Source organism: Pituophis catenifer, unplaced genomic scaffold (assembly GCF_029215685.1).
Source record: "Pituophis catenifer annectens isolate HBS135680 unplaced genomic scaffold, rPitCat1.0.hap2 SCAF_1, whole genome shotgun sequence".
Taxonomy (NCBI): Eukaryota; Metazoa; Chordata; class Lepidosauria; order Squamata; family Colubridae; genus Pituophis; species Pituophis catenifer.
Window position 1 is genome coordinate 72139548 of NW_027256881.1, and position 72089 is coordinate 72211636.

Below are 72089 nucleotides of genomic sequence, written 5' to 3' on the forward strand. Positions count from 1 at the left end.
AAAAACTAAGGTGTGTCTTATACTCTGGTGCGTAGTCTGAAAATATGGTATTTATTTAGAAAGAAAGCCTGTTGCCAATGGTACAACAATATGAGAACATGCAACTTTAAAAGGAAAAGGCATCTTACATTTAAGATGCCTTTTCACATTTAAATGTGCATAAAATTTCACATTTTATTTTGTGAAAGAGATATTGTGCCTTATTAAGCTTTGCAAATCATAAAAACAAATCAATCAAAAAACCCATTTATTCAAACAATGAACTGCACACATTAGAAGAACAGAACTTCTCTCTGCTGAAACTCATTTTATTCACCCATAGCCTTGAGGAGCATCATCTTGGCCATCTAAAAATCAAACGGAAATAGTTACGAAGCAAAAATGAACAATTCATTCCACTAAGAGAGAACCTCTCCCCTGCAATCATTTGCATGGGAAATAACAAAAACAACAACAATACAGATAATCCTCATTTAGCAACCAGTTTGGATAAATCTTCCATCATACAACTGGCACATAGGTGACCATTCACTCCTCAAAGACTCAGAAACAGCTATGGTTCAGTGGTGAAATCTAAAATTTGTTACTACCGGTTCTGTGGGCTTGGTGGGGGTAATGTGACTGGGTGAGCATGGCCAACTTTTTTTTTTTAATTTTTAAAACCATTTTTTCTACAACCTCTTCAGCCGAAGAGGTTGTAGAAAAAATGCTTTTAAAAGCCTCTGACGATCCCAGCTGAGCCGTGCGATCATCAGAGGCTTCTCTTTTTTACTTTTAAAAGCATTTTTTAAGCCGAAGAGGTTGTAGAAAAAATGCTTTTAAATTTTTTTTAAAAAGCCTCTGATGTTTGCACGGCTCAGCTGGGGATGGGGGGTGGGGCAGGGATGTTTGCTACCGATTCTCCGAACCACCCGCCGGGTGATCCGGTCTGAACCGGGAGCATTTCACTCCTGCTATGAGTTCATTTTCAGCATTCCAAATGCTGGCTGGAGAATTCTGGGAGTTGAAGTCCACAAGTCTTAAAGCTGCCAAGTTTGAAGACCTCTGATTTACCAGGTTAAGATTCTTATAACATCTGCAGCTTGGCCCAGGATAAAGATGTACAGCTAAATATCATCAGAGCATTGATGATATCTCACCTGAATCAACATCTCCCAGTGGCTTTATACAAATGTTGAAGTGGGTTTTTCTTCCCTTATCCCTTTTCCATCAAAAAATTACTTACCGAGGAGCAAACTGGAATTGTCCCCTCAAGGATTGGTGTCTTGGTCTATATTGTGAACCTGAGGTGTGGGAACAGATTAACTTACAACATGCACAAAAAATGAAGAAATAGAAATAGCAATAGCAATAGCAATAGCATTTAGACTTGTATACCGCTTCATCATGCTTTACAGCCCTCTCTAAGAGGTTTACAGAGTCAGCGTATTGCCCCCAACAATCTGGGTCCTCATTTTACCGACCTTGGAAGGATGGAAGGCTGAGTCCACCTTGAGCCTGGTGAGATTCGAACGGCCAAACTGCAGACAGCCAGCAGTAGTAGCCTGCAGTACTGCACTCTAACCACTGCGCCACCGTGGCTCACATTGAAGAAATATTTGATATTCTTCAAATATTGAAGAAAGGTTCTAAAGAATATTGCAAATACTATTTATTTCTTTTAGGAAGTGATGGTCCCTCAAAATGCTCAGAGTGATGTCCATTCTTGACCCATGCAATCTTTCTGTTTTAGTCTTTGCTACTTTAACTCATATGTAACTGAAAGCCTTCCCTTCAGTCACAAAACATCTCAGAATTTTAATGACGAGTTGAAAAAGAAACTGGAAGGACAGATGGTAGTTTTTATCATGGATCATGTGATTTATAGTCTCAGAAAAGATGTTCGTTTTTTAGAGAGGGGAGGAAAGGGAGAAAGGGATTAACATAACAAACGATTAAGCTAATATTCCACATATAGTTTCTCTCTCTTACCCAGCAAGTCTCTAACCGCAGCGTGCCAGAAACAAGTGAAGCCCCATCTGTGGTATGAGGCAGCATGAATTGTGGTGGCGCAGTGGTTAGAATGCAGTACTGGAGACTACTTCTGTTGATCACAGGCTGCCAGCTATTGGGCAGATCAAATCTCACCAGGCTCAAGGTTGACTCAGCCTTCCATCCTTCTGAGGTAGGTAAAATGAGGACCCAGATTGTTGAGGGCAATAGGCTGACTCTGTAAACCGCTTAGAGAGGACTGTAAAGCACTGTGAAGTGGTATATAAGTCTAAGTGCTATTGCTATGAGAAAGCACGCCCCCTCCAGTCCATGGAAAAACCTCTCTCCACGGAACTGGTCCCTGGTGCCCCAAAGGCTGAGAGCCGCTGCTCTAGATCACCCTTCTCCATTCTGGGGCCATCTCTTGGCACTGCAACTCTTGGAATTAGCCATCAGCATGACCTTTGTTTCAAAAAATAAGATAAATGTCTATTGAAAATATTGCAGAAGGATAATCTGTCCTCAAAATGATTTGAGGGTGGTAAAGTAGTTGGGAAGTCCCAGATGAATTCTACTACTCTTCCAAGGAGCTTGAAGGCAGGTTAAGCTAAAAAGTGATACCAGTTAAAAAGACTTCCCAATGTTACTATAAAAAAATATTTTCACTAGTATCATTTCTGCCACTGTACCTTTCTCTCAACCCATAAAGCAGCTAAGAAGTGAGAGAGAGAGAGGGGGAGAGAGAAAGGGAAGGAGGGGAGAGAGAGAGGAGAGAGAGGGGGGAAAGGGGGTGGGGGACAGAGAGGGGAAAGGGAGGGGAGAGAGGGGAGGGAGAGAGAGGTGGGTGGGAGGGAGAGAGGGGAGAGAGAGGGGGGAGGGGGGAGAGAGAGAGACTTGAGCAGGCCGGTTGTTTAAAATGGGAAATCACACTTTTGTCATTTCAGCTGATAAATTAACGGATGCTCTAAGCTTTTTAAGAGCACTAATGTTTTAAGAGGACTAATATACGGCAGCCAAGAAAGAGGGGGGGGAGAGAAAGAGGGAGGGAGAGAGGGGAGGGGGGAGGGGGAAAGAGGGAGAGAGAGAAGGAGAGGGGGGAGAGAGAAGAAGAGGGGGGAGAGAGAGAGAGGGGAGAGAGGGAGAGGGAGGGGAGAGAGAGGGGGGAGGGGGAGAGAGAGGGAGAGAGAGAGAGAGGGAGAGGGAGAGGGGAGGGAGAGAGGGGAGAGAGAGGGGGGAGGGGGGAGAGAGAGAGACTTGAGCAGGCCGGTTGTTTAAAATGGGAAATCACACTTTTGTCATTTCAGCTGATAAATTAACAGATGCTCTAAGCTTGATGTTTTAAGAGGACTAATATAAGGCTGCCAACTACAGACAATTACAGAGCCAAATTGCAGACAATTAAGTGTGATATTTTAATTGTCCCATTGAAAAACTGAAGAAAACTCAAGCTTGAAAGTGGGAACCGCCTTTATTGCAATTCAGAGCTCACTTTCAAGTATGTCCAAGAACCATTCAATGGAGATTCTGGACAAAAGCTTTACTGAACTGAGGAACAAATTAGGACAAGAGAAGACAGGCAATTGGTGGGTTGGCTAGTGAAATTCCTTAAGAATTTGATACAAAACAAACACAGAATGTCTTTGCTTAAACAGGGAAATCCTGCTGATATGTGAGAAAGAAAGATATGCTGGAATAAGATAACTTTGTTTTGATGTGGGTATTTCTGTCGTTGGTACAAAAGTTAGCTTTGCCTTATAAATTAAAATGAAATCCTCTTCTTGTTTACTCAGTATTTTCACTGTATAAAAATCAATTGCCCATTCTCAGGGGTTACACTCAAGGCCTTGTGACTCATACTTTAACTTCAAAAACAAAAGTGTAAGTAAATAATTTAAAAAATGTAGCTTGGTATTTCAGTTTTGTGTGATTTTGTTTTTACCTGAGGGCTGAAATTCAGAGAAGGAACCAGTTGGTTGAGGCTCTCTCCACTGACTTTCCCTGCACTGGGGCTGATAAGAATGAGATGGATGTCTGCTCAGAAGCCTCCGGTGAGAACCTCTGCCCCTTCCATGCTTCCCTAAAGAAAATATCAGACAGTTATAATACACTAAAGAAAAAAATCGCCCCATCTTTACATTTAAAATGAAGTTTCTATGGACAAAACAGTTGGGATCCTGTTTTTAAGCTAGAATGGAAAAAAAATGGAACATATAGCTACTACCTCTTTAAAATATAGAAGTAACAGAGGTGAGGTTTATTATACACATGTTTCAAGGAAATTAATACTTTATCAAATTCTTATATAAGCAAGATTTGGTATACTCTGCGTGCATGCTGTCCTACATGAAGATTGCATATATCTTCATGTAGTTCACCTCTCCTGTGTGAGCTGCACTGGCTCCCAGTGGTCTTCTGGGTGCGCTTCAAGGTGTTGGTTATCACCTTTAAAGCGCTCCATGGCATAGGACTTAGTTATCTTCGAGACCGCCTGCTGCTACCGACGGCCTCCCATCGACTTGTGCGCTCCCATAGAGAGGGCCTCCTCGGGGTGCCATCAGCCAAACAATGTAGGCTGGTGACTCCCAGGGGGAGGGCCTTCTCTGTGGGGGCACCTAACCTCTGGAATCAGCTGCCCCCAGAGATAAGGAGAATCCAAGACCTTGGTGCCTTCCGCCGTGCCCTTAAAACCCTTTTTTTCCAGCAAGCCGGGCTGGCCTAACACTTTTTTAAATGTTTTTTTAAATGTTTTTTTTAATGTTTTTTAATTGTTTGTTATTGTTTTTAATCATGGGGCCAAATTAATATATATCTTTTTAATTGTATTTTAATGTTTGTAGTTTATGTTTTTATTTGGCTGTTCACCGCCCTGAGTCCTCAGGGAGAAGGGCAGTATACAAATTTAAAAATAAATAAATAAATAAATAAATAAATAAATAAATAAATAAATAAATAAATAAATATAACTTTTTCTGAAAGAATACATTCTCACATGTACACGGAGCACACTCGTTCTTTTGCATGGAATTCAATTTACACAGGAAATCAAATATGGCATTTATTTCCAATTTACACCTTCCATGACTATTCCGTGTTTATAACAAATATTGCTGGACCACAGCGCATCAACGTTTTATCTGCGAAGCTTTGTATCATTGGATCTTATGTCTTGACAAAGATGGTTATATTCTCATGAGTCACATGCAGTGGATTTTCTGAAGAGTTCAGGTAGCACCTACCTATCGTGAAGCTGCTTGGTCTTGGTCTGCTCTGGATTTTCCTCCCATTTGCTACGCTTGCTTTGCAAATCAGGTCCAACAGATTCTGAAACTTTGTGCATCGTAACTCCTATAGGTGAAATAATATTGGTAATCTGAGAAATTTTCACTTGAGTCAAATTAAAATGAGATCATTAAAGTTTCGTTCAGATGTTAAAGATAAAAGTATGTGCTAGTAACCATAGTTACCAGTCCATCCCTAGTCCATCCAAAGAAAAGGGCAAAATATGGTTAGATCAGGCTTTCTAAAGGTTGACAATTTTTAAGATGGATGGATTTCAACTCCCAGAATTTATGAAATCAATGAACCGCTACAGAGAAAACAAATTTTTATTTCTGCATGCAACAAAAACATTTTGAACTCCGAAAAAAAGATGGGTCAAAAAGCTCAATAAATCACGTGCCGGCGGGTGTCGCACAGTGGCAGTTGTGATGCATATTTTGAGTGACTGGGAGTCGCAGCAGAGGGATGAAAGAGCCACATGCGGCTCCAGAGTCGCGGGTTGCAGACCCCTGATCTAGTCCATCCTTTATAAACATATAGTACTTTTTGAAGTATCTGAAGAGATTACAAATATTCCATGACTGTACAGCACTTCTAAAACTAGTACCCTGATTAGTAATGCTTAGAGAAGATTGTGACAAATTTGTGTCCCACCGAATTAATTATGTCACCTCTAATTACGACTAAAACTGAGGTCCATTTCTCCAGATTAACCAAATGTTAGTCAGGAAACTCTGGGAGGCTGCAGGGGCTAAATGTCATATATACATCATACATATACACATATACATATGTTTTATTCATCTTTTTAAGTACAAAAAGTTTTCCTCAATCTAAAACCAAGTCCGTATACTTGCATTGTGTTCCAGGAGCTGATTTAAAGGGCATCCTCTATGTGCTTGGTGGTATTTCTCTTGAAAAAGTTTTCCATCAAATACATGCCATGGCATCAAATCATCCATTTGAAAGGGGAAACCACAGGCACTATTGGCCATCACCAACACACCAAGGCCCCGGACAAAGAGAGAACCAAGCTGTACTGCTCTTGAATCAATTTGGGCAAGCTGTTAAAAAGAGAAAGGGAGAGCAGCATAATTATTGGCATTTAATACGGTTCCTGTAGGTAAGAACGATAGAATTTTACAATGCATTCTAATCTGGATGGCTTGGCATGAAAAGAAACAATGCAGTAGTTCCATTTTTTGCATCAAGATCTGGAAGAAATGTAATAATGTGTCTTACTGGCTTCTTTCATCAAGCATGAATCATGTGATTACCACTATCATCCTGCATCTTGGATCTAGCTGGAATACATCACATAGAATTTCCAGGCTACTAAGGAAGGAAATTCATCATCCATCCATCCATCCATCCATCCATCCATCCATCCATCCATCCATCCAATTTCAGAACCATCCAGGCCTGTAGTCTATCTATAGTTTGGTCAAGAACTGCTAGGGAACATGGCAGGGAAATTGCCATTGTGCTCCTGTCTTGTTTGTGGGCTTCCAATCAGATTCACTGGTATTAGTAGGAACCTTTGTTTATTGTTACAGTTATGTCCTATGATATATGTAGGTCAATATGACATATGACCTATGTCCCTATTCTTTAGTTGTCTGGGTGTCGGTATGAGACCACATAATAGATAGCTGTTTCCAAATGTAGTGGTGACACACTACCCATCCCATCTACCTGGCAAATAAAAGAGTTGTATTAACCCAGAATGGCAGGTGAAGAAGCCATTTCCAGTCAACATAATGCAATCAGATAATGATAGCATAATGAGCCCTACAAGAACTTTTACTACAAACACATAGAATTTTAAGGTTATTGGCAGCACCAGCATGGCATAGGTGGCAGAATTGAATTCTGATTACCAATAATTGGATGAAGATGCTTGTTTACCTATGAAACTCCCCAGGTAGAGACAGCTTAATTTTACCTTACCAAATTATCTAGCAAAAGAACAAATTGAATTTAATTTATTATGAGCATGTTAACAAAAGAGAATGCTGAAACAAGGATATGGTGATAGAAAGCTTTAAGGTACTGCTCGTCTGCTTTGGACATTCTGGTAAAATTAATTCACTTTGTGCTGAAAGTGAAACATCTTAAAATAATTATTTTGTTCCTATTGTCCTTTTTTATAAAAATGCTACCCATTGCCTAAGACCATAGAAATTTGTACGCTATTAATATATCTTTGATTGAGATATATCAAAGAGGCGGTAAATTCAGTTCCCTTCAGTCAGTTTAAATGACATCAAATATACAGAATATTAGTTCTGTGTTCCCTTTTCCCACCAGAATGCAGTGTTATTTATTTTGAAAATACAGTTATATTATGTGTGTGTTAAAGATTAGAGCTCATGTTAGTCCTTCCTGCCTAATCAAAGAAGTAGCACAGACAAGTAGGCTAAAAATAAGAAAGATCTTACAAACGGCAGCATTTGCTGGAAGAGACAAACTAGAATAACCAGTTCTTAAAAGTCCATAGTGCTTCACAGTAAATATTTAACAGTAAACAAATCAGCAGTTTGGGGTTTATATGCTAGAAAAGTTTATTTGCTGAGCTTCACAAAGGCAGATTTGTGTAAAGTGATACTTTGGTAGGACAAAACTCATATTTACTGTAAGCCAAGGCTCAGAGTGAACCTAAACAGACGACCCAATATCGTTTTACATTTCAGTGTCCCAACGAAGAAGAATTCAAAAATCAAAACAGACCAAGGAACTCACTACAAATAAAGCCATGTTTATTCATCAAACTCAAGCCAATTAAATTCCTTTCCAAAGTTCAAAAGGGTTTCTGTTTGAACCAACCAACCCACAGAAGAGTTTCCTGTACTCCTGTTTTGATCAAAGGTGATGCAGAAGATCTGTAGGTGGCAAGTGGAATATTCAAACTACAGCAGGAATAAGTTCCTTGTCACTTGAGTAAAAAAAGGAAGCCACATGTCACCTGCCATTTGGATGAGCTGCAGCCAGGATGGTCATTACCAAGAATTCTGGAAACTGAAATTCATACATCGGAGCGCACTCAGATCAAAGAAAGCTAATGCAGAAATGACAAGTCCTCAATGTTCACTTAAAACCTAATGCTAGAAAGTCACTCCCTACATGTGTTTCAGGAAGGCCACTCCCACTAACAAGTCCCTTCCCCTCCTTCTCAAATATGGAATAGAAAATACTAATCTGATACGGCTGTTTGTTATGTATGCTGGAACTCAAGTCTGCTAAACAAAGCCTATTTTTGTTATTGCAAACAACACATGGTAACAGATTTATGTATTTGTTTTCTGAAACTCAGAAACTGAAGCCTTTGTTTTTCTGACGTCACTTCTATTTTTTTAAAAAAAAATAGGGTATACCTCTAATGCTACATATTTACCATTGTCAATGGACCATGTATACAACATACAATTTGGCCGAATAATTGAATTATTTTAATAAGCTTTTAATTTTTGTTGTATATTGTTTTTACCATGGCTGTTCACCGCCCTGAGTCCCTCGGGAGAAGGGCAATATATAAATATAATAAACTAACTAACTAACTAACATTTCATATCTAAGTTTGTAAACATAAGCTGAAAAGACAAAATTAAAAACTAGAGTCCAAAGTGGAAACATTCTTTTTTTTTTTTTTAAAAAAAAATCAGCATTAGCCACATTATAGAGCACGGAGTGCTGAAAAGGTCGCGTGGAAATGTCACACGCGTATGCGCTCATCAGGGTCACGCTCTGGAAAAGCCAAACTTCCAGGTTCTAGCGTGCATGCGTGCCCAATGATCAGCTAGCCAGCATGTATGCGCAGGCCGGTTTTCAGCACTGCCGTGCACACAAAGGGATCATGCTCCGGAAAAGCCGAACTTCTGGGTTGTGGCGCGCATGCGCACACTAGTTTTCGGGACTGCTGCACGCGCGAAGGACAGCTGATCGCCGTGCGTGCATGCCTGCCAGAAACCCAGAAGTCAAACAGGCAAGGCCGCGCGTGCCGGGTGACATGGCTTCGCGTGCCACTTTGGGCACACATGCCATAGGTTCGCCATCACGGTTATATTAGTGACATGGTTGTTAAATGAATGTGACTTCCCCATTGACTTTGCTTGTTAGAAGGTCGCAAAAGTTGATCACATGGCCTCAGGACACTGCAACCGTCATAAATACATGTCAGTTGTCCAAATTTTGATCACGTGACCATGGGGATGCTGCAATGTTTTGTAAGTATGAAAAAACAGTAATAAGTCGCTTTTTCCAGTGCTGTTGTAACTTTGAATAGTCACTAATGCATGGTTGTAAGTCGAGGACTACCTGCAATTGGTTATAATGCAGAATTGAAGGCAGGTGTTGGTAGGACCGAGGATCGACACAAAGTGAGAGATCCGAAGTCTGGAAGTGCTCCCTGATCTTCATTTGATACTTGATTCTTAGGAAGGAACTGTAGTTAGGAGTGCTTCTGCACTCTTACATCTACTGTAGTAACAACAGTCTTTATCACTGCAATGGTGTCACCACTGAAAAGTGTTCAGGAATCATATATAATGCAAAATAGGACAGCTAGCCGGTACAGGTACAAGGCTCACATAATGCATGAAATTAAAGATCTACATTGATTGTTCACTGTGCACAATTTAAGATGCTAGTATTCACTTTTAAACGCAATAGAAATTTTAAAAAAGCAGAATGATATTGAATAACATAGTTATACCCATGATATGGACAATTTTCTATCCCCTTGGAGTAGAACATGTCTGGAGCCATCTGTAGGTGAGTGGGACCACTCAAACTGCTTCCCTCCCTGTGTCATTCTCTCCTGCTCTTACATAGCCATACTGTAAGGGCAGGAGTTGATGAAGAGGGAACCAATGTTCCTTGGAACAGACAAGACTTATGTCCTTAAGTGTCTTCCAGTTTCAAGGGTGGCTAAATCTATAATCCCTCTCTCTCCCCCTCCTCCTCCTCATCTCTATCATCTTCTTAACTAATCTACCATCTCTCTCTCTCTCTCTCTCTCTCTCTTTCATCGATCTATCACTAGAGTTCTATGTTCTGTAGTTTATGTTTTCGCTATTATTTCATGAATGTGGGGCTGGGCTTCCGGAGTACAGAGATTTATAGTAGCACTTCATACATCAAAGTTATACTTCTCCCCACAAAGTCATAAATATTCAAGAGGAAAAAAAACCTAACACGAGGGGCAAAAGATGCGTCCCTCTACCTTTGTGTATGTCAAACATTATAAGCAAACCTTTACCAGGTTGTGGGGAGCACAATATTCATGGGAGAACATGGGGAAAGCAGATGGGGAAATTTAAAAGGCTTGAACCCCTCTGGTGGGCTGTAATGGAGGCCTTCCATCAGGCTGTGCTCTCCACTGAAATAAATTCTGAGATAAAGAAAGCCATAAATAATCTTTTTTCACATTGCATTCTCTGAGTTAGTTTTAAAATGGTAGAGGAAATGCCAGTGGACATAGCAGCAACCATCCATTCAATACTAATACAATCATGAACGAAAAATGAAAGACGTTTCATTCACTGAAATATGTTCCACTCCTGTAACAATAGTGAGTAATGGAGGCATATAAATCATTTCTTTCCTTATTTCAACTTAGGGCAGTTCCACACCACCAAACTTTTCACTCTTCAATCTTTCACAAAGTAGCCTGAAACTGATCTACAACAATCTTCCCTTCTCCTGACCTTGAAACACAGAGAACACTATGAATCAATCACTGTTTACTTACTCCAGCTGGCCAACAGAAAAACACAGAAAATATAATCAAATCAGTATCTTGCCTCCTGAGCTACCATCCATCATGGAGTAATAAACATTTCATTTTCACTTTGCATAGAAAGAAAAGAAAATGCTAGCACCCTGTCCTTATTTGTTAATAAAAACAAAATATTTATTTGTGCATCGTCATCTGCTAGCTAACGAAAAATATGAGAGATTACTCTGAGTGGGAGCTACATAAATGTTGGGGTTTAGAAAAGAATGCAAACGAAAGGATTGAAAAACTCAAATGCTTCCTGGCTGTCATGCCATCATCCTTCCAGTGCATTCAAAAACCTTAGAAATAGTGAAAATGAAATAATAAAAAGTTGGCAATTTTACAAGTAAGCACTTTGCTTCTTAGTTGTCACCATGGGACAGGCTATTATGGCACTTGATTTGAGGAAGATATTGACACAAAAGGAACAGGATCCTAAACTCCTACCAAGCAGTGGCAGATATTAATAATAAAGGGAAAGGGAAAGGTTTCCCTCACACATATGTGCTAGTCGTTCCTGACTCTAGGGGGCGGTGCTCATCTCTGTTTCAAAGCCGAACAGCCAGCGCTGTCCGAAGACGTCTCCATGGTCATGTGGCCGGCTTGACTAAATGCCAAAGGTGCATGGAACGCTGTTACCTTCCCATCAAAGGTGGTCCCTATTTTTCTATATGTATTTTTTACGTGCTTTCGAACTGCTAGGTTGGCAGAAGCTGGGACAAGTAACGGGTGCCATCCGGTTACGCGGCACTAGGGATTCGAACAGCTGAACTGCTGACCTTTTGATCAATTATTATTATATTAATAATAACTACCAGTAATTAACTGGTTGAGACAATGTAAATAGAGTGAAAGAATTCCCACCCAGGGGAAAAAAATGGATCACTCACAAGATATGGGGAACTATAGCAATTGCAAAGAAAATATCAGCTTTGTTGTGCTTTCTAATAAACAGTAGCATGAAATTGACTTTGCTCTCCAAAATAGATGCTGGTAGTCCTCAATTTATGACCACAGTTGACCCCCCCCCCAAATTTTTGTTGCTAAGTGAGAACATTTGCTAAGTGGATTTTGCCCCATTTTACGATCTTTCTTGCTACAGTTGTTAAGTGCATCACTGCAGTTATTAAGTGAGTAACACGGTTGTTAAGTGAATCTGGTTTCCCTACCGATTTTGCTCATCATAAGGTCACAAAAGGTGATCACATGACCCCATAGACACGGCAACGGTCAAAATATGAGTCGGTTGTCAAGCGCCCGAATTTTGATCATGCAACCCTGGGATGCTATAATAGTCAAAAACATTCGTGTCACCTTTTTCAGTGCTGTTGTAACTTTGAACGGTCATTAAACGAACTGTTCAAGTCAAGGATTATCTGTAGTACAATGAGATAAACTGGGTCCAGAGCTGAACCTAAAGACTTCCAAAACACAGACGTGAATGTGTACTTACTGTGATTACCCTGCATCAGGGGTGAAATGCTCCCGGTTCGGCCGATCCGGTAGCGATGGAGGTGAGTGGTTCGGAGAACCGGTAGCAAAAATCCGCCCCCCATGCCCAGCTGAGCCGCACAATCATCAGAGACTTTTTTTTTACCTTTAAAAGCATTTTTTCTACAACTACAGCTGAAAAAAATGCTTTTAAAAGTAAAAGAAAAAAGCCTCTGATGATCGTGCGGCTCGTCAAAGGCATTTAAAAGAAAAAAACCCTTTTTTCTTTTTCTCTTTTTTCTTTTTCTTTTAAATGCTCTGACGATCCAAGTTGAGTTCCCTGATTGATCAGGGAACTCAGCTGGGATAGTCAGAGCATTTAAAAGAAAAGAAGGGTTTTTTTCTTTTAAATGCTCTGACGATCCTAGCTGAGTTCCCTGATTGGCAGAGGCTTTTTAAAAGGCTCTGCCGATCAGGGAACTCAGCTGGGATCATCAGATCTTTTGAAAACATTTTTTTACAACCTCTTAGCCGAAGAGGTTGTAGAAAAAATGGTTTTAAAAGTAAAAAAAAAAAATTGGCCACGCCCACTCAGTCACATTACCCCCCCACCAAGCCACGCCCACAGAACCGGTAGTAAGAAATTTTAGATTTCACCCCTGCCCTGCATTGGCATTCACAGAACACCACGTTAGTCGTTTGTTTAACTTTCCCACCCTGAGCCACCCTGGTGTATTGGCTGGAAAGTTGAATTCCAATATATTTGAAGGGCGCCATTTGGGAAATGACTGGACAGCAGAGGCTTGATTGTATAGGAACATTGTATAAGGATAGTTTGGGTATAGATGTAATAGCAGCATTATCGCCTTTAGAGACAACTAATTAACCTTCTGATTTCAGTTCAACACAATTCACAAAACATTGTACAGTAGAACCTCTGGTCACAACCATAATTCGTTCCATAACTTTGGTCGCAACCTGATTTGGTCATGACCCAAACCTAATTTTGAAAATTTTGCGCTTACAAAAAAAATGGCGCGGAAGGGGAAATCGGCCGCGAAAAAAAAATGTATATTTTTTGGTTGGAACCCCATTTGGTCGTGGTCAGAAGCGTTCGTGATCAGAGGTTCTACTGTAGCTAGGCTACCAGTTTTACCTCACAATATGCCTAACTTCAGGAGTTGTGCCCATGACTGATATGGAACAACAGTACATGAAAGAATGCTTTCCTATGTACCTATCTAATAAAGGTAGTCCTTGACTTACAACTGTTCATTTAGTGACAACAGTTCACTGGAAGTTATAACGGCACTGAAAAAAGTGACTTATGACCATTTTCCACACTTACAACCTTTACAGTGTCCCTATGGATGCTTGACAACTGGTTCATTTTTATGACGATTGCAATGTCCCAGGGTCATGTGATCCCCTTTTGTGACCTGATGAGCAAAGTCAATGGGGAAGCCAGATTCACTCAACAACCATTACTACTAATTTGACAACTGCAGTGATTCACTTAACGAATGTGGCAAGAAAAGATGTAAAATGGGGCAAAACTCACTTAACAAATTTCTCACTGAGCAACATAAATTCTGGCCTCAATTGTGGTTGTAAGTCAAGGACTACCTGTATAAAGTCATGGTCCCAGTATTCCTATCATGGGAAGGAAAATGGAAAGCAACTGTACCTGGTATGGGAATAGTCCAGGGGTGAAATGCTCCTGGTTCGGACCGGCTTGGGCGAGTAGGTAGCGATGGCGGCGGGCAATTTGAAGAATCGAATTGCCCGCCACCAGTGGGCTTGATTGCAGGCAGCTCTATCTGCCTGCCTGCCTGTAAGTTTTTTTCCCCTTTGGGAGCTTTAAAAAAAATAGTTAATTGGTTTTTTTTTTAGTTGTTCTTTTTTTAGACTTAGCCATTTAAAGTTTAGGAAGTTTTAAATTTAGCTGCTTTTATATAAAAATAAAAATAACATAAAATAAAATAATATTTGTGCAGCTTTCTGAGATTTTGTGTGCTTCTGTAGTGTTTCACTCTAATTACACAAACACACAAAATCTCACAAACCTGTATGTGGAATTTTGTGTGTGTAAAGTGTGAAAGTTGGTTTTTTGGACTTTTTGTGACTGTGTGACATTCCTGCTTGTTGCAGGGGCCATTTTGGGTCTAGCACAGCTGCTTTTACATTGTGGGTGAGCCAGTTGTGTTGTGTTGTGTTTTGTAGGTTAAAAAAGGGCAAAGAAGTGACATGGACTCGGCCACGCCCACCTGACCAACAAGCCACGCCCACCCAATCACCTGACCACCAAGCCCTGCCCACTAATTAATCCATGCCCACAGAACCGGTAGCGAAAATTTTTAGATTTCACCCCTGGAATAGTCGTCATAGGAACGTTTCAGTCCTCACTGAATATTCAGCAAGTATCTTCCCTTACTTGAATTTTAATTATTGGTAGGATTATATAATTGTTTTAAGCTGTACAATCAAAAGTTATGCACTTTTGAGTTTTTGGATTGTCAGCACAGAAACTAGGCCAGTAAATATGTAGAATGTGCCACACATATTCTTGATCTTCTTGAGTTTCACCGCTAGTCTTCTACGCTATCACCCCACCTCAAGCATAGGTAGATGTGAACATTTGCATTCCTGCTCTTGTGTAACAAAGATAGGAAGACAGGTGCAGAAGAATGCAAGAGCAGATGTCAAGCAGGTGTGCCTGCTGTGACTTGCTTACTACTGGCTCCCTTCCCCCATACCACACCTGCCAAGCACAGGTCACTGCTGGTGCAGTATACATTAGCCCAATAAATGCTATCTTCTCTCTTTATCCAACCCCTTTCCGATTAGCCTAAAGAAAGAATGCATTTCAGATTCTCAACTACCTAGTCATTATATACCAGAAGTTGGTATAATATTTAACAGGCAATACCAACTGATGCACAGTTGTTAATTGTGTCCATCAGTTATGTTTTTGGAAGCTAGTCTGCCATTTTTTTAACTGATGGGAGTTGACAAAAAGAAAAAAAAATGACATATGTTCCGCCCGGATTGAGAATGCAGTCTTAAATCTCTTTACTTATAATAAACCTTATAGTTCAACAGAGTACAATAATACATTGACTTGGGAGTAAATCTAACTAAACAAAATGGAACTTGCTTTTGATTAGTTAAGCCCACCATTGCCTGCCAAATGAATTAATCTAGTGAGTGAAGTTATCCTTCTCCATTTGTTGAAATATACTTCAGAACCTAGGCATATCATAAAAAATTGTAGCTGCTCCACTGGAAAGCAAATATAAGGGATGCACTGTATTAACAGAATGATTCAAGAAAAGTAAATCATCAATAAAATCCCAAGGTGGTGAAGTATATTTCGAATAACAAGGAAATTATCCACATGCTTTTAAAACCACATTTTAAAAACATACTTAAGATGCATTCTGAAAATAGCAGTCAAGAGAATTTATAAAACTATCATGAAGACTGGAAGGAATAGAAGGTGAGGAGTAGCTGAAACATCCAAATCTTTATTAAACACTGAAGTCTGCATTTTCAGGGCTATTTGGGACTACAAAATTATAGTTTTTGGATTGAAAACAATCCAAAATGTTAGGCACACCAGTCCTATAGTCAGTAAGAATTTATTAAGGGACATAAAGAAAATTAAACAATAAAATGGACCAAATTTGGGGAATGACCCAGGTTCCATTTTGTGGGATAAGATTATTTAATAGGAAAAATCTTTGTCTGTTTTGTCTTATTCTTTTTCTTGTACACATTTAGAATTCTACAGATTGCTTAATGAAACAAACAAAAGAAAGCATGATCTCTATTTTCTCCAAAAGCTATTTGGATATATAGCAATAGCAATAGCGCTTAGACTTATATACTGCTTCACAGTGCTTTACAGCCCTCTCTAAGCAGTTTACAGAGTCAGCATATTGCCCCCAACGATCTGGGTCCTCATTTTACTGACCTTGGAGGGATGGAAGGCTGAGTCAATCTCGAGCTCCAACAGGATTGAACTCCTGGCTGTGGCCGAAGTTTGCCTGCAATATTGCACTCTAACCACTGCGCCACTATAGCGCAGTAGATTTAGTTACTTCTCCAAATAAGGATAATTTTCTTTTCAATGAAACATATTCAGCAATTTTAATCTAAGCTATTCATTTTTATATGGGTTTTAGTATGGTACTTCATAAATGTTGATTTCTGTAAATATTTACATGATTTCTATAATTTCTCTTATGGAATTCACATTCACAATATTTGATTATGTAATTCTTGTGCTGAAAACAGAAGCATTTTAGCCCTAATTCCCCGCCAGGCACACTTGATAATATTTTGTTGACTTATTGCCATCATTATTTGATGATTTTTCATTTACAATAACAAATGTGTGAAATGTGAAATGGGGGAAAAAGGAAAACTGTTCACAGCTTTCTGATTTTAGTAGGAGGCGTCATGTATAAAGGCTTTAGGAACGGTTATCCAGGAACAGCTGCTTCCGAGCAATTTGTAAGCCTATCTAAAAAGTGCTCATAAATATGCCAATAAAATATGTCAACATTACAAGTTCGCATTCTATTTGCTTTAGATGTTTTTACAACTTAAGACCATAAAGCCAGGCAGTTAACAGCTCTGTAATGTAAACTCTTCCGCGGTATGACACATGCTTCTGCCCCCCTCCCGCTACAATTAAATTAAAAGCCACAGTTTTAATTACAACGCTGGGTCTTTTTCTTACATGATGCAGATATATCATCTCACCTCTATGGTTTGGCTCTGCAACCCAACAAGACAGACACAGACTTCAGAAGATAATCAGAACTGCAGAAAAAAACAATTGCTACCAACCTGCCTTCCATTGAGGATCTATATACTGCACGAGTCAAAAAGAGGGCTGTGAAAATATTTACAGATCCCTCACATCCTGGACATAAACTGTTTCAACTCCTACCCTCAAAACGATGCTATAGAGCACTGCACACCAGAACAACTACACACAAGAACATTTTTTTCCAGAACGCCATCATTCTGCTAAACAAATAATTCCCTCAACGCTGTCAAATTATTTACGAAGTCTGCATTACTATTAATCGTCTAATCATTCCCACCACCCATCTCCTTCCACTTATGACTAAATGACTGTAATTTTGTTGCTTGTATCCTTACGATTTATATTGATATTGTTTCCTGATTGCTATTTGTACCCTATGACTATCATTAAGTGTTGTACCTTTTGATTCTTGACGAACGTATCTTTTCTTTTTATGTACACTGAGAGCGTATGAACCAAGACAAATTCCTTGTGTGTCCAATCACACTTTGGCCAATAAAAAATTCTATTCTATTCTATTCTATTCTATTCTATTCTATTCTATTCTATTCTATTCTATATGACACTCACATTCTTTGTTCGAATGAGCAGATAGAACTGCCAATTAAAAAAAAAAACACTAACAAAAATATTTGTAGCTGTCGAGAACAAGACAAGTACTGACAAGAAATAGAAGGAAGGCAAAGGATGCTTGGAATTTCAGAGTAAATACAGTATATACCGGAGAACAATGGGAAATGGCATGGACACACGACTGGCGGGAGGCTCATTTACCTTGCAGTCAAACAAGGGAGTGTTAAATGAGAATGTAGAATCAGTTCAAAGCAACCCAACATTCCAAAGGTGGGGCTGGTTGGTAAAGATGCCCCACCTACTACCTTCTACCTACTACCTTCCCCAAGAAGTGGCACATGCCCAAAGCTACTTAGCATGCAGTCATTAAAAGAAAAAAAACACCATACACAAACACCCTGTTTACCAGACAAATGTATCACAAGCCCACAATATATTTTAAATGGATATTGTGCAGATTGCTCAACAGCAACACAAACCCTAACAAACTAACTTGTGAATGCAAAGTGATTTTCCATACACATTTTCCATATACAATTAACTAAAGGCTAATTGAACTTGGCATATGTTGAGTGGGCAGTACTATAGATACAGGCTATGTACATGAAGGCATACTTATCTCTGGTAAAATAAACCACATCTTACAGAATTGCCTGAATTGGAACAACGATGTAAACAATAATATGTCAGTTGACTTTCTGCAACAGTGAATTACAGGCTAGTCAGCACATCTGGGCTTAATATTATTAACGAAGAAGTGTCGTTCATGCTCTTCCATAGAAATTTCTAAAATTCTATTATGGGTTAAAACCAGAGGTCTTCAAACTTGGCAGCTTTAAAACTTGTGGATTTTAATTCCTAGAATTCTCCAGCCAGCTATGCTGGCTGGAGAATTCTGGGAGTTGAAGTTCACAAGTCTTAAAGCTGCCAAGTTTGAAGACCTCTGGTTAAAACCAAAATAAATAATATTTGCCCTAGGAAGTCTTAATGGCTGTCAGCCAATGGCCACGCCATTTGAGAACTCTGTGCAGGTAAAGGAGAACCAAGATCCAATATACCTAGAAGAATTAAGAAACTTACCTTAAGAGGATGATGAACATTTGGAAAAAAAAGTTGCCCTTATCAAAATGCAAGTGAAAGTATTTGAGCTTTCTATTGCTTGATAGATCTGATCTGCCAGAAAATGTTATACAAAGAAGCGTTGACAGATAATGGAGAAATGAGAGTCTGAATTACTTTCCTGCTAAACAATCTGGGTCACAGTCATTGAGAAGCAAGGGCTCTAATATGGCAGATCTTTCTAAAGTTTTAGCCACATCAAAACGAAATAAGAATTTCAGATAAATAGTTCATCAGCAAAACAAAGCAGGAGAGACCTCCTGACCCCCAGATCTAATCTTCTGCATATCTGAGTTAAGTCAAGAGAACGCCATGCAATGTTCACATTGGGGATATCATGAGTATTACATTAAAAGTTGGGTCAAGCCCATACCTGCAAGTCTGCAAGCTGAGCAGCTGATTTCTCCTGGAGGCACAAAGCCTGAGCCATAAATGCATGCAGATCTTCTAAAGAGAGGCTGTCCACCTAAGAGGCAAAGTTTTAAGACAGAAGCTTAGCTTTTGTTACAAATAAGCAGAAAAATACTTGCTTTGTTCATTATCTGCATTCCTTTTTAGAGGAATGTCAATCTTATACCTTATCTTACTTTGTACAAGCTGCTTTTAAAATCTGCATCTGCATCAGAGGTCTTCACAGCTGCAGTTGCTATACCCTGCTGTACATTTATTTTTCCTACAGCCATAGTAAACACGGAGATACACCATTTTGGCTGTAAATCAGGAGAAGTACAATCCAACATTAAGCACTTTAGAAATACTACTTCTGCTCAATTTCTAGTTTTATTTTGAAAAAGCTTGGTTTGGTCTTTGTTAACCAGTTTTGTTATTTTGTGCAACATTAAAAAAGGAGATACCTTTTAAAAAACAACTTCCTTAATGTCTTGACTAAATTAATACATGATAGAAGGGTGAGGGAGTGAACGCAATCTGATCTGAATGTTTGCTACAAAGGCAAGAACAATGATCCAAGATGCCACAATATCCTTTAGTTAGTTCACTCACAGTAGGCAACAGGAATTTACAGTTTGATGATATGAATGTGAATCACAAGAGTCTTGAACTAGAATCTAGCTTTTCCCAGTCTAGTATTCTTCAGATGCGTTGGAATTGCAATTTGCAGAATTTTCAACTAGCAAGTATGAAAATCAGGATTAGGAATTTTGGAATTCACAGGTCCAATGTGAATACAGCATCTAGTGAGGACTGTCAGCTGAAAGTTGGGCAGGATATAAATTTAATGAATAATAATAATAATAATAATAATAATAATAATAATAATAATAATAATAATTTTATTCATTAAATGAATAAAAGTCAGTCAACTGAACATTTAAAGATGTATCACAAATATTATTGACTGGCACTGATGGTTGATATGGGTTGCTGCCACCGCCACCATCATCATTCTGAATAAAAACACATGATAAAATATAATTACATGATAAGGATTGTGACCCAGCAGTGTGGCAAATAAATACCAAATAATCTGAAAAACAGGCAGAGTTTACATTTTCAACATTTATTTCACAATCTCTCCAATGGATTTCATGTGTGAAAAATTCACATGTAACCTCCAAGGACTATTTGTATTCAGACTTGTATTTGTGTGTCAGTGTTCTAGTTGCCGAAATGATGATGATGTTGTTGATGATGATGATGATAATGTAACCCCTTAACAAAATCCTTACAACCTATTTTTTTCCAATAGGTTTTCTTTTTATAAACCACCTTCATTATTCCAACCCCATTCTGGGCTCCATAGATGTGAGGTGGATATATAATTAATTAATTTTAATTAATTAATTAATTATACAGTATATCCACCTCACATCTATGGAGAAGCAGTATTAGAAGCAGTATTAACTGGGGCTGCCCGTGAAGACCACCCGGAGGCTTCAGCTGGTGCAGAATGCGGCCGCGCGGGTTGTTGTGGGAGAGACCCGATACTCCCATATTACATCACTCCTGCGCGGCTTGCATTGGTTGCCGGTTACCCTCCGGGTGAGATTCAAGGTGCTGGTGTTAACCTATAAAGCCCTTCATAGCTTAGGTCCAGGCTATTTGTCGGACCACCTGCAACCAGCGTCAACTTCCCATCGCCCAGTACGCTCTCACAGAGAGGGCCTACTCAGGGTGCCATCAGCTAGACAATGTCGGCTGGTGACCCCCAGGGGTAGAGCCTTCTCTGTGAGCGCCCCCACCCTTTGGAATCAACTTCCCTTGAGGCTCCAGTTGGCCCCTGACCTCCGTACCTTCTGCCGTGAACTGAAAACCTGGCTATTTATGTCCCCCGGTCTGGACTGATGGGGTAGTATATTTTAATTTTTTTAAAACACTTTTTTGATATTTTTTATGTATATTGTTGTTTTTTAACAGTCGCTTGTTGTTGTGAGCTGCCCTGAGTCCTTGGAGATAGGGCGGCATACAAATTTTATAAAATAAATAAATAATAAATTAACAAAGGATGGTGATATCTTTCAGGAAAAAAAATGGTATCATAACCATAATCTCAGATTATACAACCTTCCACAGATGTAAAGTGTGTAAACCATAATTTCAAGATAGGGAAATCCCATTCCATGTCCTCTTCAATAATTCAGTTTATGATTAGTGACAGGCCCAATCCAAGACATCAAGTAATTTAATTTGCAATTTACTTATTCTAGAACAGGGATCCCCAACCCCCGGTCCGTGGACCGGCACCGGTCTGCTGCATGCCAGCAACTGGTCCACATAAACAAGCGAAGCCCCATCCATGGGATGCAGACAGCACACAAAACCACGCCCCCCCCCGGTCCACGGAAAAACCTTTCTCCACAGAACTGACCGCTGGTGCCCAAAAGGTTGGGGGGCCGCTTGTTCAGAATACATAGAAAAACAGGTTGAACATGCAAAGAAGAACTAGGGTTTTCTTTACTTGCAAAACAAGGTAGAGTAACAAGGAACAGACAACAAAGAAAGGAGTTTCCAGAGCCCGGAGGTCCTCTGCTGAATCTTGAAGTTGAAAGCATGCCAGAAATGTCCAAAGACGTTGCTTCTCGGCTTCAGCACTCCTGTTGAGCCACAGTGTTCTCAAATTAGGATTGCCACCTAGGAAAGAAATCCATTACAGGTGTCACCATCATAGAAGCAAGCTATGGAAAGTACAGCCATGGCATTTCAATGAGAAACCTCAAGCTTGCAATAACTGTAATGAGATACGTGTTATAAAAGAGGGGGCTGGTACAAGTGGTCCTCAACTTACAACAGTTCATTTAGTGACTAGTCAAAGTTACAATGGCACTGAAAAAAGTGAGTTATGATTGTTTTGCACACTTGTGACCATTGCAGCATCCCCATGGTCACATGATCAAAATTCAAACACTTGGGAACTGACTCACATTTATGACGGTTGCAGTGTCCCGGGGTCATGTGATCACCTTTTGTGACTATCTGACAAGCAAAGTCAATGGGAAACCCAGATTCACTTAACAACCGTGTTACTAATTTAACAACTGCACTTGACAACTGTGGCAAGAAAGGTCATAAAATGAGGCAAAATTCATTTAGCAAATGTCTCCCTTAGCAACAAAAATTGTGGGCTCAATTGTGGTCATACGTCGAGGACTACCTGTACTGAGATCCAAACACCTGCTCTGGTTTTTTGTGAAGTGGTGGTATGAGGCTGCATTTTAGAGGGCAGAGGAATATGAAGGTGAAATATTTTGCACAATTCCCCGAATAAATTTGTTGGCATATGTGAATAACGTAACTCTACTGAAAATGTAACAAATATGTGACAGATGGGGAGCCACTTTGCCTTTTCTCATAATATTTTGATCTGGAACTCAGTCATTTACAAAATGATGTCAGAGGGATCCACTTTAATCTTTCATTTTTCTCCACCACACACTTCCCTCCATTGTCAATCATCTTCTGTATTTTGCATGCAGCTACAATATCAAACATGTGGCAACGTGATCAGGGGTGAAATGTAAAATTTGTTACTACCGGTTCTGTGGGCGTGGCTTGGTGGGGGGGGGGTAATGTGACTGGGTGGGCGTGGCCAACTTTTTTTTTTTTTAAACTTTTCAAAACATTTTTTCTAATACTTTGAAAAGCCTCTGCCGATCAGGCAACTCAGCTGGGATCGTCAGAGAGGCTTTTTAAAAAATACCTCTCTTGATGATTCCAGCTGAGTTGCCTGATCGGCAGAGGCTTTTCAAAGCATTAGAAAAAATACCTCTCTGCCGATTAGGCAACTCAGCTGGGATCGTCAAAGACTTTTCAAAGCATTTTTTTTTATCACCTCTTCGGCCAAGAGGTTGCAGGAAAAAATACTTTGAAAAGCCTCTAATCCCGGCTGAGCTGCGTGATTATCAGGTTTTTTTTTTTTTTACTTTTAAAAGCATTTTTTCATTGGAAGAGGTTGTAGAAAAAATGCTTTTAAAAGTAAAAAAAAAAAAAAAAGCCTCTGATGATTGTATGGCTCAGCTGGGCATGGGGGGGGGGGCCCGCAGGGATTTTTGCTACCGGTTCTCCGAACCACCCGCCATCGCTACCGGATCAGGCGATCCGGTCTGAACCGGGAGCATTTCACCCCTGAACGTGATACTCTTCTTTCCTGAAACGGAGAATCTTATTGGCCCTGTATTTACAGCATCTACGAACTGGTTCCACCCCTCAGCCCCACCCCGATGTGGCTTTATTCCTCTAGCATGGAAGGGGTCATTTCAGAAGAGAGAATCAACTGTCAAATGTGGCTTGGCATTCTGCTGATGAAGGATGATCAAAACTGAGTATCCCTGCTGCATCGTTCTCAATGGCTTTTGATATACTTAAAAGGAATGTGGGCATTCTGCAGTGCATATATTTTCTCATTCATTTCAAAAGCGACTGATCACTGAGAATTTTTTTTTTTTTTAAATTTGATTTATATGCCACCCTTCTCCGGAGACTCAGGGCGGCTTACAATGTGCTAAGCAATAGCCTTCATTCTTTTGTATATTTATACAAAGTCAGCTTATTGCCCCCACAAACTGGGTCCTCAATTTACCTACCTTAGAAAGGATGGAAGGCTGAGTCAACCTTGAGCCTTGGCGAGATTCGAACCTGCAGTAATTGCAGGCAGCTGTTCTTAATAACAGGGTGCTTTAGACCACTGTACTACCAAGGCTTAAGAATTAAAGAATGGGAGGGGGCATCCTGCTTTTTTAAATAAAATATCAAACCACATGTTCACATGTGTGTTCAATATGTACCCATCCAGCTTTATAATTGCACCATGTGTCAGAAATTGCTGGACAGGGCATTTCCTTTATATTATAAGAGTATCTAGTCTTACAAGAGGATTTAATCTGCATATTGGAAATAGTCTCAAAATAAGGACACAATGGTTTATTAATCTTATTACCTAAGGCTATGATGGCGAACCTATGGTCCGCGTGCCACAGGTGGCATGCGGAGCCATATCGGTGAGCATGCCAGCTGATTTTTGGGTCCACTGGAAGTCAGGTAGCAGGCCATTTCCGGCCTCCGGAGGGCCTCCAGGAGTGTGGGGAAGGCCGTTTTTACCCTCCCCAGGCTCCTAGAAAGCCTCTGGAAGCTGGGGAGGGCAAAAAAACGGGCCTACCGGGCCCACCAGGCCATCATGTGCCAAAAATGGAGGGAGCGCAGGGGGGGTTACGTGCGCATGCACGGGGGGGCAGGCCACATTGAATTATGGGTGTGGGCACATGCGTGCGTGACTCCCCCCCACTTCCCCTGCTTTTGGCACATGATGGCAAAAAGGTTAGCCATCACTGACCTAAGGGATACTTAAAGAATGCAAAACCAGAGTACCTCCATAAAGACATTATATACAATGTTTAACAGGAACACTTTTTAGTCCCTTATGTTATACTGTATTTTATATATCTTATAATGAGATACTGCCTCCCAAAAAACAGATTCAAATGTTAATGTTTATCATTTTTACTTAACTGCCAAAATAATGATGAATCTGAAATTAAAATTTTACATCTAGGAAGTGGATAAATTCTTGCCGTACAGTATTTTAATTCTGTCTTTCAGACAAACTGGGGTACCATTTTAAGACCTAATCGTCCAAGCTACATTTGGTAGTGTATCTTTTTTTCTTTTTTTAATCATTACAAACAGAAGTTGCATTCCTCTGAGAAACTACTTGGCTGCTATAAATGATTACAGTGTTGAAGTATAACTGAGTGAAAAAAGCAAAGAGTTTATTTAGCAAACAAAACTCACTTAACCAAATGGTACTTTTTTTTGAAGATCCAAAACAGAAAATAAATATTTTCTTCTTCACCCTTAAGACTAGTTTCTTTCCAAGTGTGAATTTTCTTAAGTTTAAGGCCCCAGGTTTAAAGTAAATGTGTACTTTCCCACCCAAAGCTACATGGAGTTTAGGAGTACCACACCATCCTCTACCACAAGAATATCTAAATATCCCACAATTAAAGGCATTTCTGTTTTTTTCTTTCATTACTTATACATATTGCTTGCAATTTTTTTTTCTAAAAGAACAAAGATCATATGAGCAAATTTCTGCAGGAGACTTTGAATTGAGAAGCAATTCAGGAAAACTTTTAATTAACAAAATAATACATGACCAAAGTAAGAAAACAGGAAAAAAGTTTATCATTAAGAGCTAATGTGACTGTCTTCAGGTAACCTCTAAAAGTCACTGACACTAATAAATGGTGGCAATAATAAAAATATTTTAGGAGGCAATCTTAAATGTGTTCATGCAAAGGCCTTGCTGAATTCCATTGGGGTTTATTCCTAATAAATGTATTTAATACTGCAGCCTAGGCTATTTAGGGATAAGCCCCACTAAAATATTATGTAAAATCTCAAACCTTTAAATCCCTGAACAGCCTGAGGTCTGATTATCTGAACAAAGATCTTGTCCCATATATTGACCATCTCAAACTCTTCAGAAATCCTTTTCCAGATAGCGCTGACAAACCTGATGAGGCAAGTGGTTATTAAGAACTGGGCCTTTTCAGGAGTATCATATTGTGCCAGACAGTTTCTGGTGTTTCTACCTTTTAGAACCAAATAAAACTTATCCTTCTTTTTATTCTTATTTATTTATAAATAAGATCAGAATTTCAAATTTTAGCATGTGAACTTTAAGTGAGGGAGAAAGATCACCCTGATCTTTCATGAAGGCTAATAATTACTTTAGATTTTTGGGTTACAACTTTCTATCTGATTCTGTCTAATAAGCCACAGGGTTTTAGTATTAAAAAAAAACCAATAGATTCTAGAACCCACAAATGATGCTCATTTTCTTGTAGATTGCCACACAGCTGCCTTGCAATTTCCCTTGAAAGTATCTTAAAGTGCCCTCAACAAAGAATTATGTAAGATATAGATGCACAGTAGATATGGAAAGCTGCTTCTGACATTGATCATAGATTGAAGAAGGATGTCCCTTGAGAATTAGCATCTGCCAATACCACATGCGATGCGACACCCAGAAAAATACGGCATCCTTCACTTAATCCTCCAGGGAAAGATTGAAGGCAAATGAGGTCCAGGCAAAAGAAGAACATCATGGCTTCAAAACCTAAGGGACTGGTTTAGACAAAAATCAGCAGCACTTTTTCATGCTGCTGTTGACAAAAATAGGATTGCCAACATGATCGCCAATGTCCGATGACAGATATGGCACAAGAAGAAGAATTCCTCATGCAAATATGTGTGGTCAACTAAATCCAAAGGGTTCTTTTCTACTAAATTAATTTTAAAAAATCAGAAAAAAATTATTTACTAAGTTCAGTAACTTAGTAAAAGCTGCATAACTGGATTCTGATCAGTCACAACATGGTTTTTTTGCTATGGATTATTATTTTCTGGGACTCAAACATGTTGTCTTATTAAATAGACATTTATTAATCAAACTATGATTAGCATGTGGTTGTGAGTTTAATCATTGTTAAATAGCAACAAAATTTAGATTTTAACTAGTTTTCTTTTGTAATGTGTGCAACTAACTATATGTATGCATATGTATGTGTATTGATTACAAAATACTGTTTAAACAAATGTGAACTTGAATTTGTTTTTCTTCATTGACTTCAACTGAAATGCATTTTATGATTTAAGTGTCCCAGTGCCAAACTCCTTATTTGGTGAACTATAGTTTCATCCTGCAGAAAATAAAAGTGCATGAGAAAATTTAGGAACAATATTTGCTTTGGAATAAATATTATACTAAAAATAAACTGGAACTCTTCTGGACTAGTCTGAAAAAGAACACAACAGACTTTCCTTTCTGAGGAAATAGCAAACATTGCTCAAAGGCAACCTGTACTATAAATCCTCCTTTTGAGGGAATGTTTTACTGTATTGAAATTTCTCATACTTCTGTTTAGCCCAAATATGATTTTCTGCAAGCAAATTCCACAAGAGATCGCTTGGTGTTGTTGCATCCATAGAAGGAAAAATCATAGCAGAGTATAAAATTCTTTCCCCATGCTACATGCTGCATGCATTTTAAAAACAGGCTATTCCTTTTTGTACTATGTCAATCCTCTCTCTAGATTTAGGGCAGATATTTTCTGCCCTAATTGAAATTGACTCATTCCCACCCAAAGAATAGACCATTCCTAAGCAATCTGACCCAACAAGAGAAACAGGCTCAGTTTTTAAGATTTCTTAATTTGAAGGCATATAACTCAGGCAGAGTGTTCAGAACAAAAATGAGAATTAGAATTAAGAGTTCATCCTGCCTGACTTTTTTCTTAAAAAATCAAGAAATTTCTATTGTTGTTTTGCTTTTGTTTCCTCCATACAATGGACATAATTTCTCCCCATTGCCATCCTCATTATCATTGTGGTGAATGACTAAATCGGCACAAAGTGCCCTAAGGATGCTCCTACAGTATGTTTTTGACTGTCCTAGATATGAAATGGGAATGTGGCTGATTCCAAGTTAGATCACTGGCCATCTACTTCATGTGATCTATGCTAATTCCTAGCAGGTTTTCAGGCTTTCCTAACTGTACCTGCAAATATCAGGAACAGAGCAGGAAACCTTTGGCAAGCATGTGTTTTACTACTGAAATATAGTCCTTCCTCAATTATGTTCATTACTATTTTCTTTTCATTTAGAGAGGAAGGATTTACTTTACATCTCAGAGAACGTGTTCTTCTTCGTTTATACTGGTTTCCCTGAGGATGGAACCTATCAAATAAATCTATTGGACAGAATATCCTTAATCATTAAGCTGAAGCTTAATCAACCACTTAAATTAAACTTTAAGTCCCCTGGCATCTGATAAACTAGGTTCTTATTAGAGAAACTTTAAAGGAAACCTTTAATCCCTTTAATATTAGCTAATAGTGAAGATCAAACAAACATCTCTTTATACAGACTAAAGCTCTTGAATTATATACTGTTTCAAATCCTATTCTAACATGGAGACTTTGTTAGAAATGTAACAAATATGCTGATCTATTGCAAGTAATAAGGATTGAGAGGCTGAGATTATTTGGATCAACCTTCTCTAATCTAAGATTTTAACATATCTGGAGGACAACAGGGGAAGCCTAATCTAGATCCCAAGCATTCTAGTTTATGATTAAACAATTATGAACATACATTATACTAGTTACTTTACCTTGGGTAAAGATCTCTGCCAGAAGACAGACAAGCTGTTCCTTGTTACAATCTCTTGATTTCTCCTTATTGTTCAATACTATTAACTGTTAGGGTTCCATTCTTGAAAGGAACAGAAATACAGTCCTGGAATATTTTTGGATTCCACCATGAGTATTTCATGTATTTTCTTAATTTTGGTGCATACATCATAATGGCTGCTTCTAGTAATGTGTGATTGTGTGCACATACACACACAGCAGGCTACTTTTTAGGAACCCAAGAATAGTCTTGCAGAATCAGGCCTATATCTACCGTAATCAGCATCTGTCTCATCCAGTGGCCCAGCTATTGCAAAGGGAAGCTTTCCTCATAAATGTATCAAACATGTAGAAGTGGATTTTTCTCATGCTGGGAAGCAGCAATCTGTCAAGATTAGTAATTTAGGAAGAATGATTTGCAGATAGCATAGTTACATTGAAAGAACTGGTTCCCAATGTATTGTTCAGCTCATTCTTGGCAATTAAATTTGTATGGGTAATGTTCAGGATTCTGCAATGAATGCTTCTATCAAATGTGCTTGAGTACTAAATTAGGGTTGGCTGGACTCATAAATGGTAGGGCTTTATTAAAAATGGCATCTTAATTTAAAATTTCATCCCTAAACAAGAAAAAGTTGACTCTACTCACTTTAGAATAGGACAATGATAACTATTTTAACCTATCTACATATGAAAATTGACCCAGTCTGAATCTTTCTTGCATCCTCCCCTTATGTTTTACTTGGAAACAATGCTATTTGGATTTAAAAAAAAATATATTGTAGAGTTGTTCTTCTGATTCATGGAATTTTACTGATGTTTATTACGTTTAGGGATTATAAACTTTTCTGAGGTTTACAACATCTTCTTGGCGTACTACAATTTAAAAAAAATTAACTTGACTTCTTAGTAATGCTTGATTCTCAAAACTACAATGTCTGATAGGATTTTTTTTAACAAACATTTTATATTTCGTTCTAGGGTTGCCAGGTCTGCTTCCAAAAAATAGTGGACAAGCGGGGGGGGGGGGGGGGGTGTTAAGTAGTAAAAAAATTAAAAAAAAAATTACAATTAAATTATATATTTTCTTACAAACATTTTAACATGTATTAAAATAATCACTTAAAAACTTTACTTAAAATTCAAAACATCAAATATATTATAATAATATGTAAAATATTAAATTACATTTTACTTTGCTGTTGTGTGTATTTTTTATTTGACTGCGCAGCTTTGATCAATTCTTTGTGTTTAAGGAATAATTCTTTAATTTCAGTACAACGTTGAGAATATTAAAAAATATACAAAGTTCACTTCGAACTGATGGTACAAGCAGTCGGTTACGTTCGTCAGTCCACAAATTTCCCATGACGCTGAAAATTCGTTCAACGTTTGCATTTGAAACGGAATTGATGCACAATACTGGAATAGTTTCAGTAAACTCGGAGCTGGCTCTTTCATTCTAACTTATGAAGAAAAAAGACAAAACACGATTCTCCTATCCTTATTCTTTTAGACTGTACAGCTTTAGATTACGTACCATTTCATCATAAAGCTTTTGAATAAAAAAAATGTCCACTATTTTGTGAAAAAAAATAGTGAACATAATGTGAAAAAAGCAGACTGTCCGCTCAAATAGTGGACACCTGGCAACTCTATTTACTTCACATTTTAATACAGAAGGAAATCTCGTTCTACCTGGCAGTTGTTTGGGTTGCACTAGGTCTGGCTGCTGCAAGGAATTTCCAGCATATACAAACCACTCCTTGACTACAGGATAAGCTCCACTGGCATCTAAAGAACAGAGAATTGGTTCAATGAGTTTAGAGGAGAACAGACATTGTACGATTTGTAAATACAAGGGTATGATGATTTAGGCTCATTCTCATATCTTAATGGGGATTAAACCCCAATGGATCCTACTTACAAATTTTCTGAGAATTGTACATTTAGAGCAGGGATTCCTAATTTTTTTGCCATCACACCTCTCTTTATCGTAATCTTAATGCACATGCTTCCCCTAAAAATGCAAACATCAAAATGGAGAAAAATAAACTATAAAAATGCATTGAAACTTCGGAAAAGATTTATTGTAACAACATAGCTAAAAGGTTCTTTACACCTACCCTGAGCTCTACCTGCACCTACCCAAGGGAGGTAAACAACATTCCATATTTTAGGAGCCAATATTGTTCTGTTAACCTGCTGACTGTTGACTGCCTGCAATTTGGCAGTTCAGATCTCAACAGGCTCAAGGTTGATTCATCCTTCCATCCTTCCAAGGTGGACCCAAATTGTTGGGGGCAATACGCTGACTCGGTAAACCGCTTAGAGAGGGCTGTAAAGTATCGTAAAGTGGTATATAAGTCTAAGTGTTATTGCTCTTTGATTGTTCTGCAATTTTCAATACCATTGAATATGGCATCTCTCTTGATCATCTGGGAGGTTCAGGAATAGGGTGCATTACTTTGCAGATGCCAGGTCCCATCTGCCAAGTCAATTTCAGGTAGCATCCCTTGCAAACCGATATTCCTCAAAACAGGAAAAACCTGCACAGTGCTTATTTGAATTAAACATATCAAGAGTTTCTGTTTTACCCCACATCAAAACTGTTTGGGTTTGAGTTATCATAATCCAAATGGACAGAATAGAAGATTCAGTGGGCTGCATGCCATCCTGAGTATAAAATGCTCACCCCAGTCCTATACCAGGAACAAAGGAACTGTGAAATTGTCCTTTAAAAAAGGGCCATGTGCATTTGAAGGATGCAATCGAATCTTCACATGGTTGCTATTAGCTGCTGAAGTCTACAGCTTGTATCAAAGATATGATTATTCACGCAGGCAGCATTTGAAAACTGTTGCCAGCTGAGGGACTATTGGGGTCCCCCCAGCAAAGTTTAACTTCAGAGCATGCTGGAGCCTTAGAACCTCTCCTTCCCTTTTCAATATTCCAGGAGGTCTATTCCATTCATAGTAAAGGCTATGTGAACTAAGTGGAAACCATTTGTAACAAACCACTTCTTAGCCGAAGATGATAAGCCTTCTGACATTCGTGTTACACTTATGACATTTGCAGAATGAATGGAATTAAAAATGAAAGTAATGAAATTATATGAAACTCCAGGAAGGAATGATAGATGATGTATTTTACAGAATCAGAATACATAACACATAACATAAAAGTTTAGTGTCCAAGAGGGGGGAAAAAACCTGATGATAAGGAAGCCATACGTGCTATGAAAATGTTGACAAATGCTAAGGCTGCATCTATAGAGATGCAACTGGAGAAATGTTAAAATCTGAGTGAGGTTTCTAATGGAATTCTAATTCTAATTAATTTATCTTGTTTGGCTTGTTTAATGTGTGGGAAAGCTGCATCTGTACCTCAGAGTCCCTTGGGAGTTGGGCGGCATAGAAATGGGACAAAATAAATAAATAAATGATGGGAAGAATGCTGTACACAGAGGAGAAAGTAATACATAAAGTACAGAGGGGTCAGCTTGTCAATGTATTGACAAACTGACCCCTCAGTTTCCCAATACATTGACAATGTATTGGGAATGTATTGGCCAGAAATTTGATTGAAAGAGTAACAGAATAGATAAGTGAGCAAAGTGTGTAATGTGTAAATAATTTTTTTATTCCCAGCAAGGTATGCAGGCCATGTTTTTGGATTCAAGTGTGTAATGGGAAAAAGTATAAATGTGAGAAATGCATTGCCTATATATTTAGAGAAAGTAATAAAACAAATAGGTTTAAATTAGAATTAAATTTTAATTAAATTTAAATTAAAGATTGTTAAGAAGAGACTGGACAGTCACTAGTCTTCTGCTTAAGCAGGGGGTTGGACTAGAAGACCTCCAAGGTCCCTTCCAGCTCTATTCTATTCTAAATTATGAAACATTTAGCATGATTAGAGAGTTGATGATTTAGCATGATTAATGCTTGATGAGCGTGGTGAAAATGGCATATGATGGAAGTAAATTATGCAGGAGAGTAGAATAATTAGCAAATGGTTCCATACTCAGTAGGATGTAAGATAAGGATGCATGGTATTCCCTTGGCTCTTTAACACATTTATGAATACAGTACATTCACAAAGATTTATTTGTTACATTGGAGGTGTTTGGCTGGGGACATGAAAGTATAAGTACTTTTCTGGCAGATGATACCATGTTAGCTGACAAATTGAGCAATTTGCATGAATGTAAGGTAGCATATATAATGCAAAGAGAGGTATCTATTTGAAAATTAATCTATCAAAGATCAATATAGCTGTGTTCCATATACATGAAATAAAAATGTATGCTCCAAAAACCAAAAAGTCATACATAATGTTTCTGTTTCATCTCAAGTTTTGTTGCTAACTAATACTGATATTACTAGGCAATCCATTTGCAGAATTGCTTCACCTTAAGTTATACTATCTTTTTCCTGTCAAATTTCTACAAAAATTAATTTTCCTTCATTATTATTCTAAACATTTTTTTTGGGGGGGGGAAGAGTTAATATCTTAGGAACAACTCTCCAATCTCATTTAGGATTATTATTTCAACACTTGGGAGGAAAGCACACATTTTTATTAAAATAACATTAAAAAAAAACTGCTATACTAGGCTACACAGTTTTGCTCTGCTTGCTGATTATTAACATCTTTCATAAGTATTTGATTATGGGCGGTTTTACAAGATCTCCTTAAAAGGTTCAAAAATGCACCAGCCCTCCCTTCAATTATTTCCAATGGTCTTCTTCTAATTAATTACATGTGTTTTGCCTACAGTATTAACGACTAAATTGTGTATCTATGTAAGCCTTGCATTTAGAAACTGCACAGATCGCTTTTTCAAAGCTTGTGCATAAGGAAGTGACCCAACTGCAGTTCATTACTCCCAGCTTCAAGGATTCAACAGTAAATTTCTATTGCACCCTTTACCTTTTGCAGACTCCAGTAGGATGGAATAGATGTGCTGTCGAGCAGGGCAATAGATAAGTGCCTGTCCAGGAAGGGATGTATCATATTCATCTTCCAACGTGTTGCTGCAGTCAATTTCTGCACGGCTTAGGATATTGTATATCATATGATTTTCGGCTCGTATGTGTTGTTCCTTAGCTATCTGTCACAAGCAGAATTTAAAAAAAATATTTGCTTTTGCTGTTGTCATTCTACGCTTAAGACTGAGATGGATTTTTTTTTTTTTTAGCTTCAGAACACACCTTTAATTTTTTTTCCCAGTTTATGAGTGCCACAGAGACCCTAGCAGGTAATAAGCCCTATTGGGCTTTTGAGCGCATGGCAATAAAGCCAAATGCTTATTTCAGGGTTAAAAAAAAATATAAGACATGATCTTATTTTTGGGGAAACACGGTATATAGGGACATAGGTGGACTATGAGTAGTCCAATTTTGTTGTGTATTATTGGGAGACTAACGAGGGTTTAATGTAAAAGGAGAACAGACTATCTTGTACCCGCTTTAAAGAAAACAACATAGAGAAGTACTAATACTCAATATGGTAGATAAAATATCTATCTATGTAGACAAAGTACCAGCTCTTTGTAATTGCCTGAATTCGGGTAACCCAGGTAAGGAATTACCTGAAAGATCTCCTGATCTAAACAAACAGGGAAATCTTTCTTCTGCTCTGCTGCTAACTGTAATGTAGATGTGAAGTCACAAGGAAGCCATGGAGAATGCTGTTCAGGTAGCAGATAGGATTCTATCCCTTTGCGCAATATTGATTTGTCTGATCTCAAAGGCAACATTTTTTCCAGATCCATCAAACTCTCAGAAACATGTGGAATAGTTGAAATATAATTTGCCACAGCAATAATAATATCTGCTTTCTTGTCACAGCTTTGCCTTTTTGCCCGATACGAAGATAAACATTGATTCAGAAAACCTTCCATAGCTCTTTCTGGGACAGTGTCTGTGCCAAGGAGGCAAGCAAGAAGGGGAAGGTCTGGAATACTAAGACCAAGCCAATGGCAGAGATTTTGCCTTGAGTACATTACTGTTTCCAGTGAATCCAAGTGTAGCTTACTAATGGAAAAATAAGGAACGGTATCATAAATCAGGTAATCTGTGTCTTCTCCAAGAATTCCCATACAATTGTTCTTTTGTGCATAAGTTGCTATTTCATAGTCTGCTTCTTGCATTGAACATATCGTCTCCTGGCCAAGAGTTTTCAAGGCAAAACGTGTAAATGTGGCCAGTCCAGATGGTATAAAGAACATTCCTCTTCCAGGTTGCTGCTTATTGGCTTTGATGAACTCAAAGATTTTAGCTATTTCTTTGTTATTTCTCAATCTTCGTTGGACCCATTTGCTTCGCTTTTTTTGCTCCACAAGGCCATCAAAACAGAATACTAGTTTGATACCAGCGGTTGTAAAGCGATTTATGAAACTATCCAGATTGGAACGATATTCACGCCATTGGCCCCCACAGACCCAGGATTCTGCTGTATACCAGTGTCGAAGACAAGACATAGCATCTACTATAAGGACAGGAACAGATCCAGGATAAGTTCTACAATGGTTTTCAGCCACATCTTTCAGATTTATCACTAGGCATCCATCCGGACAGGCAGTGACCACAAACGTATACAAGCCTGTAACACCCATACTTGTACTGCATAGGAAGACTCTAATTCTTCTACCAGCTGAAAAAAGAGAAAGAAGAGAATAGCTGTCATAATTGTTTACCAAGTGCAATTTCAATCCATTTCAATACCATCCTAAGGAGAGATAAAATGATAGGATTTTAAAAAAGTATTCTACCGTTTCCCTGAAAATAAGACCTCCCCGGATAATAAGCCCAACTGGGCTTTTAAGCACATGCACTAAAATAAGTTGCCCCGAAAATAAGCCCTCCCCGAGAATATTTAACCACATACGCAGTCTGTTACCGCCATTTCCTCTGGTTAGGGTTAGGGAGACAGAGCTGGAAATCAGGTAAGATGGCAAGAGGAGCTCCACGCACCCCAAAATAATAAGACCTCCTTGAAAATAAGGCCAAGAGCTTATTTCAGGTTCAAAAAAAATATAAGACAGGGTCTTTTTTTTGGGGAAACATGGTATTAAAATGAAAATGATGATCTCAGCATTATTTTTCACTTTTTAAAATACAAATGACTTTCACAAATCTTCAGAGAATATTTTTATTCACAGTACTATATAACATCAAAGTCTTTACACTTTCAGAGATATGTTTAATTTGGGGAACAATATACTGTTTTTGAGAAATGTTGAGGAAGGCTTTCATGGGTATGGACTTTAAAAATAATGTTAGACATGTCCTATAAGGCAAAATTGTCTCTTAAAATGCCTTTATGGTTGTCACCCCAAGAAGCCTTTTATAGAAAGGTAATAAACAAAATTGGTTAGCCTATGCTAAATTGCTAAATGTTTTAAAGAAGAATTTAACTTAAAAATAAGAGGAAATTTGGAGTTAAGTTTTATTTGCCAGTGGTTTCCCTATGATCAGCTAGCAGGGGTGTCAAACTGGCGGCCCATGGGAAAGATGCATCATGTACAGGCCACACCCACCCCACTCCGCAAAGGCAAAAAACATTGCAATACGTTATGTGACACGATCGAGTTTGACACTCGTCTGCTAACGTAAAGTTGGATAAAAAGAATTATGATTTGAAAACAATAAAACTGAATTTGATGTAGAGTTCTATACAGACGATGATCATATTATTGTTAGTTTGTACAAATTTATTGAAAATGGTATAGAAGATAAACAAGTTAAAGTTAAAGATAAAATGGGCAAAATATTTAAGATATACTATACAGTTGGATCAATGGGACAGTATGGGCAAGAATGGGTTAAAATTTAGATTGAACTATAATCTTACAGAGAATTTTTATAAAATGATGTATTGTTGGCACCAGATACATTGTCAAGAATGCATAAGGAAATTTCAAATATTTATTGGAAATGTAATCAAACTGAGGGAACAGTTTTTCACCCTTAGTGGATATGTAACAAAGCTAGAAAATAACAAGATCAAGTATGTATTTTGATGTAGATGATTTTAAAAGTGAATGTACAATACAAACCAGAGGCTTTTCTTTGGGGCTTAATGGACAAATAAATAGTAACATTCTATGGAACTCTGTTTTTATATGTGATAATGGCAGTGGGACTTCCATATGCTCAAAGATGGAAGGACAAAGGAGGAATGAAGAGTGAAACCAGTGGAATTGGCAGAGATGGCAAAATAAACAACCTTGATGAAAGAAAAGACTTAGATAAATTTTATTAATACATGGAAATCATTATTGGACTTTTTGTGAAAAACTGGAAGAAATGAAAAGCTGATTTTGGGATTTGATGATTAGTAAAATATGGGATTATTGAAATATAAATGTTTGTCTAAATAATTTAGACAAATGTTGACCTTAGAGTAAGAGTTTGATCTACTCTTATATCTATATATGTACCAAAAAAAAGTAGGAAATAATTCTTTTTTGATTTTCCTTACTTTCCTCTTTTTTTTTGCACTTTTCACTCTTTTCTGAGTCTTTTTCCTTTTCTAATTTTCTATTTGTTTATCTTTTGTAACTTTTTTGTAAACCAATAAAAAATTTTTTAAAAAAAGAAATATTTTCAGCAATTTAGCAATGATGTATAACCTTGTTGAAATGATGCTCTTATTCACCTCTGATTTATCAAAGCAGCCTTTTCCAGTCTGGTGCTGTCTAGATCACGGGTGTCAAACTCGCTGCATTACGTTGCCATCATGTGACGTATCATGACATTTCCCCCCTTCGCGGAGCTAAGGTGGGCGTGGCCTGCATGTGACGCATCCAGCCCGTGGGCCACCAGTTTGGCACCTCTGTTCTAGATAAACAGAACAATTTCCAGAATTTCCCCAACCGGTATTATTGCCAACACAATCCTTGATTAGGTTGCTGTTTATGATTAGTTTATTTGTGTGTGTTGGTATTTCCTTGATTCCCTTGATTTACTTCTTGATTTTTGGTCTACTATTAACACAAACAATGCAAGAACAGAAAAGTTTTCATAGCATGTACATTGAGAAAAAATTAAATATAAAATAAAAAAATATATTTAAGACTTTTTTTTTTAAACCGAAAACAAGCCTTATAATTCTGGATCTTAATCAGAAAATAAAGTCTGTTTTTTATCCTACTGAAAATAAAGGCTCTTCATTTCTAATACAGAGAGAGTAGAAATTAGCAACACTTAATTAGTGCCACATCATTCTTTCACACTGCTGATTTCTCACATTTTCGCTACTGTACAAAATATCTCAGAAATGTTATATTCAGTATTCACTATTCTATTCATGAAAGTGACTGTGGATTTTTAACTTGCAACTTTAAAAGATGCCTCTAGGTTTCCTTTAATCATCTCTACCCCGTATGTGCTATTATCACATTCCTTTTTACTATAGTGCAAAAATAAATGTTTCAATCGGTCTAGAAATAACACAAAGCTACTGATGGTTGCTTTCTAATATAGTCTTGGGAACACAATCTTCTTTTCTTTAATCTGAGAACCATTTATGAACCTAGTCTGTGCCACAAGAGTCTTAATTTATGGCTGATTCTTTATATGCAAAGGTGAAAATATCAAAATAACAGTGGTGGGATTCAAATTTTTAAAATACCAGTTCTGTGGGTGTGGCTTGGTGAGCGTGGCTTGGTGGTCATGTGACCGGGTGGGCGTGGCCAACTCAATGTCACTCCTGAGGGGTGCCTCACCTGGTGTCTCCCTGCCCATCCCCTCCCAGCCTCACCTTGTCTTGCATGTCATGGTGAGAGAGGAAGCTTTTTCAAAGTCATTTTCCCATTGATACTAGCCAATAAGATGAGATTTTGCTACGATCGCACCCAGCTCCACGTTGCCCAGAAAGGCCAGAAGGCAAGGCTTCTGGGTCCAACAAAGGGGCCGGGGGTGGGACTTTCTTTGGGAAGATTTTTAAACAAAGGGCTGGGAACTTCAATTGACGCGTGCACTGGAGTCTTGCCCACCCCGCTGGCAGCTGTGGGCTGGACAGTGGTTTGGCTTTCCCAGCTAGCTGCGGCTGTGACTTTACCTTCCTCCTGCAGCTGGTGGCAGAGGGGAAAGACAGCCAGGGATGAGCTGTCACCGCTCAGCTCCCCGCCAGCCCTCATCTCACCCCCCACTCAAGATTCTCCACAGCTGCTGGGCCTCGCCCAGCAGCGGGCGTGGGGGTGACCAGGGAGCATGAAGCTATGCAACCTGCATTGCCCCTCTGTCAGCCGCCCCTCCCCCGCCAGCCCAAGCACTTCAGCCGAGCGCGGGCCACCACTGTGAAAACGGTGCAAGCCCCATGGGTGGAAGGTAAGGCTGACGGTGGGGAAGGAAGATCCACTCCGGGCTTGCTGTGCTCAGCCAAAGGGACGCCTTGGGGGGGCGGGGGGCGGGACATAGCTTGGCTCGGCTCCCTTTCGGGCCCTGCTCTGGGCTGCTGCCTGCTTGACCTCTGCCCTGCCTCAGGTCATACATCCAGCCTGCGACAAGGGGGCGTGCTGCTTCCAGGCCAGCCTGGCTGGCAGATGAGCAGGTGGGCAGCCCTCAGGGGAGGCATTTTCTTTCAGGCCTCCCACCCGAAGGCCCCGCGGAAGACGAAGCTGGGCCTGAAAAGTGGCCGAGCCTCACCATCTCCCCCCCCCCCACCCCGAGGTCGACCTTTGGCTGAACGCAGCAAGGCCGGAGTGGATCTTCCTTCCCTGCCATCAGCCTTACCTTCTGGCCCATGGGGCTCACACCATTCTCACAGCGGCGGTCTGTGCTCGGCCAAAGAGCTCAGCCCAACGGGCAGGTGAGGGAGGGGTGGCTGGCAGAGGAGAGATAAGGGCTACATAGCCTCATGCATCCTGGTCTCCCCCCGCCCATTGGTAGGTGAGATCCAGCAACTGTGGAGAATCACCCGGTTCCGCGGAAGACTGGCCAGGAGTCTGTTGGGCTCGGGCTAGACAGGCTGGCTGGCTCACGAGGTGGTGGCGGCCGCCGGAACAGGGCTGGGATCGCTGCTTGAGATGAAGCTGGGCCTGGATACGGCTGGCTGCAGGGCGAAGCAATCCAACAGGGGTAGGCCGCGGCCGGCAGCTGGGCAGGCACAGGTCAACCAACCTTCCCTGCCCTGCTTCCCCGAGGGGGCACCCGGATGTGCTTACCTGTTCTGCTGCTGGAGTGGTTGGGAGCAGGCGTTCGGGAACAGGCCAAGACGAGCAGGAGGCTGCCACGTCATAGGCCGTGGCAAAGTCAGGCAAGCAAGCTGGGCCGCGTGGCCACGTGTTTGAGGCAAGGGAGCCAAAGAGCAGCTGCAGCTATACCGTGGTGTGACTCTAAGGCACCAGCCAAGATGTGCGAAGCCAATAATAGTGGCGGGGTGGGGCGGGGTAGGGCCAGCCAGTAATTTAACAACCGGTTTGACCAAAGTGGTGCAAACCAGTTGAATCCCACCACTGGAACAAGGAGTTTTTCTTAAAATCTGTTCAAGATAGACAATCAGATTTAATTCTAAGTGATAACCAGGATTTTACCATGAGATAATGAGTTGGCTACCAACTTAGGTGTCTTTAAAACAGGGACAAACCAATTCATGAAAGTAATGGGGATCACTGCTTAAGCCTTGATGGTAGCATGACTGTTAATTTAACAAAGAAACAAAAGATATACAGGTGCAAAGGAAAGGGAGATTGAACACAAGGAGTTTACTCCATTAATTAATTAATGCACAAAGTATAGGTAACAAGCTAGCTGAAAGTCCTGAAGCACAAATATGATATAAGGGGAATTACTGAAGCATGGTAAGATAAATTCTGCCAGTGGAACATTGGGCTTGAGCAACAGCAGTATAACCGCTAATGTAGTGCAGTCTATCAACAATGAACTTACTTGTCAGAAATCCATTTGGTTGATGGTAGCATTAATGTTGAAAGCACCTGGGCTAGGATAAAAGGCAAGCCAACAGAAGAAATATATTGCTAATAGTCTACTGGAGACCATCAACCCAGTCAGAAGGAGATGGAGCACATAAAAACAATTCTGCACTTGCACTAAAGCATCTGTCTATCCCGGAAAATATTATGCTATTTCATTTCTACCTTCTGACATCCTGATAAAAGTACTAACCAGATTTAATGGCCTCTTTGACTTCCTTTCCTTTACTAGGATGAGAAGGGCTCCAGTCTGCATGTATTACCAGAGACTTCTGGTTCCTGATTGTCTTTCATACATGTGTGGTGAGATACACAGAACTTAAAATATAAAACTTTAAATAAAGCAAATAGCATTTTGAAACAAAACTAAAAACAAACATTAACTCCTTTCAGCCCCATATAAGGATATTTTATTTCAGTGGTATTTACTTTTCTTCTGGTTTTTAGACTCAAAGCAAAAATCGTAAAAGGTGGGAATATTACTTATGAAAAGGGTTTTGTTCATTTGTTGAACGTCTATCTGGTTTCAAATTTAAAGGCACAGTAATGCAGCACATTTAGCTACTAAGCACAGATGACATCCTCTCTAGCAATAAATAAACTAGATAAACAAGATTAAAATAATGTCAATAGGATATAACTTCCTACCACATTCAGGAATGTGTGACAACCAAAAATTCAATCAGTGCAACTTTCCTCTTATAATGGAAATACAATAAAGGAATCAGGAATCTGGATCTATATACCATTACATTGTTGGTGAATGTTGACCTTCATTTCATTTCATTTTTGACACAGGGGCAAATGATGCTAAATCAGAAGTTAATTACAATTTTTGAAAATATCTGGGCATAAATGCCTGGCTCACTCATTACTATGGTCTAATGATCCTGTTTATGCATTATAGATAACTGTAATATCTATATCCAGTAAAATAGTTCAGGTATATTACTCAACAGTAAGGACAACTCAGTTTAACCTGACATGCCCTAATGCTTACTGAGTAAGCCAACACAAGATTTCAGTTTTTGATTGTTGCCTATCCAGTGAACGTCATTAAACCTGAAAATGTATTTAGGATTTTAAGTTTTAAATGTCATCTAAATATATTTAGGATTGCATCTCACCATAGCATGAATAACCAAACAGCAGAGTAAGCTAAATACTTGGACATTCAGTATAACAGTCACAACAATACTACTGAACTTCTGGCAGTTTTGGCCTGTCTTGCACATGCATCACACATAAAAGCACCCAAAACTTTGATCACACCCCATGGCCACCCCTTGATGTTTTTGACCACGCCCTGTGGACATCCCTGAAATCCAAGATCCTGCCTTCCACTCTGCCCCTTACACCGTTTTCCTCCCCTTGAAAAATATCTCAATGTCCAAGATGCATATTGTTCATTATTGCCTTCAATAAATCATTGCATTTGATAGGCACTCCTCCATGGTTCACCCAAAAATACTTAACTCAATTAATCTGGGTTCATTTTCTAGCTGTCCACAACTCACTGCTGGGTAAACTGACCAAATGGCTGGATCCTTACAACACAATCAAGTACAATGTTGCATGAACCCATCTTATTCCCTATTATCATCAGCTCTTAGGTTCTTCTATCTCTCAGCAGCCCCTAAATCCACGAGCCGGAGGAAACGGGATTAATTCTGAGCCCGGAGGGACGGGAACAACACCCTAGAAAGGACGGTGTTCCCCTCGGACAGATTGCTAAGCAAAGCCCTTATCGGGGGTGCTGCAACGTCCTACCAGCCTCCCGGGCAACTCTAGAGGGTATGATCCTCCCCAAGAGTTTTAATTCCACCCTACAGCATATTCGGTACAATTTCACGGCCCTTGATTGAAAAATCTGTTGGGAGGGAATTGACGTTCTAAAATAGGACAGCAGCCTTAAGGTTGTACCTTATGTCTCTTAACTCTCGGGATTCTAGGCCGGAATTCTAAGAGGTCAACTCAGAGCCAGATGAAGGGTTTGCGCTGAACGCTTCCTTTCAAGCGCTTCCCTTTGCAGTGCTGTTGACGGAGCGTGCGCACACTTAAAAGTCTCTATGGTTCTTTCCCCGGGAAGACGGGATCGGCGGCGGTCACGTGACCCTCTACCAGACGCTCTCCTTGCCCCTAAAGCATAAAGAACTGGCGGACGAGAAGACAAATACAACATGTAGTGTTTTAGGAAAAGGACGTGTGTCTCTGTTACATGCCACTACAGCGTGGAAGTTAAATCTCCCCTGACAGCTACAGCAATTTATAGAAACAGAGCAAGAGCCCAAGACCGCTCTGCATGATGTTCATACTTGCTACAGTTTTGCATAGTTTTTGTTTTGGATGTAAATACTACTTTCATATTGTATTTCTCTAAAACAACTTGCTATCTATAACTTTCTCTACCCTTCCATTGGAAACAATAAAATAATGCCTACAGATGTTATTTTTAATTGCAATTATACGTTTAGTTAAGGTTTCCGGTGAAATAGTTCAGTGCACAAGAGGCTCAATGTGAAAAGGCTTGACTGTTTTGATGTTAGTCGTTGATGCAAGAGGTGAGGAATTGGATATTTCTAAAAAGATGCATGCCCTTAAACATTCTGCTGTTGCAGGATTTTGGTGTTTTTTAAAAGACTTGCTTAAACAAAGCAACAGGAAAACTATTTTTGCTTTATTTTTATTGGGGGTCTGTCCCTTTTTTGAAGCTAGGCTTTAAAAAGGTGGTTTCCTAGCAGCAGAATGCAGAAGGCCCATTCATACAACAATAGACACAGAGGAAAGAAAGGGGCTGGTTTGTTTAAACTGCTTCTGTCTTCATTCACAGCCTGATATCCATGGATATTGTGTGGGCTACAATGGAGCTAAAGGATGCATTGTGGGTGAAAACAAATCAAAACAGAGGAAGCGCTGATCAGAGAAGAGTAGAACAAAATTGTCCCCAAAATTGAAATCTTACATCTGAGATTAGGGTTACTTTTTAGCTGCTTGGCATATTGACCAAAGTTTCTATTAGCTACAGTATTAAAAGTTTTAATAAAATTTTACATGGGAATTTTGACCATTTGCAAAAGGCAAAAAGGTGTACTCGCAGTGATGTTTTGTTCCTCGCCATTGTCCTTCTAGTGTTATAGGAATTTTGCACAAAAGGGCATTAGCAATTTCTCCAGAAAGTTTCTTTATTGGTGGTTAATAGTTTTTTTAAACTAAATTTTAAAATATTCTCTAAGATATATTAAATAGGTTGCCTTCTGTTCCGTTATCATAGCAGAACCACGAGTGTCTCTCTGAAAATTTTGATGATCCCATAACTGACTTCAATAGGCAACAGGTGGAAACTTGAATAACTTCACATATCTTTCCAGGGGAAAATGGGCACAGTAGGGAGCCAATTGGAGGATTAGATCAGATGTTATTGCCAATGAAGAAATTAAATGGGGCAGTGCTCAGGGGAACACAGATTAATATATTTAGTGACTTTGCATATACAAAAGCTTACCATTGTAGCCACATCTGAATGCCTATGAATAGTGTGGACCATGTGCAGCCTGTCACTGCAGGTGCCCACATCTGTTCTTCTACAGGCAGATGCTCACAGAAAAAAGCCCCCACTCCAGAAGCAGAGGATCTATATCATCCCCAAACTCTAAAATCACATCTGAAAAGGGACTGAAAATCATTTTCTGAAAAGAACTTCTGCTTCAGGTGAAAAACAAAACTCAGAAAAGCATTAAAAGAAAATGGGATATTCAGATTTTCTGCAAATGGCAAAAAAGAAGCAAAATGGATATTTTAGAGTATTTGTTAGTAAGTAGAGATTTTCTATGAGATTGCAATTTTAAGTGCACTTAGTTTGAATATAGTTCCAGTGAATTCTGAAGAAAATGTAATATGTTTGAGTTATATTAGCAGAAAAAAAATGGATAAGTAGATATCCCCCTAATAATGAAATTCATTTCATGCTTAATTGCACATACATTAGTGGATTATATTCTGCATTTGCTATTAAAAGCTGCATGTTGAAAAGCCTTATATAAAAATATCCTCTTGGATATGACCTTTGCATATATTTCAAAATGGAGCTGTACAAGCAGAATAACATTACAACAACAATCCAATATTTAAAAGTAATGTTTAATAGAACTAAATTAGATTTTTTGAAGCCAAAACAGACACATTAAGGAACTAATGTTTAAATTACACAAATAATATACATTATGTTATGTGATAGGTTTGTTAATATTGCTGTTAGCTGCTCAGAGTAGCTCTTCGGTAAGATGGCTGTGAATAATTTTAACAAAGAAACAAATAAACATCAACAATACAAATACACTAAACATTGATAACTTTTCAGGGTGACTTGGATGGGTCATAAACCTTAAAATGGTAATATCTTTTTACTGATAAGTTAAAACAAATCTTCAATATATTAAAATAATATTCTGTTGAAAAGAAAATTCACATTTCTACCACAGGTGGTAAAAAACCCAAATTGCATGGGAAGTATTTTGAAAAACATGCAATCCCATCTTCATTTTATTTTTTGTGATACGTATAACTAGTTTACAAAGATATTCATTCTGACTGATATCTGGTTTTTGTGGCAAATATTTCTAAAAGCAACATATTAGCACATGTTCTGAGGGACAATGAACACAAATTTAAAAATTCTAAAGCCACGTTTTTACATAAATTATGGATCCTCCATAATGCATATGCTCATTTCTTATCATCGAAGATATTGACAAATAATTATGCCAAGCCATGGTTTATAACCCCTATTGTCTACAATCGCTAGAGCTTTTTCACCCACAGTGTGCCTAGTATCTTGCTTATTCCAGGAGTCACAATCTAGACATGTTATATTGGGACCTAAATGTTGCTACATGATTCTAAATACATTTCCTCTGCACATGCTTCGTTCAAAGCAAGTCCAATACGGAAGGTAAGATTTTAATACAGCTTTTTCTGTGAGCTCCATGAACAGATTGCACTTCAGATGGCCTTATGTAGTGAACTTTATTTTGTTGTATTCTTACTGTTTTTATCTTGGTTTATAACAGATATTGTTGATTGCTTTTCTGGTTTTAATGGGTGGTGGTGGTGGTGGGGTATTGTATCTTGCTCTGGGTTCTTAGAGGAGGAAGAAGTTGATACTAATGATTATATTAATATATGCATAGGGTGTGGCTTATGGTTTCTATTGATTTCTTAAGAAATTGTGGATTCTAGATTTAACAGTGTAGAGCCCATCCCTCTTTTCAATAATAAGTCAACAAGCTCATCTGCTAGAGAAATGTTCTGACATCAAACCAGTGCTTTTGTTCCTATTACAGCCATATTATTTATCTAATTAGAATGAGTACAAAGATCAAGCCTGAGCTCACATCATCTGATGACATCACAAATGTTCTAGAGAAGAGTTTTATAAGCAAAAACTGCTGCCAAGTTATTGTTTATGTGACAAAGGAAAACTTATTTCTAAAATATGCTTAATTTTGATTTAGCTTGAGGTCAGTTTGTTTTAGGTTATACTTGAAGGCCTAAAATTATAGGCCCTCTATAGTAGAAGTGGAAAAATGGCACGAGAATTCTAATTTTACGTAAGTTTTGTACATCTATTTGTACAATATTTTAGTTTATGAAGATAGTAGATTGCAAGTGTATATGTGTTAAATTTTGAGAATGTATTTGATAAATGTTGGTATTTTTTTCTTCCTGGTGGTTTCCTGCAAGTGCAGGGCCCACTTTTTTCAGTTCAACCAAACATTACAGGAATTGACTGACCAGCTTGTTGTCTAGTATTATGGATTGAGAGAGAATGACTGGCCCAAGGTCAACCAGCTGTCTTTCATGGCTCAAGTGGGACTAGAACTCAACTAGGTCTCCTGGTTTCTACCCTGGTGCTTTAACCATTAGAACAAACTGGGTCTCCTATTTGACCCATTTTGAAATGGTCTACAAACAGTATTGTTTAATATGGAAATCTGGACTTGGAAAAACAAGTGTCTTCCTCCAAAAGTCTACAATGCAGATTTTACCACCACATTTCTGCCCAGCATGGGCAAAATGTCCTGAAATAAATATTCTAAGAGGAAACATTCATACCACTATTTTCATCCAGTTCAGAGGTGGGTTTCAACAGGTTCTGACCAGTTCTGGGGAACAGGTAGCGGAAATTTCAGAGCACCGGTAGTAAAAAATTGACTGGCCCCGCCTCCATCTATTCTCGGCCTCCCAAGTCCCAGCTGATCAGGAGGAAAAGGGGATTTTGCAGTAACCTTCTCCTGGATTGGGGAGGGAATGGAGATTTTACAGTATCCTTCCCTTGTTACACCCACCATGCCACGCCCACCAAGCATGCCATGCCCAGCAAGCCACACCCACAGAACCGGTAGTAAAAAAATTTGAAACCCACCACTGATCCAGTTCTTTCCAATTATTAATTTTACTTGATTTCTTTCCTCCTTTTCTCCAATTAACCAGTTGGCTGGTTAAGGTGCGTTCTGTCTAGGGAATCAACTCGGAGGGTATTGAATACTACTAGGCAGATAACTAATGCAAAGACATCTAAGAATCGGCTCTAAAACGTCGGTCCGTTATATACTGCTCAAAAAAATAAAGGGAACCCAAGCAGAAGACATCCGAGATCTGAATGAATGAAATAGCCTTATTAAATACTTTGTTCTTTACATATAGTTTATATACTGCTCAAACAGCTAAAGGGAACACAAAACTATTGTATGTAACGAACAAAGTATTTAATAAGGCTATTTCATTCATTCAGATCTCGGATGTCTTCTGCTTGTGTTCCCTTTATTTTTTTTGAGCAAGTATGCCCCTGCTTCTCCACCCATCAAGAAATCTACGCTTCCGTCTTCCGCCGGGGAGTCCTACAAGCAATCTGGGGAGAGGTTGATCTGGGGATCCCGCGGGAAATAACATCCTGCCTTGGCAGGCGGATCTGCAATGCTTGCTAAGCCTCAGAGAGGTCTCTTCCCGCGGCCCGGCAACTAGTTTTTCATTTGCTCAGCAGTCCCGGGAGATGTTCCCTGGGTCGACGTCCAGGCACGCGACTGACCTCAGGTTCGGGAAAAGAAGAAAAAAAAAATCAAAAGCCCTTTCTGGGTTGGGGAAGAATTGGGGCGGGAGATAGCCCCAAGTAGGGTCTCTCCATTGAAACCAAAGCAATCAGAAGGAGAATGAGAGCTAGACTTCCTTCCTGAAGGATTTTTCCCTTGGACCACAGCCTAGGCAGGCCCCCCGATCAGATTTGTTGAAGCAAGGGCTGGAAAGAGCAGCTGGCGGCAGCAATCTGATGAAGAAACAAAGGAATGCCCCGCCGGTTCTGGGATCCCAGGTAAACACGCCTGCTTTATTATGGAGAGGAGAGGAGCAGATGATTTGCGATTGGAAAACGGGGAGGGAGAGGCGGAGAAGCGGAGCCGGGGGAAGACGTGGGGCGGGGGTGAAGGGTGGAGCGGTCGCAGGGAGCTGGTGCTTATCTGTCATCTGGCTTCTCTGTGTGCCAGCTGAGCCACGCGACCGCCCTTTCTTATTCTAATCAGCACATGCCTTTACAACTTTCCACAAACCTGCAGAGCAGCCGAAACTTATTCACCCGGCTCTCTCTTAAAATCAATACGTGGGCTCCGACCTTTCCAACCTGGGTGCAAGGCACGGGGAAGGTGAACCCCCTAATTCGGTGGGTGCAGGCTCACTGTGATCCCCATGTTTCCTCCCTTCCCCAACTCACTCTCTCACCCGTTTCATTTTTGTAGCGTGTGAAAGTCCTGAGTTGCTGGAGCACCAAGTCTAGGGAGAGGATTCCTTTCCCACATTAATTCTCAGTGACCTGCACATGTGAAGCAGGAGAGGGGGGAAGATTGAGGATAGTTGCAGGAAAGGATAAATAGGTTGCCTAAAGCCAAGAAACCACATTTAATAATATTACCTCTTTAAAGCCAGATCCTAGGCAAATCAGGGAAGCTTAATTGCCATTGCATTTAATTGGGATTACTCTCAAGTGAAGTGTGCTTTGAACTACACCTGTTAATTCTCCTTTGGACTGGGTCACGTGAATGTGGACTGTTTCTGTTCACTGAGTTTGTCTTTGCAGCCCTCTTATCATTGGCGCCCCATTCTAAAGGCCCCTGAAACAGATGGGCAACTGAGGCAGTGACTTCAAGTGAGCACACTGAGGAATAAATTTAATCCCTGGAAATGTGAGACAGTGTCAAAACAAACATAATCTTGGTAACAATTTTGGTTTTTATGATTAAGCAGCTAAGACACCAAACTGGCTGCTTAAAATCCATTTTTTTGTGGTGAAACTCAGATCTTTATCAAAAATTAGTTCCTAGTTTCTTGTAAATCTTGTCTATCACTGTGATTGTTAGAGTTGGTGCAAGACCTGGTGATGCAGGAAGATAAACATGCAGGAGCCTTTTCTTCCAGTTAAGTAATGTCAGTATCTAGAGTAGAAAAAAATAATACAAATGCCATTCCTTGGTAGCCGTTACTAAAAACAACTGTGGAACAACCAAAAACTGTTTTCAAACAAATGCCCAAGCTCATCCTGCTGAGGCAAATTTTTTTTTGGCCTAATAGCAGAGCTGACCCTAAATATTATTATATCTACAAGGCAACTAAACACTACTCAATACAAAATCCCTCTCTCATAGTAATAGCTGTTTAGAACTTCCAGATTGGCAAGAGTTGGCTTTCTCTGCTCTGAATTCTGACTACGCCAGATGGGTATTCTGGATTCATAGAGAGAGAAAGGAAACTCGAAGATCAATACTTCTCAGAACTTGCATCCCTCATGAAGAAATAAATGTCTTGTTAACCTTTGAGATAGTCTTGCAGGCTCTAGTGATGCCTTCACAATTTTTGCCAAAGTGGAAGACCACCACTGTAGATACCTCTTCCTTCTGTTTTCATTTTTTTATTCCATTCGATTGTGTCAGATTCTTATAGATTGCCTGGACAAATCACTGCAGTTTTTTGACAAGATTTTTCAGAAGTAGTTTGCCATTGCCTCTTTCCTTTGAGAGGATCATCTAGCTGGCTTTGTGCCTAAGGTGGATATAGAAATTCTCATATTAATATCAGCTAAATATTCCACACTGTGCTCACCCATATGAAAGTTGTGGACTTATCACAAACATGTTTTAAAGACAATACTGGGAAGCATCTACTTCATTTCCACGTTTTCTGCACATATTGATTGATGTCCATTTTCCAATGATTTGAATTATGATCTATATATCCTTTTGACTTTAGAGGAATTGAACTCCAAGGCAGCTAAAAAGTAACCCTAATGTCCAAGTCTTCACGATTCATTCAAACTCATGCAAATGCATTGAATTTACTTGAAAGTAAATACAGTTGAAAAATGAGACACGACCTCTGGGAAAAGAAGTAAAGCCACATCTATTCAGCCAAGGTGGTTTTTGCCAATATTTAATCTTGGTTGTGGATTGATCCCATTTAGGATAAGCAAATTGGAACTCTCCAGATGTTTTGGACTATGACCGTCATAATTCCTTGCTATTTTACTGGGGAATTCCAAAAGAGCTAGACTTACCATGTTTCTTACCTTGAACTGAATCAGAGTTCACCCAGCCAGTGTATGTGAAAATATCTAGCTTGTGTATTAATCAATAGCTTGGACCTCAAAGCAATTTCCTCAATGTGAACGCCTCATGTCTTGGAGTTATCTTTTGTAGGTGGGAAGCTTCCAGGAGATTAAATTAATGGTAAAATGATACTACAACTAATTAATAACAATCCTTTGGGTTGGGTTTTTTTTTTTTTGCATATTTATAAAAAAACCCATCTAACCCTATTTTAGCTCACTGCCTATATTGCTGAGGATGATGATGGAAGTTGCTGCCTGTTTCTTCTGGAAGATGCTGGAATTGGGAAGGATGGTTGTTTTAGTCCAATATCAAGGGAAGGTTTCCCACCAGTCAATATGCCATTATAGAATCAGTACCTCAAGTAAGTAATGTTAACCATATCATCCTTCTTAAAAGTGTCATTACTCAATGGATACATATCGGGTGGGGGGGATGAGATTGATTAATCCTAAGAGTCAAGAGCTTCCAAATGGAATTATTGAATCATTCTGACTTGAATTCTGTGGATATAGTGGGGTTAATGGAATTTATTGCTATAACCATGTAAGACTTCTCCTCCAAATGGTTTAATGTTCAACTAGCCCACACTGTATCTGGAAATAGAAGTAATACCGTAACTGGGTTGCCCGGTTTGAAGCTCATCTTGTGGTCATATCACCATGCCAGGCATATTATGATAAAGATTCCAATATTTTCAGGTCGTTGATTATTCAATGTCCAGTTAGCAGCATAACTTTTATAGACTGTTGGTCATTAACCTAGTGGTAGAGGCCGAGACATGCTCACATCACACTTCTGATCCTATCCTGCAAAAAATTACCTGATTTTACTTCTCCCAAACTGGCAGAATTGGCAGTTCTTGAAGTTGGGGGCTTCAGTTTTCCACTAGCCAGGAGAAATGGGACCTTTTACAATGTGGTGCAATCTTGCTGGTAGTTATCTTACCCAGGGCGCCCGCTGGCCACCTATACCCTTCTCTAGAAAGCTCCATTCCGTCCTCTTTTCCATTTCCCTTGAACAGCCTGCATCCTGTGCCCCTTAAATCAATTTTTAATAGTTTTTTTTTTAAACATCTGCACGTTTTGCTATTTCCTTTTTTAAACGGATGCTTCCTTTTTGTATTACGTCCATAGCTACCTTAATTCTGGCTATGTACAGATTCATACAAATTCAATATGAATGACAGTTAAATTGAACCCTCGGTGTTCAAGGAACTAAATAAGAAAGGAAATATGTGTTACGATGCTTATAAACGTAGGCTTTGGTTTGCATATTGTGTGGAGTTATCTTTTTGCTTAACTCTAGTTTCTTGAGTATGCTTCAGTTGATTGGATTCACATCACTTCATGATTTAGGAATGTAGAAGAGAAATTTATATATCATATTAATGATTAAGAATCCAGGTAGCCCCCTTATCATTTATATTCAGTACAGGTACCACTTGACCAAGGACTCCCTAAAACTTCTTACTTGGAGGTATCTCGGCCTGAACTTTTTCCAGACCAAACAGGTTCTCTGCCCCTTAATTATGACTGTTGCGTGGCAGAGGAAATGCTCAACCAAGAAACATTCTTGATCTGCTCTTTATCGTTTGTCTTGGCTATTTCCGGCCTCAGAAAAGGCCACTCACAATCTTGCTGGAGAAAGGTAACTACAAAGGTTTTTGCATCCTCTCCAGAAGGAAGTTGCAAATGTTCCACTTCTCAGATCACCCGACTATCCAATCTGAAATTCTTTCAGAGCCTTTTGGAGCCAACTGGACAAATTCTCAGGCTGCTCAAAGGAGTTTCTTTTCTCTCTGCTCCCCCTCCACAGAAAGAGCTTCAGGTCCCCACCCTCTCAGATCTTGCTTCCTCCCCCCCTCCTTTTTTTTTTCCTAAACAGGAACAAATTCACCTTGGCTTCTGCTTCCAACATTTTGTCTGTGCTGGTTAATGAGTTCAACATAGTACAGTAAATTTGCTGAGGAATCAAAAAGTATTTAAAAGGGGCTTGTGGTGCTGCCTTAATGAAAAAAGGTAAGGATTTATCACTTTTTTTTCTGGCTGGGTTTTTTCCAATCACCCTCTTTTCTCTTTCACCCCCCCCCCCCGTCTATTCAACATACTTTAACTTAAGCTGCCTTTGCATTGAGTTTGGGGGGGGGCAGGGAACAGCTAGAGAAACTGAAGCTGAAAGTGTGAGAGCGGAATCTAGAGACACGCAGGAGCTAGGATGAAAAAACGCCATTTGGTTAGGAGCAGATGGCTGGCCAGGGGGGTGGATTGCATCTAAAGGCGTGTCATCCCCCTTCAGCTCGAATCCCTGAGGGCTCCCCTTGTCTTCAAAATCAATGAAAATTAAAGCACAGAGAAAGGATGAATGGAGAGACCTCGAGTCTCTTCTTTGTTCAGCCCAGCTACTGGTGGGCAGGAGTTAAACTACAACAGCCTCCTATAGAAACACTTAAGTTAAACAGTCTCCCCGTTAGCCCAGAAGCATCTGAGAAGAAGGGGCGGGGGAGCAAAGCAAAGAGGAAGGGGAGAGCAAGGGAAAAAAAGGGCTTTCTGCTTGATTTCCCCAATACAGAATCGCGTGGCATAAATTAAGTTGGAAGAGAATAAGCGCTTTGGGCAGGATTCTGATGGATTTTATGACGCCTTTCAGTTCCGCTTTGCAGACCTAATCGAGAAATCTGTGCTGCGTCAATTTAACAAATCCTTGAGAGCGAAGGCAGGTTAGTCAAAAAGGTTTGGAAAGACTTTTTTTTTATGGGGGGGCAGGGGTGATCCAGGGGAAGCAGGCTTTTAAGCCCTTGCACGCGTTAACTTTGATTCACACCCCTTCCCATAACAGGAATGTCAAATGAATCTCCAGAAAGTCTGGCTTCTAAGATCAAATCACCATGGATCCTCAATCTACTACGCCTTTATTCTACAGCACCCCTGACTTAACTGACCTAGGAAAAGATGCCACCATAGCACATTTCTCCAGCCTGGCAAATGTCTATGAAAAACTGATAAAGAGGGTTTCTCTTGCACAAGAGGGCATGTTTTGCACAAGGGTCTTTGGTATTAATGAGATCCAGAAGGGTGGTTTTTATCTTTTGTATTTCAGCTCCTCTTCCTTTTGATAGTACCCCTTGGTGAGAGAAATGCTTCTGGCTCAGTTTTTTGGAGGAATTTCCAATATATTTCTTAGCTGTTGTAGATTGTATACTTATCATATGGTAGTTTCTCACAAAATTGCCTCAAAGGCCAATAGGGAACCTAAAGTGTTTGATGAACAAGTCTTACCCTGTTTACAATCCCTGAAGACAACTGCTACAATGAAATCTCTGAGCTTTTATAAAAACTGCGAATAATTGAGAGTAACAGAATAATAAAGTTACTTCAATGTATATAACTAATTACAGATGAATAGATGGTACTCCTTGTTTAAATATATCTTTACATGAATCAGTGGTATAAAATTAAAATATGTGTCGAAACTCGAAAAACTTGCCAACACTGCAACACTAAATGAGACACTACAGGATTTCACCTAATGGGTTCAACAGGAAGTGCTGCCCAGGGCCTATTTTAACTTACTTAAAGTAGTTAAAATAATTCTTTTTCTTTCTAAACAGGTTGCATCAGACCAAGAATGTAATGCAACCACAATTATTTCTTTCAGAAAACATTTACATTTGCAATATACAACTACAAACATATCTGCTGTTTTGTTATCCTGAGCAGCAAAGTATCAGTTATGTTTCTGTGGAAATGCACTTACCCAGGCATGCCATACTTTAATTTATTACACTCAGATTTCCTTGTTTTTTCACAGGCATTTTCCCTCTCATTTTAGATCAATCTGTCTGCCATATACACCTTGTCCATCAGTATTCCCCATCCAGATACTCTTGTTGTTCATTGGACTACAATCCCCATCAATTTGTAGGCCAATATACATGAAAAGCACAGACTGCAGAAAGCTTACAATATAGTTAGCAAGAGTAAGCAGATGAACTTTCAAAAGATACCCAGTTGATTATTCTCAGACTAATTTATCAGTGTTATTGGGATTTTTTTTTTAAAAAAATGAATCACTGCCTGGAAAAAAAGAAGATAAATACTAAGCTATACTTACAAAGCCATGTCCATGCATTTGACATGCATATTTAAATAAACAGCAACTTATCTTCACTGGTTCTGTGGTATATTTGGATCATTTATTTTTCTGGACAAACCTAAATTCCTTAAATATATGATCTTTTAAAAGCAGACATTCATTAGAGTGAAGATCACTGTCTGTCCCATTTTGAGGTGATTAGTTTGAGGTGAAGATATGAATGTCATTTTATAGTTTTCTGATCTGGTTGGTTTTCTGAATTTGCTTTTAATAAACTCAGACTGCTTGGTGCAAGATGATTTGCACCATCATTTCCAAAATCTGATCATTGGGCCTCTTGTCAAGAGTGTTCCAACCAACAAATTATGTGCATTGAGGCAAAAGTCCATCCAGACCTATCAGAGACCAAGCCACATGGCTGGAAATGTTGCCTCTGCTTATAAATTACCATTCACTTTCATATTCAAAAAACCAAAAATTAAGATATTTGATCAGAAAGAGCCAACGTTTTGTAGAAAATGCATTCCCTATGCTGTGCTTTGACACCTTGCATTAAACTAAGGTTTGTTTAACAACAGTCTTCTCCCTCCAAAAACTACCCCCTTAATTGATTAAATGTACATAATCAAAAACCAAACTATTTTATGGCATACCATGCTGGGTAAACCCAGCTATTCAATTCAACGTTAAATTTCTCGTATACCACCAGGAAAAGTAGACTTGTCTTCTCCAATGCATATCCAATTAGTGATTTTCTTTTAATTGACCTTCAACAGCAATTGGATTTGATGAAGTGGTTTAGATTGTTTTTTTTTCCCTCTTGCGCTCCTCACTCCCTTCCCCCTCCCCCCACACGCACATTCTAAGGCAATTTGTGATCAAGCCATCTGCTTCAATGAAAGTCGCATTTTATCATTGGAAAGGCCGTTCAAATCCCATAATGCGGCCAGTACATATAGGGAGCTAGGTCTTCGTAGCCAAATCTCTCTCTTTCACCATCCTAAGCTGCCCCGGAATCTCTAGCATTTCAAATGACGTTTGCGCCGATAGTTCAGGCTGCCTTAAAACTGCCTGTTTGTGGAGGGGTTTTGCAACGAGGCCCATCTTCCTTTCCTTATCAAGGCCAACTTCCTGGCGTTGCTGTTGCTTAATTCTAAATTCTTGCTTCCAGGAAGGCAGGCTTACTAAATTTTGCTCCGATAGCAGAGCCTTCTTTTCTCTTACACGCGTGCATTTTAACCAATATAAAGGCTTCCGCGTTGATAAATGCGTTAAAAGGAAAGTGGGGGGGGGAGGAGAGGAAAAAAGAAAACAAGGTTGACACAGAGTAGGGTTTTTTCCCCCCTCGTTTCGGATAAGGTAGGGAGGGGAAGGAAGGCCGTGGAAATGGATTTCTTTTTTAAAATGGGCGCACATTGTTGTAGAGTCAGTAGCGTGCGCTGAGGGGAGCTCTTTCTCTCGGTTGCATTGTGCAGAGAGCAGGTGCTTGTCCACATTACCATACAGCTGAGGGCACAAAGCGCCAACTGATGCAGGCCTCCCATAATAACAAACTGCCTTAATGACAGCCACGCGAACGACCCACACCGCTCACGTTAAACACACACACGCACACAACACAAAAAGTACGCTCAGAGAAGGGGGGGAAAAGGCAGAAAGAGACAGCTCAAGGCACGGGGAGAGAAGGGGAGAAGAAACGAAGTTGGGGCCTCGATCGTTGCAAGTTCGCCAAGAATTCAGGGGAAAGGGAAAATGAAAGGAGGGGGGGGAAAGTGGAGTGGAGCGAGGGACTGAAAGAGCTTCTTTTGGGGTCTTTAAAAAGCAAGACTGTTTCCCTCGTCCGTCCCTCCCCCTTCTCCCCCGCTTGGAACTTAACACAAGGCAAGAGTCTTTTCCGGATTGTTTGCAACTGAAAGTCTTCGAGGTTCATTGCGCGTAAGGATCCAGGGAAAAGCGCGCAGGGACTTTTTGGAACCTTCCCATCCAACTCATCGCCCCTATCTCTGGCTCTAGGATCCCCAAAACTCCATAGAGCAAGCAACCGTGGGTTTAACCGCCTTTGAAAAATCCAACAGACTGTACAAGACACTTTGGGAATCTGACTGCGTCCACGTCTCCCGAATTCGCGTTTCTTTCCCATATCCCGTTTCACCCAAGACTTGAAATACAGAGAGAGTTCAAGAGATGCTGATTCCCAGCGGAAGAGACTCCTCTGCGCTAGGTAGATGCGTTGCACTACAGTTCCCATCACTTTGGGTCAAGGTGATGGGAATTGTAATCCGACGTCGGAAAGGCTGGAGGGCAGTGGGCGGATTTACGCAAACCTGCAGACTGCGCTTAAGAAAAGAAGCGAGAAGAAAAAGCTCGGTGCGCGCACGCGAACGCATAGACACGTTTTTAAGACGTTTCCAAAACCCAGCGTTTTTTCGCTGCTGGAAAGGTTTCCTGCCTTTTTCCTATTCAGAGAAGAAAAAGCGCGAGCGAGACTATTGGGAAAGAAGAGCAAGGGTGCGCGTCTGGCGGGGAAGGTCGGTTCTTGCGGTTACCAAATTTGCAGGCATGTAAATCAGCGCCCCCTCCCCTTTCAGATTTTGGTGGGAGTTGGAGGGGAGGGGAAGACGAGGGTTGCCCATTTTACAGCTCACTGACCATTTGGTGATCCATTGAGAAGGGAGGCTTGGAAAAGTGGTTCCTTTGTGACCGCTCTAGCCAGATTGGGGGGCTGCTCATTTGCATCTCATTAGCCATGCAGGCGGCCGGCGAGATATAAGGCAGGCAGGCGCTGGAACGCAGGCAGATCCTTAGCGCTACAGAGCAAGTCAGCGAGCAAAAAATTAAAAAAAGAAAAAAAACCGGAAAAAAAAAAGAAAAAGGAAAAAAAAAAAGGGAATAATTTTACCCCAATCCAGCAGGCAGTTTCAAGGCGAAAGCAAAGCTCACCCATGACTAAAGCGGAGAGCAGACATTAACGCGGGCACCGCCAAACCATCGACTTTGGAAATCCACGAAGCAACAACATTTTGCCTGGGGTTTTTTTTGCGGGGGGTGGGGGGCAAAAGGCTTGGATTTCTTTCCTTTTTTTTAAAGCAACACATCGATCGGAATTCATTGCCAGAAAGTGGCGACCAGCTTGGGGGATTTGAAGACGGCTGCTTGTGCGTAATCGCCAACCCCTCCGCAAAACTAAAATCACATGCACGCCAAAACAAAAAACCCGCCACTCTTTGCCTGAAGCCACCGGGAATTATCTTCTCGTCCCCTGAGGGATTTCCAGATCGTTGATTATTTTAATCTCCTTTGGGAAGTCTTTTCTTCGTCCCTGGGAATTAAGTGGCTTTTTCTCTCCTTTGCTTTGGTTGGAGCAAGAGAAACCAAAGCGCCAAGAACTGTATCTGGAAGGGGAAGCCAAGAGGAGGGTAGTCCTTTTTCCTTGCGCCTAATTCATCTTTAAAACAAGATCTGTCAGTCAACTAAAGGGCGTATCTGAAGCGCATCGACGAGGGGGGTCGCAGGGGGAGAAAGAGAGAGAGAGACTCCAAACAAATAAATCATCGTTCTAATCCCCCTCCGGCCAGGCTCGGAGCGGAGAAACGTCCGGATCTTCGACTTGACAGAAGCTCGTCTTGGTTTGCCGTTTCTTCCTTTGGAAAGGAAAACCGGGGACAAGAAGGGAAGAAGCCCAGACCTCTTCCTTCCCCCCGCTTCATCAGCCCTGCCAATATGGGTGGACGGTCCACGTTGGCTTTAATGGTCTTTTGCGTGCTTCAACTTCCCTGCCAGGTAAGCCCTCAGGGCGTTGAGGGGATGCGGAAAGGTGTGTGTGTGTGTGTGTGTGTGTGTGTGTGCCGACGGGGCTCTGGCATTCCACCATCCCCAAAAGTTGGCGGTCCCCTCTCTGGGGAGCGCAGCAGCGGTCTGGCGAAGGTTGGGGTGGGGAACGCGCGAGGAGCAAGCGTCGGCAACCTGCGCCTGTCCTCCTTCCCTCGAGCAAGTTTTGCGAGCCGAACACCGCGTCCTCACGCATTCCCACGAGAAGCTTCCGAGTTCGCGGTGAGGAAAAGCGCGGCTCGAGCGCTTCCTTCAGGATTCCCGGGTCTGCGATACTCGGCACACGTGCTCTCAATCTCCCTCTTTCCGCGCGTTTCTTCCCCTCACCCACCCCCACCCCGTCGGAGCGTCGCGAGGTGCCGGGTGGGCATCTCGCCACGGGGCGCGTCGCAGTGGACAAGTCGGCCTCCGCGCTCGGCTCGGCAGGAGGTTGCCCATTACGCGCGGCGGCGGGGTGGGCGGTGGGCGCCTAGGACGAGCGCCGCTATCCGCTTGCGGCGCCAGAACTTTCATTGATCCATTTTCCCCGCCCCTTCGAGGCCATTCCCGGTCCGACCGCGGCGCTGCCCCTGAGCAACCCTCGCTGCTCCAAGCTTCTCTAACCGTCTGCCATTCCTCCCCCTCCCTCCCTCCCCACCCCGGCCCTTCTCCGCAGGTTTGGACCTCCGGCGTCTTCGAGCTGAAGCTGCAGGAGTTTGTCAATAAGAAGGGGCTTCTGGGCAACCGCAACTGCTGCCGAGAGGGCCTGGGCTCCGCCAATCCCGGCGCCGGCGCTTCGGCAGGCTTGCAACAGTGCGACTGCAAAACTTTCTTCCGCGTGTGCCTTAAGCACTACCAAGCTAGCGTGTCCCCAGAGCCGCCTTGTACCTACGGCAGTGCCGTCACGCCGGTTCTTGGAGCCAACTCGTTCAGCGTCCCCGACAGCGCCGTCACCAGCGGCAGCGAACCGTCTTTCAGCAACCCCATCCGGTTCCCCTTCGGCTTCACCTGGCCGGTAAGATCGCCCGAGGCCTGGGACAGAGAGAGGGGGAGGTTTGCATGCAAGAGGGTAGACTTAAACCCACATCAAATGGGCTTAAAAGTGTGTAATCAGGTAGCATTTTGAATGCTACAAATGTGTAATCAGGTAGTGGAAGAACCTGTCAATTATTTGGAAATGGCAATGCTACTCTGATCACAGATACAGATGAGAGCCATCTTTTAATTAGGGGGTTGGAGTTCTCTTGCCAGTGGTAAAAAGTCTAACCATTACTTTGTATTGGGATAACACTGCTATAACATGGATTGGGATAACTGCTATGACATGTCTTATGGAGATTCTCAGGTCATCCAGTTCATGGTTGTCCCAAAGGTGCTTTTTCAAGAGGCAAACTGGACTTCCTTGTTTTTCTTTGCATTTTTTTTTCTTTGCATTTTTGTCTAAAAGAATGCAAATGACCAGCTGTCTGCAAGGAATATAAAGCCTTCCATTTCCCACCATCCAGTCAGAGCTGAATGAGCAGAAGCTTCTTGGATGAGAAGCGAAACGTCTTCAAAGAGAAACAAGAAAGTCCAGTTGCCTCTTGAAAAAGCACCTCTGGGACTGTTATAATATATACAATATATACATTTTACATGCATAGATACACACACAGAGACACACAGCTATAAATTACTAGTGAGGAAATGACCTTGGAATGCCATTCTATCTAGATTAGGAAATGGATGTTCACAATAGAAAATGCATGGTCCAGAAGTCTAGAGAGGATGGATTATTTTTAGTCTTTCCAAAAGGAGAAACACTTAATGGTACTCTTGAATTCACTTAAATGGACAGATTCTGGATTCAGAACCAAGGGATCCAATTTATTTCAAGTCAAGTCATACAGAAGGAGCTTCCATGGGTGGCTTTTATTGTGCAGTTCACAAAATATTATATGGGTTCAGATGTTATTTGCCTCAGCTACCTCCTGTGCCTTATTTTCCTCTTTCCCCATGATTTTCTTCATGCCAGAGAAAGGGAAGTGTAAAGGAACAGCCAGTTCTGTACCCATTTAAAATGTTAGAAGCCTCTTGTGTGCATTCTTTAAGAGTAGACAACGGGTTATCCTCCAGAACAATGTTTCTCCAATGAGGCAACTTTTAAGGTGTGTGGACTACATGGCTACCTGGGGAATTCTGGGAGTTGAAGTCTACACATTTGAAAAGTTGCCAAACTGGAGAAACACTGGTGTAAATGTTTCAGACTACATTTCCTGCAGTCTGTTGCTATTGGCCTTCCTGGCTCTAGTTAATGGGAGTTGAAATCTCAGAATCCTGGATGGTACCAGGTTACCTACAGTGATGTAATCAAAATGGGTGTCTGTTTTGCAAACATAGAACTTTTTTCTCATCCTACAAAAAAAGTGTCTGACCCTTTCTAAAGACTTTCAGTTAGGTGGCTGCTTTCCTGATGTTTCCTGGAGTATTCAATGCAGCTGAATACTCGGGTTACCAGTGCAGTTGGCTTGGAGGTAGTTCTTACCTATCAGGGACTATGGATTGTTCTACGGTTCTAACAACTTTCTCTTAGATTGTATGGTATGCTGAAATTCTGCCACTGGAAACGCAAAAATTTTTGCAGACTGCAATTTGGCAGTGGCAAGTAGATACTTGATCATCACTAGGAGCCACAGCTGATCCATTGAAGGGAATGTTGAAGGCAGGATTGACGGAATATCTGAACATAACCCCATTCCCCTTGTCTGCCTACTGTAGAAATACCAAAGTTGTTGCCAGTTTGGCCCACTACTCTTCTAGCATCCTTCCCCCCTCCCCCTGCCATCCCTCTTCATTAAGGGGGAGGATTGGCAGTCATGGCTGTTCCCAGCCCCTCCCCGTTTCCCCTCATTGCTCCATTTTAATACCATATCCTGTATGAACAGGCTGAAAAAACAGGCCAGGAAGCAAGTTTTGAAAAAGTGCTGCCATTTCCTTGAGGGAAAAAAAGAGAGGCCTGAGTCAGGGGATCAGAGAGTCATGCTGGCTGTTGTGGCTGTAGTCTCCTGTGATTATATTATTTCTGCTGACTGCAGGCCTTCACATTCATTGTTTCTCCCTTCTCTGTATTGTGCAGGGCACTTTCTCTCTCATCATTGAAGCTCTGCACACTGACTCTCCTGATGACCTCAGCACAGGTAAATAATGTTTTCCCAAGTGGTATATTCAGGAGTCTTTCTTAACCTGGAGGCCTTCCTAAGTCATGACCCCTATGTTACCTTCCCATGATGGGGAAAACAGTCTTGCACACCTGGAGGGCAATGGTTGGGAAGACAATTTTACACATTCCTTCTAATCTAATTCCCTATTCAATGGGCTTGTCTTCCATTATCTTCAGCCACTTGGCTAGAGGTCAAGCCCAATAGCATTCTGGGGTCTGTTCACATAAACATCTGTCTTCTGCAACATACTTAGAAATACCCAACCCTTCCCAAAGATCTTCTAGGTCTCTAGTGGTACATCACCTTTCTCATTTAATGAACTGTGTTGCTATTCCATTTCCTTATCCCGCTCTACCCCTCCCTCTTCAGAGAATCCAGATCGTCTTATTAGCCGCCTGGCTACACAGAGACATTTGACTGTTGGGGAAGAATGGTCCAGTGACCTGCATACCAGTAGTCGCACTGACCTCAAGTACTCCTACCGATTTGTGTGTGATGAGCATTACTATGGAGAAGGTTGTTCTGTCTTTTGTCGCCCTCGAGATGATGCCTTTGGTCACTTCACTTGTGGAGAACGTGGGGAAAAGATCTGCAATCCAGGCTGGAAGGGGCTGTACTGCGGTGACCGTGAGTATCCAGAGATGAAAACTTCAATTTTCTTTCTGTTGATTCTGGTTACTCTGCATAAATCCAAACATGCCCCACTCAATGAATAATAAGATGAATAATAAGAGAAATGATCCCTCTTTGCCATTGGACAAATCTCCGTTAGGAGATTGTCTGTTAGTATAGCCCATTTCCATGTCCAAATGCTAAGAAGTAAATTAATGCAAATAAATTATGTACATAATATGTGTATGTGTATACACACACACGTATATACACATATATACATACACCCAAAACTATGAATCTGTACTCATTAAGATATGGGGCAAGGATCAAATACAACATGAATTGCATTCGATCCTGAAATGAGGTAATTAACGCAAAGCAACGATAAAAATATATCAATTATTAATCAGATAATTACTATGTATGATGACTTCACTTACAAGGACAAAAGAATAAAGGCCTGTAAAGATCTTTCATTATTTTCAAAATTACGATCACAGTCCAGCTAACATTATGTTTTAAGATGTTTGTTTTTAAGGATGATTTGGAAGAAAGAGACTGACTTTGAAGAAAAGGTCTCATTGTTTTAAGAAGTTTAATTGAGTTGGTTCCTTAAATTTTATTTCCTTAATTTTATTGAGTTGGTTCCTTAAAACAAACATCTGTTTTCAAATTTTCATAGAATCCTGAAAAAAATCAAGCTGCTATAATGAATAACAGAGAGATGTTTCAAGATTCAAAACCATTCTTTGTAATTTTGAATGCACAGATCTATTAAATATTAATCAGTTTTAATCCCCATGGTTCTTGCTGGGAGACTTGTATTCTCCCACTAAAATCTGAGAATTGCAAGTGCTTAACATCAATGATTCTATTCTTTGAAATTGCAAGTGAAACAATATCTCTGCAAAATGTAGGATCCTATCTTAGGTTAGAAATTTCCTTCATGAACATCAGCCAAATTATGTACAGCAGCTTCTTCAACCTAGTAGCCTCTAGCAGTTTTAGTCCTCAACTTCCATAATTCCCAACAACACCACCATAGTCCAACACAGCTGGAGGACATTACACTGGGAAAGGCTGATACAGAAGCTTTGGAAAAAGTTGATAGTGTTTTAGAAATCTCATTCCATCTTTCAAAAAGTGAAGAATTTCATATTCCGTCTTGATCAGTAAAATAGTTGGCCATTAGGGAATCAGAGTAACAGTCAAATTATTTTACTTGGAGGCCTGACTTCTTTATTACTCAGTGAATGAAGCAACTTACATACATATTCACATACATATTCAGTGACAATTTAAACAAATTTGCTATAGAACAAGGTTTCTTGAAAATCATCATTTTTCTCTTGAATAAATATGACTACATTTAATGGATATTAAATGAAATTAGCCATACCATAATCATGATAAAGAGATTCCTCAAGTGGGTAACCAATTGGGATGGGGAGGAGCAGGAGTGCCAATGTCCCTGCTGCAATTCTTAAACTCCTCAGCTGCTTTTTTCTGCTATGGCAGAAGACCATGGATGCTAGACTAAGCTGAGTCAAATATCAATGCCAAAATCAAAGTATAGAGGCATCTTGTTGGCTTCTTTATATGGGAATGGAAGATAATGCCATCTTGTCATTCATCTCAGGTGGCAAACTGTCTCCGACAACCCTGACATTAAAGCTTACAAATCTCTCAAAGAGCTGTATTGTTCATTAATTAATTAGTAATGTAAGCCAAATTGATCCACCTAATTCCCTCTATTATTTATTGAGTATGCCCAACAAACTGACATGCATCGAAATGGCTATCATAATTTAACTGTCCAATAAATGCATTTTGCAAACATTTTGTTATGAGCAAAGAAGGCAGTTCTTACTTTTTTTTTACCTGCATTCCAATGTTTCTATTAGATGGCATGTTTATTAGACCATTAGACCATCGAATAAGATCACATTACTGTTCAAGCTTATTCAGTGTTGAATAGTAAACAATATAAGATATGGGTAAGGTAGTGATGGGGAGAAGAACAGAAAAAAAGGGACAAAATTTTCTCCTTTTCTTCATTTTATTTCCCCTTTCACACCCCTTTCCTTCACTTACTGTCTAGCAAGTAGTTCTGTGACATCCTGGTGGCTTAGTAAATATATTGTTGCAATCTTATATTTGGAAAAGTTATTAAAAACAAAAACCTAACTCCCCCCCCCCTTTTTTTTCTGCACTTGGCATTTTACTATTATTCTAGACTGTCCTCCTCTGAAAGACTAAATTAGTCTAGTAAGAAAAAACTAACATAGACTGGCTTAGGAAAGGCCTGGGTGGCATAGGGTGACACAGGGAAAGCCTGATAGCTTATAAAAGGGAAAATCCCCCAAATATATGTTTGACCCTTAATTTCAGTGGGTTGTCAGTCATGCCATTCTTAAAAGGAAAAAAAAGGTCTTTCTGAAATCAATTTGTTCTTTATGCAATTTTATTAAACGTCAATAGTGATAGTGAAACTCAGAAAAGTAGTTAGAAACATATTCCATTAAACCCAGGTCTACTTCCAAGTAACCTGGATTACATTTTCCAGAATTCCTGGCTATCTTCTATGCCAGCTGAAGTTTATAAGGGTCATAGCTCAAAACATCTGGAGGGCATCAGGTAGCCTAACCTTGAACTAGACTCTGTTCATTCAAAGTCACACACTGGCTGCATTACAGGGACATAGCTGCAAATATAAATATCCGGGAAGCAGAACAAGTAAGCACTCATATACTTAACTAGCCAGAGTGGATCATAAATAACATGGAAAACAGCCAGCGGCAATATTGGCCAGAATCCAAGAAATTGCATGATTAATTCTTATTCTCAAGAGGTTTTAGGTTTGTGCCTCTTAGCAGAGTTAAGTAATGTTGGTATCTGGACTTAATGGAATTTGCCCCTCCTCCCAATTTAGTTCTTTATTATAATTTCATTAATTTTCAGGTATGTCCAGCCAGCCCTAATCAGTTTGGAGTTATCCTTATGCTTCTTTTAAAAAAAAAATCCTTCACATTTGAATTCACAGATTTTCCTAAATAGATTATGATTTAGCATGAAATCTTCCATTCTTTCATGAGAAACAATTATCTTTCCTTCTGGAAGTTCCTTGGGTTTAAAGTTGCTTGATACTTTGCCTGGTGGGAGAGTATTTAAAAGTAGTGGTGAAGTCAGGGCAGGAAAAAAAATCTTACTGGAAATTATTAATTTTTACTTTATGCCTCAAGTAACTGTCTAAATTTGGGCTATTATGTTAAGCCATGGCCAGTGTGATTGTCCTCATTGAGAATTAGTATGGCATACCTACTTACGGTAATTACTGGTCCAGGAACTGGTATTGTTGGCCTTGAGCTCCTGGAGGAAATGCAACAAATAAAACACTTGTTACGTCTTCATAGGCCCAACGTCTACTGGAATCGTGCATAGATTGGAGGGGAAATTTCAACAGGATGAAGCTTTGACCAAAGTACTTTGGCAAAAACACTGAATCGAAATGTCTCTCTTCAAAGTGATGAATCAAAACAGTTGGCTATTTTAGTCTAGGCTCTAAAAAGGCCTGCTCTGTTCATGTAGAGGCCCCTTTCCAATGGATGGAAGCAGCCAGCTGAATTGAATTGGCCTAGTTGGATGCTTCCATTTGATCTGTCCAAGTAGAGACATTTGATTTTCCCAGTAAGGGTGCTGCCCTAATGAATGCTGCAGTGGTCCAGATCAAGGGGTTGCCTCAGGGTGCAGAGGAGCTGCTTTGCACAAGCCCAAAATCTCATCTTTGTCAGGAGAGCCACCATGATTCTGATTTGCTTATGGGTCAAGTTAGTAAGAAAACCCCCCATGTGACATCCCCAATGCATGCTGCCCCCTTTAATTAGATTTAGAGGAGGAGATGAGAAATAGGATATTGTTAGAAGCCTTTGGAAGGGAAAAAAAAACCCTTCCTGCTTTTCTTTCCAAAAAATTCTGAACCTTGTGAGCAAGTTGTTAGAATGCATGGTGCATTTACTTGGTGGGGTTGGGGAGAGGGAAATGATGTCAACCCAAAAGCCTGTCCCAAAATTGGCAGGCTTGTCTCGTCCGCACACTTGCCCCATTCATTCCTTCTCTCTCTCCCCCCCCCCCCCTTTAACAATCTGATGATCAGTCCCGTTCTTCTTCGTCTTCTGTTTCTCCTTCTGGGCTTGTCATTGTCTCTGGCTTGCTTTGTGGGGTTAAAACTCACAGTGCCTGCTTAATGAGTTCCATAACCAGGCAAAGTAATGAGCAGAAGTCTTCCTTCCCCGCCCTGCTCCCAACCTCCCTCCTGCTGGCCTGCTTACCTCCTTCCTACGTCTGTGTTCTTCAGGCTCCACACCCCCTCCTTCCTTTGGGGGTGTGCGTGAAAGAACTTTAGACTTAATTATTTGAATAAGAAAAACCCTTCCCCTTTGCCCAGAAATCATGCGCGTGCCATAGATTAGATCTGGGTAGGGATAGGCTGATGAGAAAGCACATCTTGGCTCTGATTGGCTGTAAGGAGTTGGGGTATTGTTGCAGTGGGGCAGCTGCTGGGAGAGAATAGACAATGGAGCAGCTGTCCCGGCTGGCACCCTGCACACCAGCTGTCTATCCTTATCTGTGCATGCTCTCTCTCCCTCTCTCCGTCTCTCTCTCTTCCCTCTCTCTTATACTTGCTGAGGATGCTGAGGATACCAAGAGGAGGAGCTCTGGTATTGAATGGGATGTGTGTGTGTGTGGGGGGGGGAAATAGGACTTCTGACCCTTACTGGGAAGAAAAGGCGGATGGGATTTTGTGCAGAATTTTGTGCGGAAAGGAGTCATTGTGTGCTCTCTTTTGTCTGTGTGCAACTGCATTAAAGGGAATGTTCATTCCTAGTGATAAGTAAAGCCCCCTGTTACAAAAGCACGACCACTACTCTTAGCAAGCTCCAAAAATTCATTTAGCTGCAGTCACCAACTCGACTGTCATGAAAAAGAATTTGACCTAAACTCCCAAGGCTCCAAAAGGCTTATGGATATATTTTGGTTTCTTTGTGTTTTGCAGCAATTTGCTTGCCAGGCTGTGATGACCAGCATGGATTCTGTGACAAGCCTGGAGAATGCAAGTAAGTTTCCAGACCTTTCCTTCTCCTGTTCTCGCTCCATCCTTCTGCCGGCAAACTTGATTTGAGAATCCCAGATTTGATTATATTCAGGCCTGCTTTACTTCTTAACCTAATGTCCGTGTAAGTCAAATAAGAGGGAGCCAAAGCACCACTCCAAAATTTATGGATATTTGGAAGAAGTTGAATGGGGCTTAGTGTCTAGTAGGAGCACATTAACTTTCAAACATAATGGATGCACTGTGCCTTGTATCTAGTCTTTTGAAATCATGGAAGAATTATAATTAATTTGATGGAATGATTAGATGGCGGTTTATGGGTGTGATTACTGGAATAACTCAATCAAGGGGAGAATAGATGTGTTTTGGTTTGGAGCAGGGAAGTCTATGCCTTTCTGATGAACTATAAAAATATGTGGCCCTTGGGAAATCAATTTCTCCGTCAGCATAATCGTCTTTGCAGAGTTAATGTGGAGATTAAATGGGATTAGCATCCTTAGCGTCTTGGAAGAAGGGTGATTTATAAAAGTGATGGTTAATAAATCAAGGCTACCAGCAGAAGGAACTTGAACTCAGGAATAAGGACAACAAAAATCAAAGAGATTAGCTTGTTCAAATACCTAAAAAGTATTTCAGGTAGCGAAAAAGCTTCTGAGCTTAATAAGATCAATAACGTTGGAAGAAGTACACTACTTAAGAAGTTTGATTTTTGTTTAGTTTTAATTTAAATAATTTTCAGCTTGTGTGACCGGACTCCCTGGATTAAAATTGTTTAAAATGTGTTTTCACAGATGCCGTGTTGGCTGGCAAGGGCGTTACTGTGATGAATGCATCCGATACCCAGGTTGTCTTCATGGTACCTGTCAACAACCTTGGCAGTGCAATTGTCAGGAAGGATGGGGAGGTCTTTTTTGTAACCAGGGTAAGTTCTATCGTTTGTAACTTTTATACAATCCACTTTTCTTAAGCTTGGATTTCTCTTAAACTAAACTTAGGTAACATCCTCGCAGAGCCACAGGCAATCTTCTGGATGTAACCTTTTTGTCTGTAACTTCTCCTACAGATCTAAATTACTGTACACACCATAAGCCTTGCAAAAATGCCGCCACTTGTACCAACACGGGCCAAGGAAGTTACACCTGCTCTTGCCGTGCTGGTTACACGGGTTCCAATTGTGAGATTGAAATAAACGAATGCGATGTCAGCCCTTGCAAGAATGGAGGAAGTTGTACTGTAAGTTAATGCTACCGCTGCAACTAGTCTGAAAAGAAGGTTTTGTCCCAAATGTTAAGATGCGTAGTAAAGATTGCTAAAGAGAGTGGGTCTTTCTTCCAACAGGATCTTGAGAACAGCTACTCCTGTACCTGTCCACCTGGCTTTTATGGTAAAAACTGCGAACTGGGTGCAATGACTTGTGCCGATGGGCCTTGCTTCAATGGAGGACGATGTACAGACAATCCTGAAGGTGGATATAGTTGTCGTTGCCCTGTGGGTTACTCTGGATTTAACTGCGAAAAGAAAATCGACTATTGCAGCTCCAGTCCTTGTGCTAATGGTAAGCCAAACCGGTACCTGTATTTGATCACCCATTCAAGTTAATGGCCGTTTTGCCCTAAACATCCATGGGAAGTGAATGACCTTCCTGCTGCAGTTCACTTAACTTCTAAGGGGAAGCGAGTAAATTTCTCACTGCAGTTCACTTGACATGCTATAATGGGAGGTCTTGATTTAATGGAGGAAGAGAGAGAGATCCAAGCAGCTCTGAAACTTGCTAAGCCACACTGGTTTCTGTGGGAGAGAAGCGACAAGTTTGTGAGTATGTAGTCTTCAGAATAAGCCTGACACTCTTCAGTGATTCTTAAACAATTCTGAAGCTGTTGTGCAGCTTTTTATAAAACCGCGAAACTGATAAGAACACAAAAGACACCAACTCAATTTTCCCCTGTTTGGAGAAATTTTATTTTGGCATTTTGTAAGAAGAAGGGCACATTTAAAATGAATGGCATTTCCGCGATAACATTTCTGAGAAGTTTTATCCGCCTTGCCCAACTTCCTTTAGAGATGTTGGATTTCAATTCTTATAATTCCCCAGTTCATCCACCATTGAGCATGCTAGTTGATGGATTACGGGAGATGGGGTTCAACATAGCAAAAGGGCATCAGATTCAGGAAAGCTGAGTTATACATCAGTTTTGTTTCTTCCTTTCCAAACTAGGCTAAAGGCAGAATCCAAAAAGAAACCTAGATACAAAATATCAATCTGAAAATTTAAATCAGTATAATTGCCAGTTGGAATGATCCAGTCATTGTCCAGTAATGTGCATCCAGACTAAAATTTACCCCTCACTTTTGTCTGATTTAGTCCAAGAGGCTTGTCTGTTCTTTAACCTAACATTGAAAGCCTGTAACCTTTATTTATCAACTTACATGTGACATAAGGCCAAAAGAGCCTGAAATCCTGTTTGTAAGATTGCAGACCTATATGTGGGAATTTCCATTTAAGTGACCCCTTTTAGGATGGCAGGGCATACCCCTCTTTAGCAAAAATTCAGTCCTTATAACTGTGATGGCTAATGCCACCAAGTCCCCACATTATGCCTACTAGAGATGTTGGGGTCTCAGTCAGGGGTGGGTTCTACTTGCCTTTACTATAGGTTCGCAATGGGGCCATGCGCTTCTGTGCATGCGCAGAAGCTTCCTGATGACGTCTGAGTCAGTAGGTGGAGCCTCCCGCCGGTTTTACTACCGGTTCTTGCGAACTGGTCCAAACCAGTAGCAACCCACCACTGGTCTCAGTCCATCTGATTGATGATGAGACTGGCTGTCAACTGATCTTGAAGTACCAGGCTCAATGATGCTGACTTGAAGAGTCAGTTTATCCTTTTCAGTTAAAGCAGGTAGTAACTATGTTTTATTGAATTATCCACTTTAATCTGTGGGTGGAAAGTTCGTATTTGGAAGTTTTCCAAAAACTTCCAAAACAAAAGGCAACTGGGTTTTCTTTTTTTTTTCTTTTTCCTTTGAAAATGTTTTGTTTCTCATCCAAGAACTGAAGAAGCTTCTTGGATGAGAAGTAAAATGTTTTCAAAGGAAAAAAAAACCCAAGTCCAGTTGCCTTTGGAAAAAGCACCCTTAGGATAACTATGACCTGAATGATTGAAATATATTTACTTTGGAAAAATCCTGAAGAATGGGTCAAATATTTGATTTCTGCAGAAGGTTAAATGTTGTCTCTATCATAAAAAAAGTGTCAGGAGGAAGGATTGAAAGACAGATCAAATTGAATCTTGACACCCCAAAAAAATAGAGGAGTTTATTTATTTATTTATTTATTGGTTCGATTTATATGCCGCCCTTCTCTGGAGACTCAGGGCGGCTTACAATGCGCTAAGCAACAGCCTTCATACTTTTGTATATACCTGCTTAGTAGGGCTTTCGCCTCCCCCCCCCCCCAAAGCGGTGTTCTTTTTATACAAAGTCAGCTTATTGCCCCCACAATCCGGGTCCTCATTTTTCATAAGGGGATTTCTCATTTTTCATAAGTTCATAAGGGGATCAAAGAAAGTTATTTGAAAACAAGCACCACCAAAAGTTAGCAAGAATTTGTCAAGAATAGGTTGTGCCACACTGCCATTAACGTGTGTGTGGGGAGTTAAATAGACTGCAAGAATAATGTAAACATAATACACTGATTTCAGAAACGCATTTGAGAAAGTATTGACAGTTTTGTGATTAGTTGGCTAGTTAAACCTGGTGTGGATGAAACCTAATTGACAGTTGACCCTTTCCCCATAGGTTTGTTGGTGGATTCTCATAGCAAACAGTCATATCTGAGAAGAGTAGAATCCCACCCTGTGCCTTTAGGAAGTGCTTGGGACTTCGAGACATTATTTGTATTTGTATTTGTATTTATTGAATTTGTATACCGCCCTACTCCCGAAGGACTCAGGGCGGTGAACAGCCATAAAAATAAAACATGGAAGTACAAAATTTAAAATAGAGATAAAACAAATTAAATAAATTTGGCTGAACCATATTTAACCATATTTAAAACCCCAATAATTTAAAACCAAATTTAAAATTCCCATTTAAAAGCGGAGAAGTTTAGGTCAGGCCGGCTTGCTGGAATAGGAACGTCTTAAGCAATGAGACATGAGCCCAAAGGCTACTGGCAAAGCTGTATCCCCTTCTCTTTGCCTAGAGATGCAGCAAAGAGGGAGGCTCAAGCACTTCAGAGTGTTTGGAAGGAATACTGTGTGCTGAAAACATTTATGGTGTCTTCTGTGAGGAAGAGGTTAGCTTTTTCAGGGGCACATGCTTTCCCACACTTCATGGGGTAGTTGTGCAAAATAGGGCACTTGACTAGGATTTGGTGTTCCACACCAAGGCAATTGATAGGAAGAAGTTTATCCTTATACAGCAGTGGAACTGATTTAGGCTAAGTGTAGTCTTGGAGTTAGTTAACTGACTGAATTAGCCTCTTTAATGTTCCCATAATACATTAAGCCCCACTTTAATTAAGAAAGTTGTGAGAACGGGTTGTAGAAGACAAGAAATCGGGGTGGGAAAGATAAATCTTATTTTTGCAATGTTTGGGGAGATTTCATTTGTTCATTTCATGTATGAAAAAAGTATCTTTTCTGCTGTGTACAAAAATAGCCCGAGGTGGCCCAGCACAGAATATATGCTGCCACATTGGTTCTGTTGTGTACTTAAAATAACCTGAAGGCCTTTATTCTGTTTTAAGGCTGTTGGTCACTTATTTCACTCTTAGTTGCTTGGACAATATTATGTTAATCAAGTACAAAACCCCACAACATTTAAAAGCAGCCAGATAAGTGACCTGATTTTTAAATACTCTTAAGCATCCATTCTTTAGAGCAGGAATGGGGAAACTACGGCCCTTTTATGACCTGTGGACTTCAATTCCCAGAATTCCTGAGTGGCTCATGAATTCTGGAAGTTGAAAGCTACAAGTCATAAAAGAGCCATAGTTCCTCACCTCTGCATTAGAGTAATCAAAGCCTGCCTTTAAAA

General features: G+C 40.2%; 2 protein-coding genes across 3 annotated transcripts in view; one reads left to right on the forward strand and one right to left on the reverse strand.

Annotated features, from left to right (window-relative positions):
- Nucleotides 1-230: 230 nt before the first annotated feature.
- Nucleotides 231-42525, reverse strand: FAM120B (family with sequence similarity 120 member B). Of its 2 annotated transcripts, none has more exons than XM_070951100.1 (11): nucleotides 42505-42525; nucleotides 34234-35297; nucleotides 33573-33753; nucleotides 30336-30431; nucleotides 21907-22079; nucleotides 19363-19455; nucleotides 6108-6314; nucleotides 5208-5316; nucleotides 3911-4048; nucleotides 1226-1283; nucleotides 231-347 (listed from the first exon to the last, which is right to left on the reverse strand). In XM_070951100.1, the coding sequence occupies exons 2-11, from the start codon at nucleotides 35257-35259 to the stop codon at nucleotides 335-337; spliced, it is 2094 nt and encodes a 697-aa protein (XP_070807201.1). In that variant the 5' UTR covers nucleotides 35260-35297; nucleotides 42505-42525; the 3' UTR covers nucleotides 231-334. The 2 variants fall into 2 exon arrangements, with proteins under 2 accessions (XP_070807201.1, XP_070807194.1); XM_070951093.1 differs by lacking the exon at nucleotides 42505-42525 and adding an exon at nucleotides 37305-37453.
- A 15515-nt stretch (nucleotides 42526-58040) lies between these two features.
- Nucleotides 58041-72089, forward strand: part of DLL1 (delta like canonical Notch ligand 1) — a 16774-nt gene continuing 2725 nt past the window's right edge. The window contains exons 1-8 of the mRNA XM_070951111.1: nucleotides 58041-58100; nucleotides 58804-59142; nucleotides 61243-61303; nucleotides 61697-61954; nucleotides 66996-67056; nucleotides 67844-67974; nucleotides 68116-68285; nucleotides 68391-68607. Coding sequence (XP_070807212.1) covers nucleotides 58041-58100; nucleotides 58804-59142; nucleotides 61243-61303; nucleotides 61697-61954; nucleotides 66996-67056; nucleotides 67844-67974; nucleotides 68116-68285; nucleotides 68391-68607 — 1297 coding nt within the window. The remainder of the gene's footprint in view (nucleotides 58101-58803; nucleotides 59143-61242; nucleotides 61304-61696; nucleotides 61955-66995; nucleotides 67057-67843; nucleotides 67975-68115; nucleotides 68286-68390; nucleotides 68608-72089) is intronic.

Excerpts from the sequence above, each read along its gene's own strand:
- FAM120B (XM_070951100.1), bottom strand. The coding sequence starts at position 35,259 with ATGGGTGTTACAGGCTTGTATACGTTTGTGGTCACTGCCTGTCCGGAT. Across the intron at positions 33,754-34,233 it reads TAGATCAGGAGATCTTTCAG|ATAGCTAAGGAACAACACAT; the intron begins GTAATTCCTTAC and ends TGCTTGTGACAG. Across the intron at positions 19,456-21,906 it reads TACTCTACCTTGTTTTGCAA|GTGGACAGCCTCTCTTTAGA; the intron begins GTAAAGAAAACC and ends TTTGCCTCTTAG.